This window comes from Xenopus laevis, chromosome 8L (genome assembly GCF_017654675.1).
Source record: "Xenopus laevis strain J_2021 chromosome 8L, Xenopus_laevis_v10.1, whole genome shotgun sequence".
NCBI classification, from domain to species: domain Eukaryota; kingdom Metazoa; phylum Chordata; class Amphibia; order Anura; family Pipidae; genus Xenopus; species Xenopus laevis.
In genome coordinates, this window is record NC_054385.1 from 128,468,023 (window position 1) to 128,535,252 (window position 67,230).

At 42.5% G+C, this 67,230-nt stretch overlaps 1 protein-coding gene across 2 annotated transcripts; it reads left to right on the forward strand.

Moving 5' to 3' along the window:
• The first annotated feature begins 9,891 nt into the window (after positions 1-9,891).
• Positions 9,892-60,680, forward strand: pea15.L (proliferation and apoptosis adaptor protein 15 L homeolog). Of its 2 annotated transcripts, NM_001096318.1 has the most exon segments (5): positions 43,553-43,569; positions 44,739-44,822; positions 51,654-51,831; positions 55,595-55,750; positions 56,214-56,573. In NM_001096318.1, coding segments are annotated over 4 exon segments (477 nt in total). In that variant the 5' UTR covers positions 43,553-43,569; positions 44,739-44,744; the 3' UTR covers positions 56,279-56,573.
• Positions 60,681-67,230: the final 6,550 nt, after the last annotated feature.

Sequence of the window (67,230 nt, forward strand, 5' to 3'; positions counted from 1 at the left end):
ATTAATTTTCTGTGGGCCCAGTAACATCTAGTTAAACCACTGATTAGGAAGCTGAGTTCTCATTGGATCATGTTTAGGAACATAGTGCCTTGTGACCAAGGATCAATTCTAGGGATATGGTGCCTAGTGACCAAGGGCACATCAGCAAGCTGTGTTCTCATTGGATCAAGCTTAGGGACATTGGGGCAAATTCACTAAAGCGGGAAGCGGCTAACGCTACTGCAAATTTGCCAGTGTGACATAATTTCATTACTTCGCCGATTTACTAACGGGTGGTGCTGTAAATTCGCTAGCGAAGTGGACCTACTCTAGCGCTACTTCGCAGACTACACCAGGCGAAGTTGCGATATAGCGAAGGGACGTAACTGCGCTAATTTGCTAACTTGCGCATTTTACTGAACGTTACCTCTTGCGCCAGACTTGCCTTCACCACCTCAGATCAGGCAAAGTGCAATAGAGTAGATAGGGATTGCTTCAAAAAAGTTAAAAGTCCCAAAAAACGCTGGCGTCTATTACTTTTTTAAGGATGATAGGCTGAAAAAGATCGTATATTTTTTTACCCGGCTTCTCCACTACGTTTCCTAACATATGGCACCTAAACTATACACTGGGCACATGTGTAGGGCAAAATAATAACTCTATTTTATTTTATGAAGGTTTCCCAGGTTTGTGTAGTGTAATGTATTTGCTGCTACATATACGTCCTTTGTACTTTAACTTGGCGCCGTATGCAAATTAGGCATCGCTAGCGTAACTGCGCTTTGCTTGACGAATTACCTCTTGCGCAACTTCACTACCTTTCACCTCCCTGAGCGCAACTTTGGATTTTAGTGAATTAGCGGGAAGTGCGGCGAAGTCAACGCTGGTGCAACTTCGGAGGTAAGTAAATTTGCCCCATAGAGTCTAGTGACCAGTGACACTTCGAAAGTTTTCAGTGGATCAGTCCAAATAACATGACACCATATGTCAGTTCAGGAAGCAGAGTACTCACTGGATCAATCCTAGGAATGTGGTGCCTGGTGACCAATGGCGAATCAGGAAGCAGAGTTTTTATTGGATCAAGCTTAGACACATGGCACCTCTTGACCAATTAGTGCATCAGGAAGTTGTGTTCTCATAGGGTCAAGCTTCGGGACATGGTGCCTGGTTACCAGGAATTGGACTAGAGTCCTCACTGGATCAGTCTTAAGAATGTGGTGCCTAGTGACTGAATGGCACATTAGGAAGCTGCATTCTTATTGGATCAAGCTTAGAAACATGGTTCCTACTGATCGAATGGTACATCAGGAAGCTACAGTTTTATTCGATCAATCTTAGCAACATGGTACCAAATGACCAATGGCACAGTGGGAAGTAGAGATCTCATTGGATCAATCTTAGGAACATGGTGCCTAATGACCAATGGCACAGTGGGAAGTAGAGATCTCATTGGATCAAGCTTTGGAACATGGTACATAATGACCAATGGCACAGTGGGAAGTAGAGATCTCATTGGATCAAGCTTTGGAACATGGTACATAATGACCAATGGCACAGTGGGAAGTAGAGTTCTCATTGGATAAAGCTTAGGAACATGGTACCTAATGACCAATGGCACAGTGGGAAGTAGAGATCTCATTGGATCAAGCTTTGGAACATGGTACATAATGACCAATGGCACAGTGGGAAGTAGAGTTCTCATTGGATAAAGCTTAGGAACATGGTACATAATGACCAATGGCACAGTGGGAAGTAGAGATCTCATTGGATCAAGCTTTGGAACATGGTACATAATGACCAATGGCACAGTGGGAAGTAGAGTTCTCATTGGATAAAGCTTAGGAACATGGTACCTAATGACCAATGGCACAGTGGGAAGTAGAGATCTCATTGGATCAAGCTTAGGAACATGGTACCTAATGACCAATGGCACAGTGGGAAGTAGAGTTCTCATTGGATCAATCTTAGGAACATGGTGCCTAATGACCAATGGCACAGTGGGAAGTAGAGATCTCATTGGATCAAGCTGTGGAACATGGTGCCTAATGACCAATGGCACAGTGGGAAGTAGAGTTCTCATTGGATAAAGCTTAGAACATGGTGCCTAATGATCAATGGCACAGTGGGAAGTAGAGTTCTCATTGGATAAAGCTTAGGAACATGGTGCCTAATGATCAATGGCACAGTGGGAAGTAGAGTTCTCATTGGATAAAGCTTAGGAACATGGTACCTAATGACCAATGGCACAGTGGGAAGTAGAGTTCTCATTGGATCAAGCTTAGGAACATATGGTGCCTTATGATCAATGGCACAGTGGGAAGTAGAGTTCTCATTGGATAAAGCTTAGGAACATGGTACCTAATGACCAATGGCACAGTGGGAAGTAGAGTTCTCATTGGATCAAGCTTAGGAACATATGGTGCCTAATGATCAATGGCACAGTGGGAAGTAGAGTTCTCATTGGATAAAGCTTAGGAACATGGTGCCTAATGACCAATGGCGCAGTGGGAAGTAGAGTTCTCATTGGATAAAGCTTAGGAACATGGTGCCTAATGACCAATGGCACAGTGGAAAGTAGAGATCTCATTGGATCAAGCTGTGGAACATGGTACCTAATGACCAGTGGGCTGGCACAATGGGAAACAGCGTTCTCATTGGATAAAGTTTAGGAACATTGTTCCTATGAGTTATTATTGGAACTGAGTGAAGTTCTGCAGAAGGTTAGTACTATCTACTTCAAATTAGCCAACACTGGTAAGTGCTTCCCTACATCAGAACCTCACCAAAAGTATAACCTGGATTCATTGCTTCATGGTCCAGCCTATCTCAGCGGTGGAATTATTCACTTGTGCAGCCATCTTTATTCTGTTTAGCTTTATCACTTAGCTATAAGTCTGACACTGATTACAGTGCATCATGTCCACAGTAATATGTAAGTGTCCCAGATATCACTGTATATAATATAATAGTGAGACAGAGGTGTCTTTATCTTAGTTACTATTTTACCATATGATAAGGATTGTCCAGACTGCAGCCCTTTCTTGTTGAACTACAGCTCCCAGTTTTGTCAGCTAATTCCTGATTACAGTATATAGACAATATTTAATGACCTGGGAGCAGAACAAAATCATCAGAACATGACGAGCCATCGGATTTAATTGCTGTGAGTAATCCTATCCCTTTCTCTGCAAGGAACATTAACATTTCATTGAATCAGAAAATTGTGTCTCCTGCAGAAATAGTGGGAATTTGTCCTTGTGGTGCAGTTCTGATACTCAGTGTGTACAATCCCATCGATCCCCAGGACAGTGAGCGAGGTCAGACAGTCTGTCCTCTGCTTTTATTTATACACCATAATGGACTTGTACATTTCCTGATCCATAAATTCATCTCCAGCATCTCTAGCTCTCTGATTCCATCCAACTGCTAAAGGTAGACACAATGTTTAACCTCATATGTGCCAGAAGACAAATATAACTGTACATAATATGGCTTCAGATCTGAAAAATCACTCTGTGAGTGGAGATCCTGCAGAAAAAAACACTAATAATCCTACAAACTCAGTAACACATCACTAAGTAACCTCTGGACTGCAGCTCAATATTCCCTATACATAGAGTATGTGAAATATAATGAATTGTATAGTAGGGAGAGATGGTGCCTATAGTAACAGTGGGATAATAGTCTCTGGGAAGGGAGTGTGACTGTGGGATAGCAGGTATAGTAGGGAGAGATGGTGTCTATAGTAACAGTGGATAATAGTCTCTGGGAAGGGAGTGTGACTGTGGGATAGCAGGTATAGTAGGGAGAGATGGTGCCTATAGTAACAGTGGGATAATAGTCTCTGGGAAGGGAGTGTGACTGTGGGATAGCAGGTATAGTAGGGAGAGATGGTGCCTATAGTAACAGTGGAAAATAGTCTCTGGGAAGGGAGTGTGACTGTGGGATAGCAGGTATAGTAGGGAGAGATGGTGCCTATAGTAACAGTGGGATAATAGTCTCTGGGAAGGGAGTGTGACTGTGGGATAGCAGGTATAGTAGGGAGAGATGGTGTCTATAGTAACAGTGGGATAATAGTCTCTGGGAAGGGAGTGTGACTGTGGGATAGCAGGTATAGTAGGGAGAGATGGTGTCTATAGTAACAGTGGATAATAGTCTCTGGGAAGGGAGTGTGACTGTGGGATAGCAGGTATAGTAGGGAGAGATGGTGCCTATAGTAACAGTGGATAATAGTCTCTGGGAAGGGAGTGTGACTGTGGGATAGCAGGTATAGTAGGGAGAGATGGTGCCTATAGTAACAGTGGATAATAGTCTCTGGGAAGGGAGTGTGACTGTGGGATAGCAGGTATAGTAGGGAGAGATGGTGCCTATAGTAACAGTGGATAATAGTCTCTGGGAAGGGAGTGTGACTGTGGGATAGCAGGTATAGTAGGGAGAGATGGTGTCTATAGTATCAGTGGATAATAGTCTCTGGGAAGGGAGTGTGACTGTGGGATAGCAGGTATAGTAGGGAGAGATGGTGCCTATAGTAACAGTGGATAATAGTCTCTGGGAAGGGAGTGTGACTGTGGGATAGCAGGTATAGTAGGGAGAGATGGTGTCTATAGTAACAGTGGGATAATAGTCTCTGGGAAGGGAGTGTGACTGTGGGATAGCAGGTATAGTAGGGAGAGATGGTGTCTATAGTAACAGTGGCTAATAGTCTCTGGGAAGGGAGTGTGACTGTGGATAGCAGGTATAGTAGGGAGAGATGGTGCCTATAGTAACAGTGGGATAATAGTCTCTGGGAAGGGAGTGTGACTGTGGGATAGCAGGTATAGTAGGGAGAGATGGTGTCTATAGTAACAGTGGATAATAGTCTCTGGGAAGGGAGTGTGACTGTGGGATAGCAGGTATAGTAGGGAGAGATGGTGCCTATAGTAACAGTGGATAATTGTCTCTGGGAAGGGAGTGTGACTGTGGGATAGCAGGTATAGTAGGGAGAGATGGTGCTATAGTAACAGTGGATAATAGTCTCTGGGAAGGGAGTGTGACTGTGGGATAGCAGGTATAGTAGGGAGAGATGGTGTCTATATTAACAGTGGATAATAGTCTCTGGGAAGGGAGTGTGACTGTGGGATAGCAGGTATAGTAGGGAGAGATGGTGCCTATAGTAACAGTGGATAATAGTCTCTGGGAAGGGAGTGTGACTGTGGGATAGCAGGTATAGTAGGGAGAGATGGTGCCTATAGTAACAGTGGGATAATAGTCTCTGGGAAGGGAGTGTGACTGTGGGATAGCAGGTATAGTAGGGAGAGATGGTGCCTATAGTAACAGTGGGATAATAGTCTCTGGGAAGGGAGTGTGACTGTGGGATAGCAGGTATAGTAGGGAGAGATGGTGCCTATAGTAACAGTGGATAATAGTCTCTGGGAAGGGAGTGTGACTGTGGGATAGCAGGTATAGTAGGGAGAGATGGTGCCTATAGTAAGAGTGGATAATAGTCTCTGGGAAGGGAGTGTGACTGTGGGATAGCAGGTATAGTAGGGAGAGATGGTGTCTATAGTAACAGTGGATAATAGTCTCTGGGAAGGGAGTGGTGACTGTGGGATAGCAGGTATAGTAGGGAGAGATGGTGCCTATAGTAAGAGTGGATAATAGTCTCTGGGAAGGGAGTGTGACTGTGGGATAGCAGGTATAGTAGGGAGAGATGGTGCCTATAGTAACAGTGGATAATAGTCTCTGGGAAGGGAGTGTGACTGTGGGATAGCAGGTATAGTAGGGAGAGATGGTGTCTATAGTAACAGTGGATAATAGTCTCTGGGAAGGGAGTGTGACTGTGGGATAGCAGGTATAGTAGGGAGAGATGGTGTCTATAGTAACAGTGGGATAATAGTCTCTGGGAAGGGAGTGTGACTGTGGGATAGCAGGTATAGTAGGGAGAGATGGTGTCTATAGTAACAGTGGATAATAGTCTTTGGGAAGGGAGTGTGACTGTGGGATAGCAGGTATAGTAGGGAGAGATGGTGTCTATAGTAACAGTGGATAATAGTCTCTGGGAAGGGAGTGTAGCTGTATGATAACAGGTATAGTAGGGAGAGATGGTGTCTATAGTAACAGTGGGATAATAGTCTTTGGGAAGGGAGTGTGGCTGTGGGATAGCAGGTATAGTAGGGAGAGATGGTGCCTATAGTAACAGTGGATAATAGTCTCTGGGAAGGGAGTGTGACTGTGGGATAGCAGGTATAGTAGGGAGAGATGGTGCCTATAGTAACAGTGGATAATAGTCTCTAGGCAGGACTGTGCCTCCCAAGTACCAACAGCCCAAGTGAGACTGGGAGTTATACAATCTATATATACAATATGGAGAAGTAGCGTAAAGCTGCAAAGTATGTTGTGCCCTTAAATCCACCAATGATTATAAACATCCCAACCTATATATTCTATTTATATATGTTTTTGTCTCTATACAATCTCCTGACCAATCCCAAGCCTGCTGGCCGTATGACCTGATGGATACTCGTCACATACATAGTGGATGGCATCTGGAGTGCTGACTCTCATTGGAGGAGACACACATTCGCAGCAGCCAGAATTTGGGATAAAAATAGCGTTTCCTCGCTGTGTGCCAGCTGTGCGGCTCTACATGAAGTGCCCGGCGTGTGCCAGAGAGGAGATTAGATAAGGGACACAGCAAAGCATGAGTATGTTTAGCATTCCCTGATACAAGCCCAGCACCTACATGAGCATTACTATTCCCTTTCTGTTTATTGTACTCTCTCCTCCGACCCATAGAAGCCCTGCTCTTCTGTGCCTGACACATACATGATACAGAGCTGGAGGGAGAATCTGATTAAATACCTTCTATTCCTGTAAAGGACAAGGGAGGAAGGTAATGTGAGAAAGGGCTGGGATAGTGACATTAATGATTATATATTCTACTGAAGCTCTGGGGATTATTTGGGGGTGTTTCTCAGCTATCACTTCACCTGCTCCTTTTCTCTCCTGCACAATGTCTTATGGGCAGCACCCAACTCTGGGAAATTCCCTGCATCCCACAGATCTTTGCTACTCTTAGTCACTTACTTCATTCCATGCAGAGCCAACACCCTACAATGACTCCCCAACATCCCCTCTATCCATTTGTGCACATGAACCCCCAGTGCTGAGCACTACTGTATATCTGTAAGGTACTTTCTGTGCAGGTGGGGGAGGGGTGGGACACACAGTCCCAGTACAGTAGGTACAGTAGGTATGTGGGTAGGTAGTTTCTGTGCAGGTGGGGGAGGGGAGGGATACACAGTCCCAGTACAGTAGGTACAGTAGGTATGTGGGTAGGTAGTTTATCTGCAGGTGGGAGAGGGGAGGGATACACAGTCCCAGTACAGTAGGTACAGTAGGTATGTGGGTAGGTACTTTCTGTGCAGGTGGGAGAGGGGAGGGATACACAGTCCCAGTACAGTAGGTACAGTAGGTATGTGGGTAGGTACTTTCTGTGCAGGTGGGAGAGGGGAGGGATACACAGTCCCAGTACAGTAGGTACAGTAGGTACAGTAGGTATGTGGGTAGGTAGTTTGTGTGCAGGTGGGGGAGGGGTGGGATACACAGTCCCAGTACAGTAGGTACAGTAGGTATGTGGGTAGGTAGTTTGTGTGCAGGTGGGAGAGGGGAGGGATACACAGTCCCAGTACAGTAGGTACAGTAGGTATGTGGGTAGGTAGTTTGTGTGCAGGTGGGAGAGGGGAGGGATACACAGTCCCAGTACAGTAGGTATGTGGGTAGGTACTTTCTGTGCAGGTGGGAGAGGGGAGGGATACACAGTCCCAGTACAGTAGGTACAGTAGGTATGTGGGTAGGTAGTTTGTGTGCAGGTGGGAGAGGGGTGGGATACACAGTCCCAGTACAGTAGGTATGTGGGTAGGTAGTTTGTGTGCAGGTGGAGGAGGGGAGGGATACACAGTCCCAGTACAGTAGGTACAGTAGGTATGTGGGTAGGTAGTTTGTGTGCAGGTGGGAGAGGGGTGGGATACACAGTCCCAGTACAGTAGGTACAGTAGGTATGTGGGTAGGTATTTTCTGTGCAGGTGGGAGAGGGGTGGGATACACAGTCCCAGTACAGTAGGTACAGTAGGTATGTGGGTAGGTAGTTTGTGTGCAGGTGGGAGAGGGGAGGGATACACAGTCCCAGTACAGTAGGTACAGTAGGTATGTGGGTAGGTAGTTTCTGTACAGGTGGGAGAGGGGAGGGATACACAGTCCCAGTACAGTAGGTATGTGGGTAGGTAGTTTCTGTACAGGTGGGAGAGGGGAGGGATACACAGTCCCAGTACAGTAGGTACAGTAGGTATGTGGGTAGGTACTTTCTGTGCAGGTGGGAGAGAGGAGGGATACACAGTCCCAGTACAGTAGGTACAGTAGGTATGTGGGTAGGTAATTAAAAGTAAGTTACATTGGGGAAAAGCAGTTACAGATGAAGTTGGGCCATAAGTGGTTGTTATTACTGTAACCTTCCTGTAGGTGGTGCTCTTACAAAAGTTGATCTTTATCCCATTACAAAGCTCAGTCCGTTACATGAGATTAAATGAGATGGGCCAGTATCCTCCCTGTTCCTCTGAGATACAACATTTGCTTAGATCACAGCTCTGATACACTGACTGCACCCAGGGGAGGAGAGACTTCTGCTACATTGTTTCCAGAGTCACAACCAGAAAGGGATAAACAGATAAGATGTCTCTTCCTCTAATAGGATAACTGCTGGCGGAATGAATATGAATAGACATAAATATTACTTTGCTCCACGTGAATAGAAAAGGTTATTAAATCCCAGGGAAGCAGATCTGCTCAGCCTGACAAGATAATTGGCAAAAAATACACTTCATTTCCTTCTATTAGTTCCTCTAATGAAATGGTGGAGAATGCGGCTGTAGCGCAGTAATAGGAGACATTATGTGTAACTGTAATTGCCGTTAGACGCAGATTCTATCCGTCTTTGCGATTATTATCTGCACTGCTGGTCCTGACTGCGTGTGTAACTATAACGAGGCAGCAGTAGCTCTCCTTCAGCCAAACCCAGTACCCACAATGCCTTGCAAACTTCAGTCTCGGCTGGAGGGGAGCTGATTACTGCTGCTTGGGTTAATGATGCATGTAGTCAGAACCAGCAGTGCAGAGAATAGTTCCCGGTTAGTGTGTCTGAGCCCCTGGGGTGATGGTTGGGTGAGGGGGATAACAAGGGCATTTTTGAACCATTTCAATACAGATGCAGATATTAAAGGGGACATCCCTATTATAATGTAGCCAATGCGGCGGCAAGTTCAATTCCAGCCAGGGCTCTATGTGTAAGGAGTTTGTATATTGCCCCCCATAATGTCTCCTATTACTGCGCTACAGCCGCATTCTCCACCATTTCATTAGAGGAACTAATAGAAGCAAATTAAATGTATTTTTTTGCTTGAGATTCCTCTGGGTACTCCGGTTTCAATCCCTCACCCCAAAAACATTCAAACAGGATTATTGACTCCCATTGTGATTGTGATAAGAGCCTTAGATTGTAAACTCCACTGGAGTATCAAAACAACACTATCGCAAAGGATAATAATAAGCGCCATCCCCGGGACACTTACATGATAGTAGTACACAGGGTATACACTGAAGATGACCAGATGGCACTGGTAATCCAGCAACTGTCATTATTATTTCCTTACAGTGTAAGTTCCGACTCATGCAGCATGCCATCAGTTTATTTACTAACCAGCAAACACCCCATTTCCCCCATCCAAAACCCCCCTCTCCAAATTACACACTTCCTCTGTGTGGATTCTGCTATTCATTGTATCCGTATGCTGAATAATAGAGAGCTCTCTCGCACACTCGCACACACTCACACACGGTCTGACATCACTCAGCACAAAGGGTGGAGTGAGAAAGCATTGGAATCAGTGTAAAGGGGAAGGGAAATTCTCTGTTCAGTCAGAAGGAGCAATAGAGGAAAGTGGAGCCTGACTGTCAGCTGAGTCACATCCACAGGGGGAGTAGGTGACAGTTGGGCACACGGCACATCATTCCCAGTCGCTGAGCGGAGAGGGGCACACGAGAGGCTCAAGGGGGGTCACAGGAGCTTTGCCATCCATCTGGGATACCCAGGACCAGACTCACGGCTCAAGCTGAAGGATAGGGTAAGATGGGTGTGATTGTGGTTTGTTTGGGGGGGGGGTGAGCATAGGATGTGGGACTCTCAGGAAGGGAGTGGTTGCAGGGAGTAGTTGCTGTGATTAAATAGACCAGTTGCATGGCTGTCACTTGTAAGGATTCTTATCCCGGGATGGAATTCAAGAAACTGACACTTGGAATAGTGATCGATCGCTGAAGTTTGTGCCCCCCACCCCTGTGCAGGGATAGTTAGGGGTAAGATAGAGGGGCATCTGCCCTGAGCTTCCAGTGCCAGAGAGGGGTGAGGTCTGAAGGTTTATTTATTACCCCCCTGCCCCGCCCTCACTTGGGGGCCACAAAGCTTCCTACGTTGCTTGGGGCCCCACTTCTTCCCAAACTCCATCCCTGATGGAACAGACTTTGTTACACTGAACTGGTTTCTCTGTACATTGATAAACACGCCCCCCCCATCAACTTCAGTGGTTCCTGCCCACAGCCCGCCGTGAGTCTGAGCGTCTCCCCATTCAGTGGCGCAGTACAACCGCAATGCAAGTGGTTCTGGGTGGCATTTGGATCTTCAGAACTTGAGCTGCTTTTCCCTGACATGTGAATAACATTAACTCCTTAATGCCTTGTTAGTTCCCAAACCATTTCGGAAGTATTTGCCCCCCCCCCCAGTTGAGAGTGAAACAAGTGTCAGTGCCGGAGGGGTGTGCCGGATAATGACCAGACTAATGGAAAACCCTGGGATTATTTGCTCAGCTTCTGCCAATGACATTCAAAGAGTTTGTGCTTCTTTTAACCCCTCGGCTACCTGGGACAAATGAAGCTCTTGCCAGTACAGCATAGCAGTGATATCCGCCCTTCCTCTCCAGTGCTGCTCTCCTCCCATTGGCTGGGCAACTTTCCATCTCTGCCCTGTGCATCAGTTCAATTCCTGCATGGGAAAAGGGTTATTAACCCCCCATCTCCTGCTTATAATGAGTTGCACTGCTGTAAAACTAATATTTGGTGCCTGATAATTGTTTTAACCCCACCCTGACCTTATACCCAGTGCTTTATGGGAAGTCAGTGTAGATAACAATACAGCATCAAGGGCATATCGGAAAGGCTGTACGGCTGAACTGCAACTTCCAGCCATTGGAATAAGAGTTGCAAGAGTATGCACAAGATATATATATATGAAATTAATAAATATACATATTCCTATATATATATATATATATATATATATATATATATATATATATATATATACATATTAAGTACAGTAAATGCTCCAACAGAATGTGATACCAGGGTTACATTTCCCAGCATTTATTGGGCTCTCGTCATTGTGTATCTACCCAGAAGTTTAAACTATATACACGTTGAACCCCGATTTTACCTTTTTTAGAAAACCACATCAAAACATTCATTCTTAACAATCAATTCTGGGAAAACATAAAATCCAGGGACATAAAGTCGGGATTCGACTGTACAGAAAACCGATATTTATTATGACCCGTCATTGCATCTGATTTCTAGAACAAATGTAAGCTCTTCTGTCCGAAAATCTCCTGGCGGTATCCTGTCCCATGTTAATGCAAAGACAGCACATTGATTATCTCCATCCCCTGTGGACTCGGGCATTGGATATAGGGAAAGCCGTGAAATGCCGGACGACAGCAAATCAAACCCTCTGACTAAGGGCTCTTACACATGAGCGTTCTGACCTGCGCTCCCCTGCGTTCCGTTTTTTGGCGTTCAGTCGCAGGGGAGCGCAGGAATAGACGCAAGTCATTATTTGAAATGGGGCTGTACTCACTCAGGCGCGTGTAGGCGCCGAACGTAGGAAAAATGCATCATGTTGCGTCTGAACCTACGTTCGGCGCCTACACGCGCCTGAGTGAGTACAGCCCCATTTCAAATAATGACTTGCGTCTATTCCTGCGCTCCCCTGCGGCTGAACGCCAAAAAACGGAACGCAGGGGAGCGCAGGTCAGAACGCTCATGTGTAAGAGCCCTTAGTGCAAGAGCACTGCCAGGGGCTGCTTCAATGCAGCATAATGTGTAGGGAGTAGGGAAAGTGGGATGTGTTGGAAGGGTTACTGTCTGCTCTCATTTCCCTACAGAAATAGGGATTGGTAACACTAGATAGGTACCTAATATATATGGACAGAGACAAGAGGAAAGTGTTGGAAGGTTTACTGTCTGCTCTCTCTCATTTCCCTACAGAAATAGGGATTGGTAGCACTAGATAGGTACCTAATATATATGGACAGAGACAAGAGGAAAGTGTTGGAAGGGTTACTGTCTGCTCTGCTCTCATTTCCCTACAGAAATAGGGATTGGTAGCACTAGATAGGTGCTTAATATCTATAGGGATATACAGGGACAATAGGAAGGTGTTGGATGGGTTACTGCCTGCTCCGCTCACAGCTGGAATTTTACTTAGGTATTAATTCTTCAGATGCAACAGGTGAAAGGAGCAGACCCCCATAATCCCACCCAAGCGATAACCATATTCTTATTTGAATCTCAGACAACAGCAACGGATTTGAATTGAATGTCCAATCAGATGTGGCCCCGGCTAAGCTTCTCCTCCCTACCCCCCACATAACATCTGCTTTATCCATAGCTCTTGGGGTTATCTCGTTCCTCAGTGCAGCCTATTTCTCTATGTTAAAGTCTATTTTGCAACATTCCTCAGTAGTCGCAACTGCCACCTTTCCGTCAGGCACCTTGCTCGGAATTAATATTGTCCTAATCCTCTCGGGCCTTATCCCTGTGTATTAATCAAATGGAGAGTAAATACATTTATCAGAATAATCCCCTTGATTGAAAGGAATTGATCGGGGGCAGAAATGTTCTTTATTCTAATACGAGCCTGTAAGAGTAAAAATCCCACTCACTCAGTCCTTAAAGGGTTTGGTCATCTTTAAATACACTTTAACCATGACGTAGAGGGGGATATTCTGAGACAATTTGCAACTGGTTTTTGTTTTTTATTATTTGTGGTTTTTGAGTTATTTAGCTTTTTATTCAGCAGCTCTCCAGTTTGCGTTTCCAGCCATCTGGTTGCTAGGGTCCAAATTACCCTAGTAACCATGCGTTGATTTGAATAAGAGACTGGAATATGAATAGGAGAGGCCTGAATAGAAAGATGAGTAATGAAAAAGTAGCATTACAATAAATGTGTAGCATTACAGAGCATTTGTTTTTTAGATGGGGTCAGTGACCCCATTTGAAAACTGGAAAGAGTCAGAAGAAGGAGGCAAATAATTAAAAAAAACTATTAGAAATAATGAAGACCAGTTGAAAAGTTGCTTAGAATTAGCCATTCTACAATATACTAAAAGTGAACCACCCCTTTTTATAGCAACTAATGAATATTTATGAATAAAAGGCAGGGGGAATGGCAGCTGACCAATCAGAAGTTAATGCTATGGGAAGTTACTGCCGATTTTTTTTCAAGACCTTTACCATCAGTTGGGTGTCAGAGAATTGTGGGAGTTGTAGTTATCATCACCTGTTTCAATGTCTATGCATCTTCTCTATAATTGTATTATGGTGGCATGTGTATGTGATTAAAGGTCAACTTAACATTGTGATTCAGTTAATTTTTTTTTTGTGCTGTTTTCAGTCTCTTCCTTTCTGAAATTTCTAATTGAAAAAAAATGCGAATTAAAAAAGACCAACCATATTTTTTTTTGGTCGAATAGGTCCGTTTTTGATCGAATGTGTCCGTATTCGGTCAAATTCGAATTGTACGAAAAGCGCATTCGATTGAATTTGATTCAAAGTTTTTCCCAAAAATATTTTGATTTCACCAGTTGACTCCAAATAGGTTCTAGGAGGTCCCTCATAGGCTAAAATAGCAATTCGGCAGGTTTTGGTTGAGAATGGTAGAAGTCAAATTTTTAAAGAGACAGTACATGATAAGTTTCGATTTTCGAATTTTTTTCAAATTCAAATCGAATCTGGACTATTCCCTAGTCGAAGTACACAAAAAATAGCTTGGTATTCAAAATTTTCATTGGAAAATCCACCTCGACCTTTGATATAAATCTGCCCTTCAGTGTTGGACTGGGATGCCAGGGGCCCACCAGAAGTCCTTAGGCTGAGGGCCCACTTTCCAAACTACTATTCCTCCTCTGCTCACTCAACCTCTTTATTCTCATGGTCTCTTTCCTCTACATACTACATACCTCCCAACTGTCCCGTTTTTTGCAGGACAATCGCATTTTTGACAGCTCAACCCTCAGTCCCAGATTGTTACTGAAATGTCCCAATTTTCTCTTTGATCTCCTGCACTGAACAGCCAGAAAAAACAAAATTTCCTAAACTTAATTGGCTTTTGGCAGAGAGCCTAGAACAGCCACCAGGTGCTCTTGGATACATTTGTAACAATTTAAGATAAGCAAATAAGTAATTGTAACGATTTAAGATAAACAAATAAACACGTGTAACACTTTAAGATAAGCAAATAAGTAATTGTAACGATTTAAGATAAGCAAATAAACACGTGTAACACTTAAAGATAAGCAAATAAGTAACTGTAATGATTTAAGATAAGCAAATAAACAAGTGTAACACTTTAAGATAAGCACATAAGTAACTTAACGATTTAAGATAAGCAAATAAACAAGTGTCACAATTTAAGATAAGCATATAAGTAATTGTCACAATTTAAGATAAGCAACTAAACAAGTGTCACAATTTAAGATAAGCAAATAAGTAATTGTAACAATTTAAGATAAGCAAATAAACAAGTGTCACAATTTAAGATAAGCAAATAAGTAACTGTAACAATTGAAGATAAACAAAGAAACAATTGTAACAATTTAAGATAAGCAAATAAGTAACTGTAACAATTTAAGATAAGCAAAGAAACAACTGTAACTATTTAAGAAAAGCAGATCTCTTGGGGAAACTGCGACTAGCAGCTTAAAGGGAAACTCACCTTCATTAGCAAAACTGTAATTCACAGAAATGTGTTTAAACTTTCATAACCTGCCAATTTTTTTTAAATGAACATGGTAATTGGGGGTTTGGCCAAAAATAGGCATGGGCAAATCTTTTTATCCCTCTTTCTGTTTCAAAAATGTTATGAGGAGGTATGAAACTATACTGTATACTTCCATTATTTAGCCCAACACTGTCTATATTAACCTTAAATTGCCCTTAGCTCCCACTTATATTTCACTACCTGTACTGAGGACCCACTTCTTTATTTTAGTTTCATTAGCCATAAAGGGAAAAACATCCCCTGATTCATTGGCGTAACTAGTTGCCCCCCTGCAAAAAAATCTACAGAGGGTCCCGGTGCACTCCATGATCATGACAAATAGTGACTTGCTCAGGAGGCTATAATGGCCAATAATATATCCAGAGATCCTAGGATAGGAGCTCTCATTTCTTTATCACAAGTGCCCACCCTACAGACAGATTGGTATGGTCCAGGCTGCAGCAGAGATACAGGCAGAGCTTGGCATGTACCACAGATAACGCTGGTATTTTAACTCCCTGTGACTGGGAGCAGAATGAGGCAATGGCTGGAAACCCAGGAGAGACTCACATTGTAGCCAGACGGGAGTCCAGGCTGCCCATTCCTCTTCATTATAAATCACTAGACCCAAGAAATGCTTTCATAATGTAAATAAGTAAAGTTGCTTGTTTTGCACCCGTCACTGCTGTATATTACAACACCGAGCAGGAAGTGAGTAATCCACGAGGAACTGAGCAGAAAGACGTTCTTTCAGGGATTTTTAGCATTATTGTTTAAAGGGCAACTTCATCCAAAGTGGATTCTAAAGTTATTTGTAAAAGTAATCACTATTGGCAGTATCGGAGTTAAAGGGGAACTCTCTAGAGTGGCCATTAAAAGGGGCAGTCCACCTTTAAATTAACTTATCGTAGGTTATAAAATTGTCAATTCTTCAATTGGTCTTCATTATTTTTTTTTTTTTTCAATTATGTCTGTTTTTCTGCGGACTCCTTCCAGCTTTTGAACGGGGGGGGGGGTCACTGACCCCATCTAAAAAACAAATGCTCTGTAATGCTACAAATGTATTGTAAGTAATACTTTCTATTCCTCATATTTCTAATCAGGCCTCTCCTATTCATATTCCAGACTCCTATTTGAATCAATGCATGGTTGCTAGGGTAATGTGGACCCTAGCAACCAGACAACTAAAAATAAAAACTGGAGAGCTGCTGAATAAAAAGCTAAATAAGTCAAAAACCTCAAAAAATAGAAAACGAAAACCAATTGAAAATTGGCTCAGAATACCTCTAACCGTTAATTTAAAGGTGAACAACCCCTTTATTGCAGGACAAGCAGGGAACATAGTGGTTTTTTGGGTGTCCTAATATGAAGGGTCAGTATGGTTGGTGTCAGTGGGGAGTCATGTACTTAGTGCAGCACATAGTGTTAAATACAGAGGCAATTCAGCATGTTCTCTGCACTTTACAACCTTTGGCACGGCTGTGTTTATGAATGGTGAGGTTTTTTCACCCCTTAGCAAATCACCCCCCTCCATACCACCCAACATTTTGGGAAAAAAAAGAGGTCCAAAAAGATTTGCAGCGCAGAGTGCGGCAAAATGTATTGAACACACCCATTTTTGTGGCCACATCCCCTAGTTACCATGTTAAATGTACAAAATGTTTTCAAGAAACCTGCTTATCTTAAATTGTTACAATTGTTTCTTTGCTTATCTTAAATTGTTACAAAACTATCTAAGTGCACCTGCCACATATTCTGGGCTCTCTGCCAAAAGCCGATTAAGTTTTAGAAACTTGTATCTTTTTCTGGCTGTTCAGTGCAGGATTTCAATTAAAAAGTCGGGACATTTCAGTAACAATCCGGGACTGCGGGCTGAGTTGTTAAAATTAGGACAGATGGGAGGTATGCCCCTCATGTTTGACATGGACCTCTCTAAAATATGCCTTTAAATATTAGTTTGAGATAGGCATGCTTCAAATACACTATTTGAGATTCGGCTGAATCCCCGAATCCTTCATGAAAGATTTGTCAGAATATTGAATTTAATCCTAATTTGCATATGCAAATTAGGGATGGGAAGGAAAAAAATGTAAACTTTTTTTACTTCCTTGTTTTGTGACAAAAAGGCACGTGATTTGAGTATGTAATTTAGGATTCTGATTTGGTTCGGCCAGACATGAGGATTAGACTGTCCATTTCGCTGAAAAATTCGCAAAATGGCGAAGAAATTTGTGAAACGTAGAAAGATTTGCATACGCATTGAAGTCGATGGGCGTCAAAATAATTTTGACACAAGTGCCAATTTTTACATGTGCGACTATTTTGTCAATGGGCGTCGCAATCATTTTGACGCACGACAATTTTTCCATCCCCGAAGGTAATTGTTATGCTGCCATAGGGATGAATAGGAAAAGAAAATTACAGTAAGTATGAAACAATTTTCTCTTTTTTTTATCGCAGCAAATTTTTGCCAGCAAAGTGTCGCCACAGTTTTGCTGAAATTTGCCGCAAATCACTGCCTGCCAAATGTATTCGCCCATCACTAACGAGGATTCCACCGAATCTGAATCCCGCTGAATCCCTAGCTTTAGAATCTCTGTGCTTCTGCTAATTGCTAAGCCCCAGACCTCCCAGGCAATCACCATTTGCAACTCACGCACTTCGCTTCCCCTTCAAATCCTTATTGGCAATCGATATTCTGTAACTAAAGAGCAGAGATCAGGAATGAACCACAAGGCCAGGTCAGTGCAGAGCCTCTAACTAATGGAACTTTCCACCCAAAAATCCTGCACTTTTCTACTTTGACTTTCTCCCTGTTGTGATTAAATTGAAAGGAGAAGCTAAACCCTGACTTCCTATTCAGCTGCTGCTGCACAGCAATGAGCTCACTGTAGCCTTTTTCTTTGTATAGTTTTGGCCAGAGGGGGGTGGGGTGAGTCTGGCCCCTTTCAAACTGGATACACATTCTGATTAAAGGCTTGGCTGCACAGAAATCAGTGCAGACTGCAGCGTGCATTCAAACTGACCACTAGTCTGGCTGAAAGGCTGTGGCACTGATGTAACTGATTTAAAATAGACTAACGGTCATTATTAATATGCCTGCTGCAGACTCCACTGATTCCTTGTACAGCCAGGCAGGAAGCAGGAAAAATGAGAAGCTGGGCAGGGCATTCAGCTTGTGGATCTGCTTTTAATTAGCCAGATACAGCACGGCTACACTAGTCTGCGGCATGACTTTTTTAAAGGGGTTGTTCACCTTTAAATTAACTGTTAGTATGATGTAGAGATCGGTATTCTGAGACAATTTGCAGTTGGTTTTCATTTTTTTATTATTTGTGTTTTTTAGTTTTTTTAATTCAGCAGCTCTCCAGTTTGTAATTTCATTAATCTGGTTGCTAGAGTCCAAATTCCCCTAGCAACCATGCAGTGATTTGAATAAGAGACTGGAATAAGAATAGGAGAGGCCTGAATAGAAAGAGGAGTAATAAAAAGTAACAATAACAATACAATTGTAGCCTTACAGAACATTTGTTGTTAGATGGGATCAGTGACCACCCCCTCCCATTTAAAGAACAAGGAAAGTTAAACTAAAGAAGTAGGTAGAAATGTTGTACATGATGTTTTGTGCTTCTGTACCAGCCCAAGGCAACCACAGCCCTTTAGTAGTAAAGATCTGTGTCTCCAAAGATGCCCCAGTAGCTCCCCATCTTCTTTTCTGCTGATTCACTGCACATGCTCTGTGCTGCTGTCATTTTTTGAGCTTAGGGACCCACTCACAATATACAGTACACATAGAATAGAAATGTCACAATATAAGGCTGATTAGTCATTAATACACATAATTACTACATGGCAGCACAGAAACCAGTGCAATTAGCATCAGAATTTAATAATCAGCAAACCTGTAGCATCAGCTTATATTACAGCCAGGGAAGCTCATTTTCTGCTGGATAATTAGTGATGAGCCCTAAGCTTAGCTTCTCAACAGCCAATCAGAGCCCACTGAGCATGTGAGTGTCACAGACACTTTCCAAGATGGTGACCCCCTGTGACAAGTTTGAAGTCCTGGATCATTGCTGCTATTGACAAGCTATAACTTTAGTCTCGTGCAATAAGTTCACTCTATAAAATATGACATTTTTAGCCACATTCATTTTTAGGGGTTAGTTCTCCTTTAAAAGCTGGAAAGAATCAGAAGAAGGCAGCAAATAATTCAAAAACTATAAAAAAGAAAAAATGAAGGGCAGTTGAAAAGTTGCTTAGAATTGGCCACTCTATAACATACTAGAAGTTAACTTAACCACCCCCTTAACATATCAATTCCTTTCTTACTTTAAAGTGGACCTGTCACCCAGACACAAAAATCTGTATAATAAAAGTCCTTTTCAAATTAAACATGAAATCCAATTTCTATTTTTTATTAAAGCATTCATAGCTGTTGTAAGGTCATTTAAAAATCTCAGCTGTCAATCAAATATTGTCTGCCCCTCCTCTATGCCCGTGGCATAGAGGCGGGGCAGACAATTACTTTCACTTTCCATTCAGCACTTCCTACATGTCACTGCTCTCCCCACATTCCCCTGTTCTCTTTACCATTTAATTGTGTAACCAGGACATGGGGATGGACATCTGGTCCCCCATTCTGGTGCACAAACAAGATTCTGAGATGATACAAGACTTGTCTTAATAACAGTGTCCAAAAAATGGCTGCTGCCTGTTTGCTATAATTTTGAAATCCCAGACTGAAGTAAGCAAGATTCAAATAATTTATATAGTGTAATTAAAGTTAATTTTGCTTGACTAATGTGATAAAATAGGATTTTGAATAATTTTTTTGGGTGACGGGTCCCCTTTAAAATTCCTATTTACTATAGGTTAGGAAAGTTGGAAGGGGGGGTTGTAGGCAAGTTTGCGAACTCTGGGGAATACCGCCTCAGCCAATCAGAGACTGGCTTTCATTATTCTGCCTACTGTTGAGTGATCTAAAGGAACTGCTAATCGTTTGCCCAGCGTTAGTAAATGAGTCTCAACCAAGGTGACAGTTGGTCTCCAAGTATATACAGTACTTGTAACTGCCAGCTCTTGTGAAAAGACAGCTAGCTCTCCAGACCAGTAAATATAAATATATAGGTGACAGGAATAGGGCAAGCTTCCAGCCCACTGTGTATAAAGCAACGAGCCCCACGCGTTTCAATGAGAAAGCCAGACTGGCTGTATGAGCAGGTAGAGGATTAAATCTCTATGTTATTGAAGTAACAGATCAGTTTACCTTCCCGCTGCCAGGAAAATGTATAATGATAAGAGGGGGGCAGATATATATGTGTGTGTGGGTGTTTCACAGGTTTTGTAGAGTGTGACTAACGCAGTATTTTGTACACCTGCCAGATCATTTGTGTCGATTGCATTGCTCAGGCTGGGAGGGAAAGGGAGTTTAACCAGCTCTGCGCTACATGGGCTTGATTAGGGGCCCAAAGCTGCTTTATTTGATACCAGTGATCTTGTATAGGGGCTGAAATTGTCTGTCGACCTGATCGCTCCAAGGGGTTTGGCCCTGGATCACACCCCACCCCGGAAGAAGGGTGCACTTAATTGGCCCCCCCATGACCCGTAATCCTCCATACCGGACCCCATCTCCCCCTGGGCCTCCCCCCCAGCTGCCATGGGGTTGTTGTAAATTAACCACACAGTACAATCTGGTCCACCTTAAAAAAAATGCAGCTAGCTTTCTACTGATAAGTTGCTATGGGTTACTAGACCCAAAACCATTAACTCACAATTTCATTGGTGCAAATGCTGGGAATGACTGTTCCACAAAGAACAATACGTGACAGGGGCCTACATAGCAACTACTCATCCCAACTACTTATCCCAACTACTCACCCCAGCATCCCATGAGCTCTTTCTACTGTAGGAATTCTGGAAATTGTAGTTCTGTGTCACATGGATTGTCAAAGCTTGTCTGTGATTTGTGGCTCATTAGATGACACGGTCACTGGTTCAGGAAGTATTTTTACCTTCCTTTTGCCTGCCAGGATCCACCTATATTATTTAGATTGTAAGCTCTATGGGTTGTACACAGATACATGATATTTATACAGCTATAAACATATATGTGTATACACGATTAGAGATCTATTCTAGTCCTGTAGGTCTAGCCGGTCATTTGCCTGTGGTCGCAGGCTGTGGTGGGTGCTGGGAGTTGTAATTCAAACTCTGCAGGATATTATGAGTAAGGGCTCTTACTGACGAGCGGTTGAAGCTGCGCTCCCATGCGTTCGATTTTTCTGCGTTCAGCCGCAGGGGAGCTCAGGAATAGACGCATTAAACTTTTTTCAATGGGGCTGTACTCACACAGGCACATGTAAGGCAGGTTGAGACGCAACATACTGCATTTTTCCTGTGTTCGGCGCCTACACGCGCCCGTGTGAGTACAGCCCCATTGAAAAAAGCTTAATGCGTCTATTCCTGCGCTCCCCTGCGGCTGAACGCAAAAAAAATGGAACGCAGGGGAGCGCAGCTTCAACCGCTCGTCAGTAAGAGCCCTTACTCATAATATCCTGCAGAGTTTGAACCGCTCGTCAGTAAGAGCCCTTAAAGAGTAGTTGATAAAGGATCATTGTGCCGGTTTCCGCCACCAGCAGTAGGAAGTGATTTAGCAGATGTGGCCACTGACTCTGTTTCTCCCATCTGAAAGGGGAGCTGCTATAGGAAAGATGATGTATGTTTGGGTTTATAAACCTTATGTGAATTACTGGCAAAGTGGTTTTACCCTTTATTTGCTTCCATTCTCTCTGTCTGTCTGATTGGGATATTAGGGTCATATTCACTGGTTGTAAGAGACCAGGTAACATAGTAACATAGTAACATAGTAAGTAAGGTTGAAAAAAGACACATGTCCATCGAGTTCAACCTTTTTTTTTTTTTTTGTTTGTTTATTAACTACCTATCTGCCAGTTGATCCAGAGGAAGGCAAAAAAAACCCATCTGAAGCCTCTCCAATTTGCCTTAGAGGGGGAAAAATTCCTTCCTGACTCCAAAATGGCAATCGGACTAGTCCCTGGATCAACTTGGACTATGAGCTATTTCCCATAACCCTGTATTCCCTTACTTGCTAAAAAGCCATCCAACCCCTTCTTAAAGCTATCTAATGTATCAGCCTGTACAACTGATTCAGGGAGAGAATTCCACATCTTCACAGCTCTCACTGTAAAAAAACCCCTTCCGAATATTTAGGCGGGAACCTCTTTTCTTCTAATCGGAATGGGTGACCTCGTGTCAGCTGGAAAGACCCTACTGGTAAATAAAGCATTAGAGAGATTGTTATATGATCCCCTTATATATTTATACATAGTCATCATATCTCCCCTTAAGCGCCTCTTCTCCAGCATGAACATCCCCAATTTGGCCAGTCTTTCCTCATAGCTAAGATTTCAATACCTTTTACCAGCTTAGTTGCCCTTCTCTGTACCCTCTCTAATACAATAATGTCCTGTTTGAGTGATGGAGACCAAAACTGTACGGCATATTCTAGATGGGGCCTTACAAGTGCTCTATACAGTGGAAGAATGACCCCCTCCTCCCGTGACTCTATGCCCCTTTTAATACAGCTCAAGACCTTATTTGCCCTTGATGCTGCTGACTGGCATTGCTTGCTACAGCCAAGTTTATCATCTACAAGGACTCCAAGGTCCTTTTCCATAATGGATTTGCCTAGTGCAGTCTCATTAAGGGTATAAGTGGCTTGGATATTTTTACATCCCAGGTGCATGACTTTACATTTATCAACATTGAATCTCATTTGCCACTTAGCTGCCCAGATTGCCAGTTTGTCAAGATCCTGTTGCAAGGATGCCACATCCTGGATGGAATTAATTGGGCTGGATAATTTTGTGTCATCTGCAAACACTGATACATTACTTACAACACCCTCCCCTAAGTCATTAATGAACAAGTTAAATAAAAGTGGACCCAATACTGAGCCCTGGGGGACCCCACTAAGAACCTTACTCCAAGTAGAGAATGTCCCATTAACAACCACCCTCTGTACCCGATCCTGTAGCCAGTTTCCTATCCATGTGCAAACGACTTCATTAAGCCCAACAGACCTTAGTTTAGAAAGCAGTCGTTTGTGGGGCACAGTATCAAACGCTTTGGCAAAATCCAAATAGATCACATCTACTGCCCCCCCACTATCCAGAATCTTACTTACCACATCATAAAATGCAATCAAATTCGTCTGACATGACCTATCCTTCATAAAGCCATGCTGATTGTTGCTCATAACGCCATTCATTAGGACAAAATTTTGAATGTGATCCCTTAACAAGCCTTCAAATAATTTGCCCACCACAGATGTTCAAGCTTACTGGCCTATAATTGCCAGGCTGAGATCGTAATCCCTTTTTAAATATTGGAATAACATCAGCTTTTCTCCAATCCATAGGCACCATACCAGATGACAGTGAATCTGAGAAAATCAGAAATAAGGGCTGGTCTAAAACTGAACTAAGCTCTCTTAGAACCCGGGGGTGTATGCCATCAGGCCCTGGAGCCTTGTTTACATTAATTTGTATTAAAGCTTTTTGAATCATATCCTGAGTCAGCCACTGACTAGATTGAGCTGGATCATTCGTGCAGTTATTAAGTGAGCCTGTGAACCCAGACTCCTCTATTGTATACACTGAAGAAAAGAACTGATTTAACACATTTGCCTTATCTGTATCTGTTACAACCATACTGGTACCATTATTTAATGGAGCAACACTCTCAACCTGCATCTTTTTACTATTAATAGATTTAAAAAACTTTTAGGGTTAGTTTTCACCTCCACCGCAATTAACTCTTCATTTCTTTTCTTAGCCTTCCGGATTGCTGATTTACAACATTTATTACAGTGTTTATATTCATTAAATGCAGCTTCTGTCCCTACAGATTTGTAGTTTTTTAAATGCCTTTCTCTTCTTTCCCATTAACATCTTTACCTCTGTATTAAGCCACACAGGATGATTCTTAGAGCTTCTACGTTTAGTCCTTAAGGGAATAAATTGAGAACAGTAATGATTTAATATCATTTTAAAGGACAACCATTTCTGTTCTGTGTTTTTAGCTGAAAACCTAATGCCCCAATCAATGCTCTGTAGGGCAGCCCTCAAGGCACTAAAATTAGCTTTGGCAAATTCATGGTTTTTGTTGCCCCAGTATATTTTTGTTTTTTGCACCAGACATTAAAAGATATAAACATTATGGTCACTATTACCCAGGGGTTCAATGACTTGCACATTTGCTATAAGTTCTGGGTCATTTGAGATCACTAAATCAAGAATAGCATTTTTTCTGGTAGGCTCCTCAACAACCTGTGCTAAAAAATTGTCGTGCAATAAGTTTATAAACTTGTTCCCATTAACTGATCTAGCAGTACCGTTGCTCCAGTCAATATCTGGGTAATTGAAATCCCCCATTATCATTACTTTACCTAAACTAGCAGCCTTTTCTATTTGCATTAGGAGCTTTGTCTCTTCCTCCTCACTTACATTAGGGGGTCTGTAGCATACTCCTACAATTAATTTGCTGGATTCTTTACAATTGGTGAAGAACTCCACCCATACGACTTCTGGCCCCTCATTTTCTAACATAACCTCCTCCTTTATATGAGCTTTTAAATCCTGCCTAACATACAGACATACCCCTCCTCCTTTTCTATTGCCTCTGTCCCTCCGAAACAAAGTATAGCCACTGATATTTACTGCCCAGTCATGCGACTCATTCAACCATGTTTCGGCCACACCAATCACATCATATTTTCCTTCCATCACCAGCAGCTCCAGCTCTCCCATTTTACCAGTCAGACTTCTTGCATTTGTAAACATACATTTAATACTGGCACCATATTGAACATATGACATGTGGTCCTCCCTATCCTTAACAGTATCCCTAGCCAAATCTCCTCCCCCATTTTCCCTTTCTTTGCCCACTATCTCATCTAACCTGTCTACCACTGAATCTTTTACTGAACCCTCCCCCCCCCACACCTAGTTTAAAATCTCCTCCAACCCTCTAGCCATCTTCTCTCCCAAAACAGCTGCCCCATCATCATTGAGGTGCAGCCCATCCCTAGCAAAGAGCCTGTAGCCGACTGAAAAATCAGCCCAGTTCTCCAAAAACCCAAAACCCTCCTCCCTACACCAATCTTTTAGCCACGCATTAATCTCCCTACGCTCCCGCTGTCTCCTTAGCGTTGCTCGTGGCTCAGGTAATATCTCTGAGAAAATTACCTTGGAAGTCCTCGCCCTCAGCTTTGAACCTAGTTTTTTAAAATCATTTTGAGGACTTCACCACCTCCTCTAACTTTGTCATTGGTACCTATGTGTACCAAGACCGCTGGGTCTTCCCCAGCCCCTCCCAATAATCTGTCAACTCGTTCCACCACATGCCGAACCCTAGCACCAGGCAAGCAGCAGACTGTTCGGCATGTAGGGGCCTTGCGACAGATTACCCTATCCACCTTTCTAATAATTGAATCCCCTATAACTAGAACCTGCCTTTCCTTCCTTGCACTCCCCCCACCACCCGTATTAGAGCCACTGCCTCCCGGGGTGCTCCGAGAGTCAGCCTGCTCCATACACGCCAGTTCGGAGTTTTCCTCCCCAGCATCTTCAGCCAAAACGGCGAATTTGCTGTTTTGGACAAACTTTGTGACTGTCACAAACCTTCCTCCCTCATTAGCCTCCACTGCCCCTTCTCCTCCCCCCACTCCACTAGCCCCTGCCAGTGGTTGCTCTGCGAGCCTCCTTTCCTCCCCCTCGTTTGCCGATGCTCTCAGTGCTGCAAGTTCACCCCTTAGAGTCTGCAGCTCAGATTCCAAGATGAAAACCCACCGACATCTCTCACATGTAAATACTGCATGGAACTGCTGCTCCAACACCACATACATGTGACAAGACACACACTGAGTAATACCAGCAAACCCACTCATATTTACACTGGGTACTTACAGTCTCCCAAATGTAATTCCTCACCAACACCTTTTCAGTTTTAAACGCCTTAAGGTTTTTAACGCTGCTTAACACTTAATTCACATGCAACACTTCGATCACATGCAACACTCGCTAAGCAGCTCCCACACTCGCTTTGCCTTCACAAGTGTAAGGTTTCAACCAGAGCACTCAAAGCCTGTTCAGAATTTACCTGATTAACCCCTCCCCCTTAATTAGAAGAAAGAGGGAAAGGAGAAAAATAGACAGGTGAAAATAGACAGAGTAGGAAGGTCAAACTGCAACTCCCAGCACTCCCTGAGAGTCTTGGGGCTTTAGTGATGTGTATGTCACAGGCTGGGCAGCTGGTTGCTTCTGTATTCGGACAGTTTGACCATGTCTGGACTGAGATTCTCATTAGGTAAGTCACGTGTGTAGGTAGATTTGTATCACCCACTCCCAGTAGTGCAAGTGATCCGGTGGGTGTTGCACATACGTGGGAGACTTTAGCTGAAATGGAGCCTTCTGAGCCTGAGTTACACACAAAATAGTCAAATAATTCACACTGACATTCCTTTCCCAACGAGAAGGAAAGAAAAGTAAACTTGTCAATGTTTCAGTGTTGGTTCTAGTTCTGCTAATGTTCTAATACTCTGGATTCAAAGTGGTTCTAGTTTGGTGAATGTTCTATTACTCTGGGTACAGGTTGGTTCTGATAATGTTCTAATACTCTGTTTGGCTACACATTGGTTCTGATAATGTTCTAATACTCTAGATTCAAAGTGGTTCTAGTTTGGTGATTGTTCTATTACTCCGGGTACATGTTGGTGCTGCTAATGTTCTAATACTCTTATTAGCTACAGGTTGGTTCTGCTAATGTTCTAATATTCTTATTGGCTACATGTTGGTTCTGTTAATGTTCTAAATACTCTGTTGAAAAGCTGATGTTTTTAGGTAAAAATAACATTGTGTAGATGTCTAGGAAAGTTCTAATGCTCTGGAACATTTAAACATTTGTCTATTCATGTCACTGTTTTGATGTTCTAGTTCCAGGTCTAAGGCTGTGAATATCTAGTGTTCTGTTTGGCTCTAGCCTTGTGGAGATTCTAATGTTATGGTTGGATCCTAGCGTAGGTCTATATAGACCCATTAATGCCAATGTAACCCTCACCCAACAGGACTTATAAACATACCCAATAGATATCTGGACAGTTTCCAGGCAAATATCTGTTGGAAGGGTCCCTACATGGGCCATGGGCCAGTAAGCTGACTCAGGCTGGAGGGGCAGATTTAGTGCTCATACTAGGCTCTGATAACATTATATTTGTACATTTGAGAGGCTTACGAGCGCTTAGGAAGCACAGAGGAAACCATGGTCGGCCCATCTGTTTGAGGGAGTCAGCTGATACACACTGCGCTGATTTCGGCTTGACCTGAATACTAGGGAGAGATTGGTTGCTCTGTGGGACCCAGAACAAGGGAGGGGTAAATACTGGACTACATTGGCCATCACATCCTTAGAATAGGATATGATTCGACAGCTGTGCATCCATATTTCCACACTGCTCCGGCACAGACACACAGTTCCAGCAGATTCCTCTCTAATGCCCCCTGAATCATTTAATTAGTAACCAAAATGACCCGTCCTGACCCTAAAGGTCCCCATAGACGCGACGATTCTTCTTGCCGAACGACCGATTTTAGGGAAGTCCGACCAATCCTTCGAAATTATCGTGCGGTTAGTGGTATTCGAACGATCGTACATCTTACGATTTTTCGGCCGACATCTGTCGGGAAATTGATCGGCCAGGTCAAAAAATCTTTGTCGGCCCCAGTGCAATCTCTCTATGTTTGCAGGGCCAAGCAGGCAGCTCCCCTTTGTTTTCCTGCCAAATTGGTCTTTTTAGTTGATGGTAAATTCGTACGATCGTACGATCGTTCTGAGAAGATATTGGTCTCACAATCAGGATCTGATCTTTTAAAAATCTCAACATCTATGGCCAGCTTTATTCATTGGCTGTCGTATGGGCGGTTAAGCACAGCAGCCCTTATAAACACGTCAGGAAATGCTTGGCCGATGACAAGTCCAACGCTGGTTCCGATTGGTGTGTTTGGCCAAGGGCCACGTTGTGACTACACACAATATAGGCAGCAGCTGGGTTTCCTAAGGAATTAAGTGCAGGATTAGGATTTTCTGATCATTAACTACAAATTCCAGTAGTCTATAGCCAGGCACTGGCACCAGGGAGATTCTGGGATTGTAGCATATGAAGTAGGTGAGGTTGAAAAAGACACCATGACCATTAACCAATGATATCATTGCATGCCAGAAGTGTCCAAGCCACAAAGATAGGTTGGACAATTCTACTCTATATTAATATAAAGACCCATACCCCCACACAACTAAAGAATGGCCGTGCTCAAGGACAGAAGAAAGAGCCTGGGAATATTTGTCTATTGCAGTTTTCACGCTCTTTTAAACATAGATTTTTATGACAAAGGCCATAAACACCCCCCCAGCCTGAATAATAATAATAATGACTAGGCACAGCCTTCTGTTTGTCCCAGAACCCTTCCCTGGATGCTGATAGTCCCCATAAGAACAGGACACTGTGGTGGTGAAGTTGGGGCCGGGAACATGCACACAAAAGCCGCACTGTCAACTCCAAGCACCAAGAGCTCCCCCTTCCCTCCCCTCTCTATAGGGCTTTTTGTTTGCTCCCACATTATCTTTGCATAAAGCCATCAGCCAGCCGGACATTCCATTGCAGTGAAGGGGGGGGGTGGAGGGGAGAGAATTCTCTGAGAGCATCTTTAGTTCACAGTCTGAGAATGATAATGCTGTGGGGTGCAGGTTACAAGGATACAAGACACAAATAACTGCACAGTCAGCTGGGGAAGGGAAAACAAAAGGACGGGGAGCTCCTAGGATTCCAGATTTAGATACGTTTTACATGGACAGTTGGGGGGTTGCCAGGAACAGTTTTGTGGGACAACAGTGGCTGTCAGGGGATGCAGAGAGTTGGACTTTAATCAACAAATGATGGATCATGGGTTGGGCCACAGTGATACAAACCCGCATTGGCTCCATCTTTCCATACTATCACTATGGCAATGTTACTTGACCCTGAACACCATCATTTGTTTTTCATATTGATGCAAGATGCCCCCACTATTTCTAACATTGACTAACTTCCTTGTGCCCTCTTCTCACCCTCAGGTTATGCACCCACTATATTATATTAAATGTTATGTATTGCCCTACTGTCTCCATCTGTTCCATCTGATTCTGCTGTCACTGTTGTCGCCATCTTGTCCTAAAGTCTAAATCTACTGTCACCATCTTACACTACCTACTATAATCATCTTGTCCTACTGTCTAACTCTACTGTCTCCATCTTACACTATCTACTGTAATCATCTTGTCCTAAAGTCTAACTCTACTGTCTCCATCTTACACTATCTACTGTAATCATCTTGTCCTACTGTCACCATCTATCCTTTATTATGCACTACTGGCACCATCTTGTGCTACTGTCTCCATCTTGCCCCGCTGTTGCAATTTCTTTTACTCTCTCCATCTTCAGCTACATTTTCCACTACTGTCTCCATCTTACTCTGCTGCCTCCACTTGCTCTGTCATCACCATCTTCCCTCATGTTGCCATCTTGTTTTTCTGTCACTTACACTACTGGCACCATCATTTCCTACTGACTCAATCTTGTCCTACTATCACCATCTGTCAAAATGTTGCCACCTTGCCCCGCTGTCAATATCTTCCACTACTGCCTCTATCTTGTCCTAATGTAACCATTTGATCTAAAGTCGCCACCTTTTTTAACTGCCTCCAACTTGCCTTACATTCTCCATCTTCAACCATGGTCTCTATCTTGTCCTACTGTCACATCTGCAATCAGGTTTCCATTTTGCCCTTTTGTCACTCTCCTCCACTGCTGATAGGGTTGCCACCTGGCCGGTATTTTGCCGGCCTGGCCGGTAAAAATAATGGCTGATCCCAATGTTATTAATAGGAAAAAAGATAAATATATAGGAAGGCTGGTATTTTTTCCAGAAAAGGTGGCGACCCTAACTGCTGACTCCATCTTGCATTACTTTTTCCATCTTGTTCTACTGTAATCAGGGTCAGGCTGGAGCCTTGTGGTCCCACCGGGGCTGCAAACAAAGGGCCCTACTGGCAGTCCCCGGGGGCCCCCTCCTGACCTCCAATTCCCAGGCAATGCAACGCAGGTACAGCTCTTTATGGGGCAGCCAGGAGAGCAGGTCTGGGCCGGCAGGGCCACATGAGGGCCTGGCCCATCGTGTTTTTTCCCGGTGTCCAGCCAGTCCAGTCCGACCCTGACTGTAATCATCTTACCTTATTCCTCCAATTTTACTGGTGGGGGGGCAAATGGTGCAGTTATCACCTTTGAGATGCCCTTAAATTAAAGTATGTTCCTTCATTTGAATATTCTTTGAATCTATACTAAATAATTGGGTTTTTTTGGCTTATGCAAATATCCAGTGCCAGTGTCTGGGCTAATACATGATCCGTGGGACCCTGCAATGTAAAGAACAGGATTTTTTAGTGGGACAGAGAGAGAGAGAGCGAGAGCTATAGGGGTGGGAGGCTGGCCTGGGCCATAATATACAATATATATCATTATTTCCATTTGCTGTACAAAAACAGATCGGGGTGGGGGAGCAGTGGGGTTAAACCATCCAGACAATGGGTATAACATGCCTGAATGTAAGACTAGAATCTGGAATTATTTAAAACTGACTGACCCGCCACTCACTGGGCCCTGGGGGGGATTAAAAGAATATATTTTGCAAGTTGCCAGCCCCTAAAATAATGTTGCGATGACATAAGAGAGGCAGGACTCTATGTACCGAGGCAGGCAGCCTGCTAACAGCGCGCAGGATTTCATTCACTGCCAGAAAGGTTTTTATTAATGTTGCCAATAAATCAGACTTTTTAATATATTTCTAATGGCACTTAAAGTGACAGTGCTCTAGCTATGAACAAGGGTCAAGTAAGGGGCCCTGCAGACACTACTGGTGTCACATGACTGTTTGGTGTTGCTCAGATCTGCCATCAGCAGGGCTGTCATCAGTAATAATGGGGCCCAGTACTACTAAGTGAGCAGGATTGTCCCCACAGGGAGCGCCAATAATAAATGCCTAGACCCCCCTGGGTATCGGGCCTTGTCAGTGTCTAACTGGGACACCACGGTCCCACCCAAAAACCTTAGACCAAGGGCCCACCCAAAAAACTTAGACAGAGGGCCCACCCAAAAATCTTAGCTCAAAGGCCCACGCAAAAACCTTAGCTCAGGAACCCACCCAAAAACCTTAGACCAGGGGCCAACCCAAAAACCTTAGACCAAGGGCCCACCCAAAAACCTTAGACCAAGGGCCCACTCTCAGTATTATTCTTCCTCTCCTCACTCAACGGCTATTCTCCTAGTCCCTTTTCTTTACATACTATAATACTATTTATTATTCTATTTAGACTCTTTGTTCTCAAAAAAATAGGCAATGACCATGAAATAAGCCAAATATTTAGCAGCATGAGGGCCCACTGGGAGTTTTCCTGGGCCAGTCCAACACTGGGCCTTGTGAACAAGTAACGGACATGTCAGCTCACCTGCAATTGCATAACGAGACCCCCACTACTTCCATGTTAGTACAGAGACCCCCTATATATACACACTGGGGAATAACACAGACTCATAATGAAGCGCGGGGGACATGGCTAATACTATGCTTTATCATTAAAAGGACTATTTTTCTCTATTTTGAAAAAGGAGAAAAGGTTCTGATTTTAATAGAATGGTGGGGACTCACTCTGGCCCTTGGGTTGCCATGGAGATTTCATCGCACATAGACGGGAAGAAAAACATTTGCTTGTGTCCCTCAAGGCCTCGTTTGTTTCCTCACGCCGAGTCAATTCTCACATATCATTCAGGCCGAGCAAATATAATTGACTCTGTCAAATTCCTCGAATCAGTTCTGCGCTGGCTTGGGGAATGATGAGGGGGACACTGGGATCATGGATGGGGGAGAGGAAGAAGAGGGACATGGAAAGAAGGGGGTTGGAACAGGGAAGAATATAAGGCAACAAATGTTTAAAAATTGTATTTCTTGTTTTTGGTAGTAGGTGTGACCTTTAAAAAAAAAAAGGTGTGGCTTGCAGAACTTTTTTTCTGTCTGAGTCACTTAATTTTTTCCCCCATCCCTGTGGTGACACAATATCTGTAAAGCCACATGTAAGTGGTAGGTGCCTGTGCATCACTATTCCCTTTGCTGCGCTCAGTAGGCCAGTTAATTAGGCACAAATGAAATGGCATGATTAAAATTGTCTTTACTTATTCTCAAGTGACAGTCGTCTTGGCGAGGTGCATTATGACAGTGTCCGACAGAAATAAGGAAGTACAAACCACCCTAGGAAATTCCCTCTTTGAAGGGGGGTGTTTCATTTTAGAAGAAATGAGGTAATGTGTCCCAGTGACTGGCAAGCCAGTACAATTCTTAAAGGAAAATTCTTGTCAATGAATAAACCCCTTTTACAACAATAAAATTTGTTCTCAACAGAAGCATTATGTTGTTTATAAGTGTGGTGCTAGTACTTTGCCTCAGCTGAGGCTGGCCATACAAAGGGAGATCCGCTCATTTGGCCGATATCGGACTAATCTGATGTAGAGGCCAATAATCAGATCACAGTGAGAAGAATACAATCATTGGATCGAGGGCCGTATCAACAAACCCATACGGTCCTCGATACGACAGGATTTTTAAACCCGCTCGATCATCATCTGCCCGACTTTCAGTCAGATATCGATCAAGGAAGCCCATAGTAGTAGGGCCCCATACACTGCCCAATAAGCTGCAGATTTACGGTGGCCATACACCGGCAGATTAAAGCTGACTCCTTTAAGGTGGTCATACACGGACCGATAAAAGCTGCCGACAGACCGAGTGTATGGGGCCCTCTGACAGGCTTCCCCAATTGATATCTGCCCAAAAGTCGGCCAGATGTTGATCAGACAGGACTAAAAATCCCGTTGGATCGTGGCCGCATCAACTAACAGATTGACCACCCGTTCCCCTTCGCTATGATCCGATCCCTAGAGCCCACGATCGGATCAGCCTGATATCGCCCACCTCAAGGTGGGCATATTGGGGAGAGACCCGAGCATCGGTTAGTTGATGAGGTCCTACAACCTGCCAGCGCCCATAGCCATAGTTATAATCCGATCATTTGGCCCTAGGGATGAACAATCGGATTTACCAGATATTGCCCGGTGGGCATATTGGGGCCAAATGAGCAGATCTAATAGTGTATGGCCACCTTTTATGAGCCATTCCAATAAAGGGTAACTAATCATTCTTTATCATGTGGGAAGAGTATAAGGTTAGCATACATTCGGGTGCAGATTATGGGCCAGATGCCTTTGTTTTTCCTCCCTTTATTAAGACTGTTGGTCAGTAGAAGTGACAGGGTTGGACATTGGCCTCCTCCAAGCCTGAAATTGAAGCCATTTCCTGTTTGAGCTCTGAGTCATTCTCCCAGAATCCCTTTCTGTCTGCCATTAAACTCTTTCACAGACTATGAGGGAAAATGGCCCAGATCTTTGGGAAAAAAACAAACCCGTCCCCTTCATGATTTGGCATTCAGGCTTAGCAGTGCTGAGAGGAAAACAATGATCATACATGCGTTATATACAGTACAGGAGGGGAGGGGGAGAAACAACATAAATATTGCGCAGCCTCTGGAGAGGAATCAGTCATGTTCTCTTAATGGAAACGACAGGCAATGGGAAGCCGGTGGCTGGAACAAAAGCTAGATGTTATGCAATAGGAATTAAATATTCCATGCTGAGTTATGTGTCTCCTTCCTCAGATAATACATAGTAACATAGTCAGTTAGGTTGAAAAAAGACACGTCCATCAAGTTCAACCTTTGAACTCTATTTTAACCTGCCTAACTGCCAGTTGATCCAGAGGAAGGCAAAAAAAAACATCTGAAGCCTCTCCAATTTGCCTCAGAGGGGGAAAAATTCCTTCCTGACTCCAAGATGCAATGGGACCAGTCCCTGGATCAACTTGTACTATGAGCTATCTCCCATATCCCTGTATTCCCTCACTTGCTAAACACCATCCAACCCCTTCTTATACCTATCTAATGTATCAGCCTGTACCCCTGATTCAGGGAGACAATTCCACATCTTCACAGCTCTCACTGTAACAAACCCCTTCCTGATATTTAGATGGAACCTCTTTTCTTCTAATCGGAATGGGTGACCTTGTGTCAGCTGGAAAGACCTACTGGTAAATAAAGCATTAGAGAGATTATTATATGATCCCCTTATATATTTATACATAGTTATCATATCACCCCTTAAGCACCTCTTCTCCAGCGTGAACATCCCCAATTTGGCCAGTCTTTCCTCATAGCTAAGATTTTCCCTTTTACCAGCTTAGTTGCCCTTCTCTGTCCCCTCTCTAATACAATAATGTCCTGTTTGAGTGATGGAGACCAAAACTATGGCATTTTTTGGGGTAAAAGCTTGTGTATTATAATAAATAAAGTATCCCCTATTGTAAAATATGAGGATATTAGAAGTAACCTCGGAGTTCCATCACCTGTATAAAAACACACAGCCTTCAGTCTCCTGCTTTTAAATTGTCATGGAACTCCTCGGTGACTTATAATATCCTTATATTAATAGGGGGTACTTTATTCATTATATATACTGTATTAACAGTGTTTTCACTACTGGCATTCCAGTCAAAACCTCCTTCTGACCTCCAGCCACCTGCTTATGGCACACACTGGCACTGCCTGGAGGGGATAGTGCAAGAACAAACATTTGCTGCACCAGCGGCTGCCATTCATTTGCCTGGGAAGCAAGTTCATATCATTTCAACTTGTTTTTAGGTGTAAAGTATATGTATGGGATCCATTATCCAAAAACCCATTATCCAGAAAGCTCCGAGTTACAAGAAAGCCAACTCCCATAGACTCCATTATAATCAAAACAATATACTTTTTCTCTGTAATAATAAAACAGTAACTTGTGCTTGATCCAACCTATGATATAATGAATCCTTATTGGAGGAAAACAATCCTATTGAGTTTATTTAATGTTTAAATTAATATGGAGATTACACAAATTACAGAAAGATCCCTTATCTGGAAAACCTCAGATCATTCTGGATAATAGGTCCCGGACCTGTGGTTATAGATGAATGAGTGAAATTTAAGGGCATTCCACCTGCTATTGGCTTTGATTCTAACAGGAGAAGATCTGTAAGCTATAAGCTGATGTGGCAGAACATGACAGACCAGATTTATGTAATGGAGGCTGCCCACCCTTTGCTTGAGTATCTGAGTATCTGAATAATATATAGACTAAATATCATGAAAAAGCCTGTATTTTGTAGGGAAACCTTTGTTTTCATTGTGAAACACTGGGTGAATTAAGTACCTCCAGATGTTATTAAAATGCAGCTTCAAGCCCCCATTGATATCAGGGGATGCTAGTTGACCCCCCAAACCCAAAAAATGAAGCCCTGCGGGTCTTGCTAATGCGCCTGTGCCATGTTGTTGCATGCATTTGGTGAGGGCTGTGCCAGGCTGATGGAGCAGACTAGGGAGAGACGTGCCCTTCAATGCTTGCTAGTCAATCATTAGCATGTGGGCTGGAGGTCTTGATGAGTCTGTTAGTCAGGCAGACCACAGGGGGGATATTTGGCAGGGGATGAATCATTTCACTGCAGTGACACCTCCATCAGCTTCCCTCCCACGTGTGTCTGTAGTGCCCATCAAAGCTATTAAACAGCATTAAACATTTGGGGGACTCTTGAAACCAAGGCAAATGATTCCAGATGCACCTGCCTGCCACATCTGATTTATCCCTTACATAAAAATACGTCACACCTGGGCGGCTAAAACCTAGCAGCATAATTCTGAATCTGAGTTAAAGTGTTTGATATAATGCTTTAATACTAACTAGTTACTTGTTTTAGAAGTACTATGCGGGTTCTGTGCCACTGGGACAGCATGCTCTGTTATACAGATAGCTAGAATCTCAGCCATAAAGCAGGACAGGACTGCTGCTTACAATGGGGATCAGATAGGATCTGTGCAGCCACTGGGACAGAATGTTCTGTTATACAGATAGCTAGAATCTCAGCTGCCATAAAGCAGGACAGGACTGCTGCTTACAATGGGGATCAGATAGGATCTGTGCAGCCACTGGGACAGAATGCTCTGTTATACAGATAGCTAGAATCTCAGCTGCCATAAAGCAGGGCAGGACTGCTGCTTACAATGGGGATCAGATAGGATCTGTGCAGCTACTGGGGCATGTCCAGTACATAAAGCCAAATGTACCATAACCTCAGAAGTGGCACTTTCTAGCCTGGTAACGCCGCTACCGGGTCATGCACCTTTTCTGAATTTATACCGAGGCAGCCATTCTCCTCTAGAGGGTTAAATTCCAAGTTATCTCCCATTAACAAACACAATGATTTTTCAGGTGCTAATAAGGAAAGTTCACGCCTGGCAGGCAGAACGCCTGAAAACTGCTATGTGTGTGTATAGGCGTAAGAAACCTAAAAAATAAGACACTGCACTCTACGTACACAGACATGTCATTCTCACCCTTCTGTACCCTCTGGGCTTCTTAATTCAACTCTCCCTTCCACCTCCCACTGCTCCAATACAATATGCTTCCCTCCTCCCCCAATGAGCCTTAATGATGTTGAACTCTCAGTTGCCTGGGGAGTGACATGACTGCGCCACACACAAATGAGGTGTGATTGGAGCGAAATACGACAAATTATCGGCCACCCCAGGAGGAAACTGTGCTTCTGCGTGTGTTGTGGAAGAGCGGTATATAATATTGCTCCTCTTTTATCAGTGGATACATACAATGAGGAATAACCTGTAAGCCCCTCAAGGCCAAACAGTCAATGCTAACTGTACTAGGAACACATGCAGTAGTGATGTACCCCTACTGTAAATGATAAGGATATTAGAAGTCACAGAGGGGTTCTGTCACCATATAAAGGCACACGGCTGCAGGCTGAGTTATACAGGGAACTCTGAGTATCACTCATGTATTATAAGGTATAATGTACCCCCTACTGTAAATGATAAGGATATTAGAAGTCACTGAGGGGTTGTTCTGTGACCATATAAAGGCACAAGGCTGCAGGCTGAGTTATACAGGAACTCTGAGTATCACTCATGTATTATAAGGGATAATGTACCCCCTACTGTAAATGAAAAGGATATTAGAAGTCACTGAGGGGTTGTTCTGTGACCATATAAAGACACAAGGCTGCAGGCTGAGTTATACAGGGAACTCCGAGTATCACTCATGTATTATAAGGGATAATGTACCCCCTACTGTAAATGATAAGGATATTAGAAGTCACTGAGGGGGCCTGTGACCATATAAAGGCACAAGGCTGCAGGTTATACAGGGAACTCTGAGTATCACTCATGTATTATAAGGGTTAATGTACCCTATCTGTAAATGATAAGGATATTAGAGTCACTGAAGGGGTCTGTGACCATATAAAGGCACAAGGCTGCAGGCTGAGTTATACAGGGAACTCTGAGTATCACTCATGTATTATAAGGAATAATGTACCCCCTACTGTAAATGATAAGGATATTAGAAGTCCCTGAGGGGTTGTTCTGTGACCATATAAAGGCACAAGGCTGCAGGCTGAGTTATACAGGGAACTCTGAGTATCACTCATGTATTATAAGGGATAATGTACCCCCTACTGTAAATGATAAGGATATTAGAAGTCCCTGAGGGGTTGTTCTGTGACCATATAAAGGCACAAGGCTGCAGGCTGAGTTATACAGGGAACTCCGAGTATCACTCATGTATTATAAGGGATAATGTACCCCCTACTGTAAATGATAAGGATATTAGAAGTCACTGAAGGGGTCTGTGACCATATAAAGGCACAAGGCTGCAGGCTGAGTTATACAGGGAACTCTGAGTATCACTCATGTATTATAAGGGATAATGTACCCCCTACTGTAAATGATAAGGATATTAGAAGTCACTGAGGGGTTGTTCTGTGACCATATAAAGGCACAAGGCTGCAGGCTGAGTTATACAGGGAACTCTGAGTATCACTCATGTATTATAAGGAATAATGTACCCCCTACTGTAAATGATAAGGATATTAGAAGTCCCTAAGGCTGCAGGCTGAGTTATACAGGAACTCTGAGTATCACTCATGTATTATAAGGGATAATGTACCCCCTACTGTAAATGATAAGGATATTAGAAGTCACTGAGTGGTTGTTCTGTGACCATATAAAGACACAAGGCTGCAGGCTGAGTTATACAGGGAACTCCGAGTATCACTCATGTATTATAAGGGATAATGTACCCCCTACTGTAAATGATAAGGATATTAGAAGTCACTGAGGGGGCCTGTGACCATATAAAGGCACAAGGCTGCAGGTTATACAGGGAACTCTGAGTATCACTCATGTATTATAAGGGATAATGTACCCCCTACTGTAAATGATAAGGATATTAGAAGTCACTGAAGGGGTCTGTGACCATATAAAGGCACAAGGCTGCAGGCTGAGTTATACAGGGAACTCTGAGTATCACTCATGTATTATAAGGGATAATGTACCCCCTACTGTAAATGATAAGGATATTAGAAGTTACTGAGGGGTTGTTCTGTGACCATATAAAGGCACAAGGCTGCAGGCTGAGTTATACAGGGAACTCTGAGAATCACTCATGTATTATGCGCCATCTGTAAAAATATAAGGATATTAGACATTATTGTGGATTTCTATTACTATATAGAGGATGAGGCTGGAGGTCTGATGCTTTTATGTACTCCAAGGGGACTGCTAATATCCTGGTAATTTATAACAGGGGGGTAAATTGTTTCTTATGAGGCACAAGTTTTAATCATGTGACGCATGTGATCTCATTAAGGACCAACTTTGACTTACATCACTAAGCATCATTTATATGGATATAGTTCACAGGTTATCCATCGCTCTTGTGTATTATAAAATTAAAGAGAATATTTTGGCTTTTATGAAATGTTATTGGATCTGCGTTTCAAGTAGACGGCTTGCGCACTTGAGTTTCACAGAGTGAAATTTCTCTGTGAGTCTTTTGATTGAAACCAGATGGGGAGGATACTTGCTGGTTAACTTGTTAGTTGAGAAAGGAAGTGGATTTTGACTTTACGCCAGGGTGCAGACGGTATCTGTACAATGTTACTTGCACCTGCCATGCCTCCTGCCATCACATATACAGTATACTGCAGACCTGCTCCGTGTTTTACAGCTTGGAATTTGCTTGTGTTCTTTATCCAGCCTTGCAGGGAAGTTATGGAGCAGTTGCTGAGATGCACTAGTTCCCACACCACTGAGATGGGTTTCCCATGCTTTTTGCACTACCAGGAGCCCCCAAATCTCCAACTGTGACCCCGAATGAGCTTTATAAAGAGAAATGAAGTCTCAGGAGGAAATCAAGTATCAACTTATTTCCTGTCAGGGAAGCCCTGAGAATAAGACAAGCAGGGAGGAAGCTGCTATGGGAAGCTCATTAGCCCAAGCAGCCAGAAAAATGTCTGGGGTGGAAATAGTTAAATGACCTTGGTAATTGAACTCAAGAAAATGCAGAAAAGGATGAGGGAATGTATCCTGCATACACCAACAGATGAACGGCACTCCGATAAAAAACAGGCTTTTTATTACTGGGCAATGTGGAAATACATATGCCTAATGTATCCTGCAGTTTTATGGGATTCTAGTTCAGAAGGGGCATGATCTAGGACAGTGATCCCCAACCAGTAGCTCGTGAGCAACATGTTGCTCTCCAACCCCTTAGATGTTGCTCCCAGTGGCCTCAAAGCAGGAGCTTATTTTTTAATTCCAGGCTTGGAGGCAAGTTTTGGTTGTATAAAAACCAGGTGCACTGCCAAACAGAGCCTCAATCTAGGTTCACAATCCACATAGGGGCTACAAAATGGCCAATCACAGCCCTTATTTGGCACCCTAAGAACATTTTTCATGCTAGTGTTGCTCTCCAACTCCTTTTACTTCTGAATGTTGCTCACGGGTTCAAAAGGTTGGGGATCCCTGATCTAGGATATGCAGGGTTTCTCTTGTTTCCACCAAGTCTGTTCACATCTTAAGTGCTATATTTTAACATGGTGTTCATTTAGTTTATCATGACCATGGTATAAAGAAAAAAGGCAGGCACTAGCAGAGACCAGTCTTCCAAGCAGGCTTGTCAAAACATATAGTAGTTTATTGTAGAAAGCAAGGATACAACCTCACGCCTTACGCATTTCATATCTCTCAGATACTTAATCATAGGCTCCTATGGAGCTCCTAAACTGGTGATTTCTACAAGTACCTAAGAATTTTTCTACGTTTTCCTGACTACTATCAACAATAGCGTGTGATTGATATTTTATCATGACCATGCCCTTGGGATCTTCTTGGCCCCTTAGAGGAGAACTAAACCCTTAAAATGAATATAATTAAAAATGCCATATTTTATATAATGACCTTATTGCATCAGACTAAAGTTTCAGCTTGTCAATAGCAGCAATGATCCAGGACCTCAAACTTGTCACAGGGGGTCACCATCTTGGAAAGTGTTCTGGCATTATTCAAAAAAACTGTTTTTGGGAGGGTGGATACCAAAAAAATTAGTTTAGATTTTTTCCTTCATGCCTCAGTTGACCACAATTTCCCACTGAGAGCTAATGATTGGCAGGTACATTATGGGGGCATTACTGACATAGCATAGTCACACTTGGCCAGAGATGTCTGTCTCATCACCAGACCGGCAATGTTTCCAGTTCAGCAAGAAAATATTTCCCCTTTTTATCTATTTCATTAAAGGAGAACTAAACCCTAAAAATTAATATGGTTTAAAATGCCCTATTTTATGTACTGAGCTTATTGCACCAGCCTAAAGTTTCAGCTTCTCAATAGCAGCAATGATTCTGGACTTCAAAACTGTAATATAAGCTGATACTACAGGGCTGATTAAATTCTGATGCTAATTGCACTGGTTTCTGTGCTGCCATGTAGTAATTATCTGTATTAATTACTAATCAGCCTTATATTGTGACATTTCTATTCTATGTGTACTGTATATTGTGAGTGGGTCCCTAAGCTCAGTAAGTGACAGCAGCACAGAGCATGTGCAGTGAATCAATAGAAAAGAAGATGGGGAGCTACTGGGGCATCTTTGGAGACACAGATCTTTACTGCTAAAGGGATGTGGTTGCCTTGGTCTGGTACAGAAGCACAAAACATATTGTACAACATTTCTACCTACTTCTTTAGTTAGGCTTTAGTTCTCCTTTAAAGGGGATGTAAAGCATTGTGCACTTTCATACTTGTAGGACTTCATAGGGCTGGTGTATTGGCCCATAGTTACAGCAGCTTGTCAGGTCGTGCTGAGTCTTATAGTGACACATACGGTACAGGGCAAGGGAGGGCTGGAAATGCTGCTGTGGATGGGGAACACTACACAAGCATAGGCTTTATCTTTAGGAATTAAGATTGAAAAAAGACACATGACCATCCAGTTCAACTTTTGCTGTCTATTACTTACATCACTGCAGGAATTGAGCCCCTAACAGGATTAATCAGCAGAACCCGCTGATAGGGTTAAACATTGTGGGCAACAGGGTAACAAAGGAGGAGGAAGAGGATAAAAGGCTGAAAGAAAGTTGCATAAAGCCGGTGGGACAGGCTGGGAGTGAAACAGCTGAAAGCAGAGGAGACCCCCCTCTGAATGCTGAGTGAGTCCCAAGCCTGACACCAGGCACCCACGGAAGCCAAAAGGGTGATTCAGTGTTTCAGGAAAAGGGGGTTTAACTGGAAAACTTCCTCTTAAAGACACAAAACACCATATGGATATCCTGCCAGGGAATGAAAAACATGGAGGGAGGGATCGCTTCCCCTGCTCTGAGCTTTTACCAGATGCTCTCGTGAGACAGGTCACTTACCCCGGAGAGTGAGAAATGGAGCACAAAGGCAGGTTTTAATGTGCAGCCCAGGGAACGCTGCGTGTATGGGAAGCTCTGATGACAGAAACACTGTATTCAACCAGTCTCTAAAGGGGAAGTTAATGTATTTAATGTTTACTGTAAGTTTAAAGTGCTCTTAGCAAGTCTTAAGCTGGCCATAGACGAACGATCAGACATTGCAGTCTCCCGACCTATAACTAACAATTTCGATTAAATGAAGTAGTAAAAATAACAAATCACACGATGCTCGGGCCATTAAAATCACAGAAAGCAATCGTACAAAAGCTAGGTCTGAAAAATTGTAGTGACATCCCCCCTTTGATATTGTCAAATACACGCAGAGATCTTATCAGTAGCCGATATAAATCTCTTAACCTGAACTAAACGACCAATCGCCATGGCACGAAAAATGTCGGGACACTCCATGTAGGATCAGAAAACTGTATAAATTGAGGATTTGTACGACTGTGTGTTTGCGTCTATGACCAGCTTTAGCAATGTCTTTATTTACAGAAATAAAGGCATAACTTTTTATTATGCCATTTTCCAATTCGAATTTGGGAGCAGGAGTAGATTAAGCGAGGAGCTTTATTTTGCTTTTATTAGGCCAATTCATCAGTAGACATTGGTTGCTATGGGTAACTGCCCATGGGCAAATTTGCCCAGTGTTGATAAATGAGCCCCAGTTTCTGGTTAGTCCGTGAGTGCTTGGAGTCCCATTAGCAGAGACCGTGAGTCCTGATCGTACACCCCAAAATCAAGACGGTTGTGAGCTTGTTGGAATGTTTCCCTGTTCCTGCAGATTGGAGGAGCTGCTGATCTCCATGCCATTGCTTTATTTTGTGTGCTAGTCAGACATTCCAGTCTGTGTCACAAAGGATAAACATCAGTGGCCCTATAGAAGGTAAATTAGTTTGCTCAGATCCCTGTCAACTTCCCTTTCTTCTATCCCTTGAGTATACTAGTGATTTCCAAGGTGGCTGCCTGTGCATGTTCCACATTACATAACAAAAAGAGACATAAATCGACATTGCAGTATATGTAAATGTCCAGCCATTACTTGGTGCCTATGCCAAGTAGCGGCATTTTTTTCTCAGAAATGTGAAAATGAGACTTTTATGCTCCTTGGCTGGGCTGTTGTTATTGTAGTAGATATGTTTGTATCACCCTGAGGTACTTCCTGATCTTTATATATAAAAGCAATGGAAATTTCAACATAAATAACATGAACTTCTTTCATTTCATATTGTATAAAGGGATCTCACAGAGCTAAACCCTGTCTAGGAACCTTTTTCTTGACTGATTTACCATGTCACTCAAAGAGAATGATGGGTAAGTGGTAAGAAGTAGATTATGTGAGGGGTTCCTCATATCTAGGTGTGTTTTTCCCTCACTGATTCACTGATACCATGTGACACACACATAGAATGATGGGTAAGTGGGAGGGGCCTGTAACAAGTAGTTTATGTGAGGGGTTCCTCATATCTAGGTGTGTTTTTCCCTCACTGAGTCACTGATACCATGTGACACACACATAGAATGATGGGTAAGTGGGAGGGGCCTGTAACAAGTAGTTTATGTGAGGGGTTCCTCATATCTAGGTGTGTTTTTCCCTCACTGATTCACTGATACCATGTGACACACACATATAGAATGATGGGTAAGTGGGAGGGGCCTGTAACAAGTAGTTTATGTGAGGGGTTCCTCATATCTAGGTGAGTTTTTCCCTCACTGATTCACTGATACCATGTGACACACACACATAGAATGATGGGTAAGTGGGAGGGGCCTGTAACAAGTAGTTTATGTGAGGGGTTCCTCATATCTAGGTGAGTTTTTCCCTCACTGATTCACTGATACCATGTGACACACACACATAGAATGATGGGTAAGTGGGAGGGGCCTGTAACAAGTAGATTATGTGAGGGGTTCCTCATATCTAGGTGTGTTTTTCCCTCACTGGTTCACTCATACCATGTGACACACACATAGAATGATGGGTAAGTGGGAGGGGCCTGTAACAAGTAGATTATGTGAGGGGTTCCTCATATCTAGGTGTGTTTTTCCCTCACTGGTTCACTCATACCATGTGACACACACATAGAATGATGGGTAAGTGGGAGGGGCCTGTAACAAGTAGTTTATGTGAGGGGTTCCTCATATCTAGGTGTGTTTTTCCCTCACTGGTTCACTCATACCATGTGACACACACACATAGAATGATGGTTAAGTGGGTGGGGCCTGTAATAAGGTTTACATGAGGCGTTTCGCATATCTATAAGCCCCAGGCAATGTAGTAAGGCTGGGGACCACAGGTGAAAATTTCTTAAATCAACTCCCAGCATCCCCTGACAGCTGATGGTGGGATGCTGAGATTTGCAGTTCAGCACTACAGAGCAAATGCCTGAGAATGTTGGGAATCTCTCCCAGCTGGTTGGCAGGTGAGCCCTGTATCAAGTTTCTTTCTCAGTCGGCCAAGAACTGTTTTCCTGTTCCCACATCTAACACCAGCCCTTCCTGCCTTGTTATACACGTCCCCGTCTCTTTATGTCTCGACTGCGATCTGCATTAAAATGGTCTCCTTTTCTTCTTTTCCCTTCCAGCAGACAATGGCAGTACTCACAGTGTCCCCATGTCCTCTGGCCTTGAGATCAGCAAATCTATTAGTGATGGGATTCTCAGGGCAGGTTTGTGCACAATCCCTTCTCAGTTTACCACATTACAGAAACAATGTTGCTCAATATCAGCTCTTCTTCAAACACACGGTTTGTGGGTCATATTTATCACATTTTATTTATTTGTTATACTCCAGTCCTTTTTACCTATACATACAAGCAATGCCTGTTAATAACCAGCAGGCCCGGACTGGCAAATGCCAGAGGGGCTGCTGTAAGATGCTATAGACAGTCACCATTTAGTGGGCTGGTGGGGGGCTGTTTGGGCCTCTGTGTATTTGGAATGGCGGAGGCTATTTTAAATGCCAGTCCAGACCTGATAACCAGCACACTTAGACTTTCCTAAATGAGGTGCTAAGCCTTGAAATTCCAACCACTTCCCCTTTCCATTTCTAGAAAAGAGAAACATATAGTATTACATAAGCCGAGCACTTCCCTTACATACTGGCCACACACTGATTTACATATCAAACATTCCTCATTCCCTTTCAGTTTGTCGTTTCCAACCAGTGCCAGGCTGTGATATGGGCCCCACCCAGGACTCACTAGCTTCTCTCATGTCTTTGTTCCCTTTCTCAATTCCTTTATTCTGTTATATCTTCTCATGTCTCCTTCTGCCCTGTTCTTCCTTTTCATTCCACTTCCATCATTTTCTTTTTCTCTCCTTCTTCCCCTTTTCCAGCTAATCACATGGGTACACAGCCACAGGGCAGCATGTGGAAAACATAAAACTGCACCGCACAGCCAATGCAAATTTAAAACTCTCTTGGGTCCAGAACCTTCCTTCTCTCTCTCAAAGTGCTTTTGCAATGTGGTGCCGTGCAGTTCGGCAGTAACTATTCTCACGTGAATTAACAGTCAAGTTGTTCATAGTACAACTTGTATTGTCAGAGAGTTAATATATGTTTCCTCTTTGGAGTTGGTCGAATAAGATGAGGAAAATATGTCCAGATGGAGACACTAAGGCAAGATGGAGACGGTAGAGCAAGATGAAGAAAATTACAATATAGAGACACTAGGGTAAGATAGAGACAATAGAGCAAAATTAAGAAAATATGGCGAGATAGAGACATTAGGGCAAGATGTAGATAGCAGGCAGTGTCAGACTGGGACACAGTGGAAAAAACCCGGTGGGCCTAGGCCTTTATTGACCCTGCTGACCCAGCCCAATCCCCTGCCCAGAACCGATAACAGCAAATTAAGAACTCCATGGACTAATTGATGCTGGAGGCCTCAGGTGGCCATACACGTAGAGATTCGCTTGTTTGGTGAGCGGATCTCTCCCCGATATGCCCACATTGAGGTGGCCAATATATGTGACAGTAGGACAAGATGGAGACAGTTGGACAAGACGGAGACATTAGTGCAGGATTGTGACAGTTGGACAAGATGGAGACAGTAGGGCAAGACGGAGACATTAGTGCAGGATTGTGATGGTAGGACAAGATGGAGACAGTAGGACAAGACGGAGACATTAGTGCAGGATTGTGACAGTTGGACAAGATGGAGACAGTAGGGCAAGACGGAGACATTAGTGCAGGATTGTGATGGTAGGACAAGATGGAGACAGTAGGGCAAGATGGAGACATTAGTGCAGGATTGTGACAGTTGGACAAGATGGAGACAGTAGGGCAAGATGGAGACAGAAGGGCAAGATGGAGTCAGCAGAGCAAGATCATTTCAGTTTCTGTTGAACGACAGCGAAATACCATCACTCAAACACTATCCGGGGCACTGCTGCCATGAGACTAGTTGAGAAACTCACCTCAGGCAGCAGTAGCCTAAAAGCTGATCCTGGTAACTTCAAGAGCTGAAATTTTGATTTTTAAATCGGAATTTCAGCACATCTAATACAGTGATTCCATTTGCACTCTCCCTCTGTTGTAAGTGCACTGACAATAGCCACTGTGTCCTTTGTAGTTCCACATTCTCCATTATAAACCCTCTGTCACAAGACTGCTGCCTATAGGAAGTAGTCACATGACAGGAAGGAAGCTGAGGGAGACAAGCAGAAAGAAGTTGTACTCAGAATAGACATTATTTCTACCCATGTGCCCCAGATTACCCACAATGCACTGTTTGTATTTTTTCTCTCCAATGACATTTTACTGGAAATTACTTTTATGTTTTATTGCTTATCCAGTCTCTCCGTCTCTAACGCAGTCGCAGGGGGAATCAGAATTAATTAAAAATAATTGGTGAGCGTCTTGCAGGCATAAAGAGCGCAGAGTGTTGCCGGCTGCTCTCTAAAGCCAGGATTACGGGTAGTGCCAAGGAGGATTCCAGTGGCGCAAGCTAAAATGCCTTTATGCTGATATGACACAAGGCTTAGTGGGCTCCAGAGCGGGAGGCTTTTGTAGAAGATAAAACAGCTCATAAATAGGAAAAATATAAAGACACGACTGACACATTTCCCCACCTCTCTTCCACTCACCTTTCTTTTCAGTTTAATTTTAATTATTATATTCTGCTCGGGCTGACACAGGTGGCTGCTTAAATATTTCTTGTGTAGCTAGTAAGGCATTGTGGGATTGTTTCTATAGGCGGGCAGTAAGCTGTGGCCCTATACTAGTAGAGTATATCGGGTTTCTATGACATATCTAAAGGGAACTATACCAACAAGCACAACAGTGTAGAATTGCTCAGAGTATTCTTTTGAGCACTTTTTTTTTAGTTTTTGTGATATTAGCAGTTTTACTCTTCTAATATTCATTGTCCAGGCTTAAAGTGGGCATACACTGGCCGATAAAAGCTGCCGACAGCTGAGGGGCCATCCGACGGGCTTCCCCCGATCGATATCTGGCCGAAATTGGGCAGATGTCAATCGGGCAGGGTTAAAAATCCTGTTGGGTCACGTCTAGGGCGCAGGATGGGATCATCCCGATATTGCCCACTTCAATGTGTCACCAAACTAGCGGATCTCTACGTGTATGGCCACCTTACGTTTCCTGATGCCTCCAGCATCAATTAGTCCATCAATAACAGCAGGGGACTATAACTTCTATCCTATCAGAGCATTAGACCATTAGAGCAATGCAATTTTCATAGACCAAACTGCAACCAGGGGTATTTGAATGTTAATTGGGCTGTCATAATATTAAAATGCTCACACGGCTAGATAGGGTTGCCACCTTTTTTTTTGGCAAAAACGGGAGGGGGCAGGCCAGTGATATTGGGGGCGGATCAGGATGTAGGGGGGATGGGTGATGCTAGGGGCGGCACTGATGACGTGGTGATCAGCAATTTGCCTGTCCGGATTTTCTAATTTGGCTCTCCAGGTTAAATCAACAAAAAAAACAACTTGTAACCAGTCAGATCATTAGAAAGACTCATATCACTATAAGCCAATCATAATATTAGAAGGCTCACATACCTATACCAACCTGTAGCGAATCAGATCATTAGAAAGACTCATATCACTATATGCCAATCATATTATTATAATGTTCACATGGCTAGAGCAACTTGTAACCAATCAGATCATTAGAAAGACTCATATCTCTATAGGCCAATCATAATATTCAAATGCTAACATGGCTAGAGCAACTTGTAACCAATCAGATAATTAGAAAGACTCATATCACTATATGTCAGTCATAATATTAGAATGCTCAATTCAAATGCTTAGACCAACTTTTACCCAACCGGATCATTAGAAAGACTCAAATCTCTATAGGCCAATCATAATATTAGAAAGCTGACATGGCTGTAACCAATCAGATCATTAGAAAGACACACTTCCAATAGATGTATTTAATTAAACCCTTATTCCATGCCCCACAATAGTGTCTAGATCTGATTGGCTGCCCACAAGTTACACTTACTTCCTTTCCATTCCCTTCAGCCAATTAGGATGTGACATTCCTTCTTCAATGCCTCTCTCTCTTGTATCGCTGTAGAGGTGGAAGGTACAGCAAAAAGTGTTAATTAGAATGTCACCAGCTGTTAACGAGCAGGGGCGCTGGCACTTACACACCATAGACTGAACAGAGAATAAAAGGACGTGAAGGTTCTGATTTTCCTTCTTTTTGTCTGAGACGTATTCGTCTTTCCTGAGTCATTTACAGCCTCATTTAGCACACCTGAACCCTAGGCCATTTTTATCGGTTCCTTATATATATATAAGGTGTTTTACACTGATTTGTTGATACCACTGAAACATTCACATATAATGTATCTATCTCTCTATAGGCAATGCGCAAACTGTTCCTGCTGAATTGTGCTTAGTACAGGGGAATACCTATGCTGACATAGTTTTATGGGATCTCTCTGTACAGACTATGAGCAAACTTAGGGGAATGTTCCTGCTGAATTGTGCTTAGTACAGGGAATACCTATGCTGCCATAGTTTTATGGGATCTCTCTGTACAGACTATGAGCAAACTTAGGGGACTGTTCCTGCTGAATTGTGCTTAGTACAGGGAATACCTATGCTGCCATAGTTTTATGGGATCTCTCTGTACAGACTATGAGCAAACTTAGGGACTGTTCCTGCTGAATTGTGCTTAGTACAGGCAATACCTATGCTGCCATAGTTTTATGGGATCTCTCTGTACAGACTATGAGCAAACTTAGGGACTGTTCCTGCTGAATTGTGCTTAGTTCAGGCAATACCTATGCTGCCATAGTTTTATGGGATCTCTCTGTACAGACTATGGGCAAATTTAGGGGACTGATTGTGGCTCTGGATGTGAAACAACACACCTTTCTCAGTTCCGGGGATACATTATCTGTGCACAATTTGTACAGTAACCTACTTGAGAAGAGGAAGTCCATTGGCATGAGTGCCCTGATTTCGGCAGGGTTTGATAAATGATACGGTGCCAGTGAATGGAGGAATCTGATCACTCTCTCTCTCTGTAATCTCACCCGTCTCTGCCGGCCATTAGATCACTAACACAACAGGTTTCTTTCAAAACCACTTTGCGCCCCAAAGCCTCAGAGTTCTCGTTAGTGACGACCGAGGAAGCAGTTTGGATGTGAAGGCGGCGGGAGGTGTATTGGGAGTGAAAGGAATTTATAAATGAGCCTGTTAATGGTGCGTGTGTGCTCCTGCCAGATAAGACATTTATAAAGGGGAAACTGTAGGTGGCTAACATAATAATACAGCAAAGGGGAGAGTGCAAAGTACAGTAGGGGCTGCTGAATATCACTGTTATTTGTCAGCTAATGCAACATTCTGCTCAGCTGCACCGGGAATGAATCATCCTGAATTTATATGCCTCCAGTATGCAGCCATCGACTGGAACCCTATGTAATTAATCATAAGCCCAAGCCTGGATACTGCAGTTAATCATATAGATAAGGTTGATGTCACCTTGGTGATGTCATAGAGAGTTTATCCATAAATAGACTTAGTATTTATAACAGAGCATTCTGTCCCAGTGGCTGCACAGATCCTATCTGATCCCCATTGTAAGCAGCAGTCCTGTCCTGCTTTATGGCAGCTGAGATTCTAGCTATCTGTATAACAGAACATTCTGTCCCAGTGGCTGCACAGATCCTATCTGATCCCCATTGTAAGCAGCAGTCCTGTCCTGCTTTATGGCAGCTGAGATTCTAGCTATCTGTATAACAGAACATTCTGTCCCAGTGGCTGCACAGATCCTATCTGATCCCCATTGTAAGCAGCAGTCCTGTCCTGCTTTATGGCAGCTGAGATTCTAGCTATCTGTATAACAGAACATTCTGTCCCAGTAGCTGCACAGATCCCATTGTAAGCAGCAGTCCTCCCCTGCTTTATGGCTGAGATTCTAGCTATCTTCATGACATTTTTTTGTATGTGTAGAAATCTTTCTGCCGGGAACTAAATAAGGATTATGAGATTAGAGGGTTGAAGGTATGGACATGTGTCTTATGTTACTTTATAGCACCTGCAGTTAATACCAATCATGGATGAAGCCACAATCAATGTGTCCATGAGTGCAGCAATCGATGGCACCGCCATTCAGTGGAAATGTAGAGTAAAAGTGGGAGTAATGCTAAAATCGATGCTACAGACTTGTTTGATTTAAAATATGTAACTGTCAGCTCAGCATCAGCCTGGGAAGACAGTCATTCTGCTTTGGAGACAGTACAAAAGGCATATAACTGATGGAAGATCTGCCTTATGCAGGAAGTTACTGAGGTGTGAGCACCTATTATAATCATATTTTAACCTTTATCCAATCAGAGCATTAGTACATACTAGGGATGCACTGAATCCAGGATTCAGTTCAGGATTTGGCCAAGATTCTGCCTTTTTCATCAGGATTTGACTGAATCCAAGTGCCTGGCCAAACCAAATCTGATTCCAAAAAAATCATTTGACTTTTCATCCCACAAACAAGGAAGTCAAAAAATTTTTTTTCATCAGGGCTGCATGTGTGGTTATATTTCCCTAATTTTCATATGCAAATATGTGTTCAGATTCGGTTCAGTATTTGGCGGAAACTTTTACAAAGGATTCAGCCCAGTCCTAAAATAGTGGGTTTGGTGCATCTCTATTACATACACAGGCTTAGTGCAAGTAGCCAATCAAAGTATTAAAATGTTCACATTTCAAATGTTGGCAGAACTAAGGTTGGACCAAAGGTTGGATCTCCAAGGGGAGCTTGAAGTGAATAAGTCTGTCCTTAAGTAGTGGTACTCCCTATTTCAAAATAGACCTGGTGTTAGATGGTGGATGGTCAATGTAACTTGCCACAACAACCATCATAGTCATTGTCAAAATCATCTAAATTATCAGTTAACCATGACCACCAGGCAAGGTCTAACTGTTGTATTGACAACCAATGAAATAACCTGATTTATGGAGGCCTTCTCATCCATGTTCCATTAACATCACATCGTCTTTCCTCTTAGGCTGACATGGAGGAATATGACTCTTTACTTCAGGAACTCACAGAGAATATCACCAATGAAGACCTAGACCTACTAAAGTCAGCTTGCAAAGAGGACATTCCGAGCGAGAAGAGCGAGCAGATCGCATCCTGCCAGGAGTGGTTCAGTTTCCTGGAAAAGCATGAAAAACTGTCAAAAGGTATGACAAGGACAGCTCTAGATAGGTTCAGTTACCCAACAGGCCATTTGGGCAGTCTAGGGATAGGATAACTTCATGTGTGTGTGTCCATGTTTAAGAATTGGGGTTGGAATAATTACAGGGTTAGAGCAACCATCCAATCACATTTCAAATGTTATTTAAGCCAATTGGCAACTCCAATAGCAACAGCAGCAAACTGGGCGAAAAAGAGCCTCTGTAGGAAATTCATGTTCACCCTGAAGAGAAAAGGGTCTACTGGAGAACGTGAGGAACCTCAAGGAGACCTGATATTCCACCTGTTCATCTATAACAGACTGTGTCACAGTAACTACAGTAGCCCACTGGCTCTCTATACCTCCTGTGGTCCATGCTGAGAGCCCAAAGTGTAACTGCCCCAGTGTAGTTCTATGACCAGGCCTCTAATATGCCCAGACCATGTCCCTTTATGGTAAAGAATCCCCACCCCAACAGTCTTCTAATATGCTACCATGTTCCCCTAAGTCACACTCTTTTTGAAGCCACCTGGATCTTATATTTTTAGTTTAGCTTCAGTGTGATGAATGAATCCAAAGTAGAGCTGAACTCTGCTCCGGGGGAAAAGAAAGGTTCCTGGCAGATACATCGCACTGGCCGTAATTCATAAATCACAGAGCCTGGCATGAAAGAAGAAGCACTTGGCACTGACTGAATGCCCTTTGCCTACTCACTGTGAAACATCAGGCATTAATTGACTTTTATTTGTCGTTTCATCTCCGTCTGATGGAGTTAGAACTCCCCGCGGCTTCTTATTCATTTCCCACACAGTATCCGGTATTTCTTCTGTGCTTCTAATGTGTTCAGTATAAACTGACCCAGTTACAAGTGGCGCAAATATAGGGGGAGCAGAATCCATGTGGCCTGGCCCCCCCCCCATGAAAACCAATCAGCAGGGCTGGGCTCTCCTGCTAGAGTAATGAAAGCAACTGTCGCTTTGGTTCCTGCGGGTTTACGACATAGACCACATTGCTACGGGGTAGAGGAAAATGTTTTATTTGACTTGGGCCCAGCATCAGAGGGGCCCCCACTAGGGTAAAATAAATACAGAGGACATAGCGTATATTGTGTAACATGTTACAAATACAGTTATCAGCATGCCCAACATGTGCCTATTTAGCTGTTGCTCTGTGGCTTACAACCATGGGGCTCTAAGGAAGAGCTTCATATCAGGGGTATCCTTTTGCCCACTTATTAAAGAAGCCCATCCTACCCCGTCTGTGATTCTACCCACGCGCTAATGAAATTTCCAATTTCTGCCTGGGTTGAAGAAATGGAACTTATTGACCTTTACGTATCTCCAGCTTCCAACTGCCAACTTGGTCTCCTGGCAACGCCAACGATGGCTCCCTGACTTCAGGCAGTTGGTGCTTTGATGTGTTCGTACAGCAGTGCATGGAAGCTCAGTGTGCAGTGAAGCAAGGTGATGTGGGGGGCACAGCTAGTTATTATGATGCACTGCCATTAACCTGCTCAATGTTGGACAGGCTTGTTGCTAAAGACACTTGCTGTACAGATAAGACTCGTATGCTCAGAAGGGGCCACTGAAAAAAAAAACGGTCAAAGAAATTTGGCCACACTGGGTTATATTTGTTAGGATTTAAATCAGGGATATAGAACTTGACCCTCCAGCTATTGATGAATTGCAACTGCCACCATTCGCTGCCACCATTCACTGATTTGCTTCGTTCCTACTGTAAACTCATGCTGCACCCACCATTCAGTCAAAATTAGCAGTAGTCTCATGGATGTAAATGCAACTCTCTACTCATCTGGAAAGTGATGACCCAGAGGACACAGCAATGTCATATTACAAGGACCAGATTTATGAATCAGCAATAGCCTACAGGCTTATCTATCTAATGGAATGTATGAAAACTCTCAAAATAGATCTTTAAAGGACAAGTACAGACTGAATGGGCTGTATTTCTGGAGCATCTGAAGTCATTGTTTTTTGGTTGCATCCAGACTTTCAGTGCTCAGTCAAGACTTGTGGCTCAGGTAGGACAACAGGTCCAGGGCATGGCACTTCTGCTATTAAAATGTTCATGTGGGGTGTCAGCTAATAGGACTACATTGCTATAGTGAGCCATTGGCTGCCAGTGTCGGACTGGCCCATCAGGATACCAGGAAAACTCAGTGGCCTCTTGCTTCTAAACATTTGACCTATTTCATGGTCATTCCCTATTTCTTGGTGGGAACAAAGAGGCTTAATAATTGGAAGAATAGAGTGAGGAGAGGAGGAATAATAGTTTAGAAAGTGGCTAAGGTTTTCTGGTGGGCCCCTGACATCCCAGTCTGACACTGTTGGCTGCCATTAGGAATATGGGAAATGTAGCTCAACAATTTAAAATTTGAGAGTTACCTCAACTAAAGTGATTGATGAAAACAAGAAGCTGAAAAAAAAACGAAGCCTCGGTAGAATGTTCTACATGTTCTAGAAGGATGAGTTGATGAGGATTTAGAACAGTCCAGACACCAAAGCCATTATAACAAGCCTAATAAGAGCCTCATTATGATAATTTGACATTTTTCAGCTTGTGCTTTCAACAGAATTTGGTCTTTTCACTGATTTGCCGGCTGGCTGTGTTCTAATTAAAAAGTATTGCCAGTACTGAGACTACTGCAAAATCCTACTTTCCTGCACTGGAACAATAATTTCTTCTTATAAATCACTATTGGGGGGATGAAATAAACACTACACCAGGGTATTAAGCTGTGGTAACGGGCGTAGTTACTTGAAAGATTTGGGGAGAATTTCCTAGATACACTTGAAAGCCCAATCTGAAAATCAGATGATCTTGGGGTGAAATAATCTTTGCTCTCCTAGACACAGCTGAAAGACTGCTAGGATGGTAAGTTAGGGTGAGATTGAACATTTATTAGCTCCCCTTAATATTCTAGGAACTATGGGTGAAGGTCAGTATGGGAAAGATTAGGGATGAGTGCTAAAATGTTACCCCGAGTACCCTCGGAACTAATGCAGGATGACTGTTACCCCAATGTTTTTATAAATCTGTAACCTTGTTATGAGCTAAGGGGGCCCAGCCTGAAGGCCAGTTAGCGGGAGATTTGGGGTGAGTGCTTATTTGTGCCCTGGGTACCCCTGGAACTATAGCAGGGTGACACCCCAATGTTTCTATATATCTGTAACCTTGTTATGAGCTAAGGGGGCCCAGTCTGAAGGTCAGTTAGGGGGAGATTTGGGGTGAGTGCTTATTTGTACCCTGGGTACCCCTGGAACTATAGCAGGGTGACTGTTACCCCAATGTTTCTATATATCTGTAACCTTGTTATGAGCTAAGGGGGCCCAGCTTGGAGGCCAGTTAGGGTGAGATTTGGGGTGAGTGCTTATTTGTGCCCTGGGTACCCCTGGAACTATAGCAGGGTGACTGTTACCCCAATGTTTCTAAATATCTGTAACCTTGTTATGAGCTAAGGGGGCCCAGCTTGGAGGCCAGTTAGGGTGAGTGCTTATTTGTGCCCTGGAACTATGGTAGGGTGACTCTTACCCCAATGTTTTCCTATATGTAACCATGCTATGAGTTAAAGAAGGCCCTAACTAAAGGCTGGACCTCCAATGTGGGGGCTTGACCTGAAATAGTCCAAAAAGCACCGTAAAGCCCATGGTTTGGTCCCTGAGCAGACTTGTAAATATTGGTAGAATTACCTTAGAGTAACACATGGACGTCACATGCAAACAGATCATTTTCCATTATCTTTCTCACAGACAACCTTTCCTACATCGAACACATCTTTGAAATTTCCAGACGCCCTGACCTCCTCACCATGGTCATTGACTACAGGACCAAAGTTCTGAAGATCTCAGCAGAGGAAGAACTTGACACAAAACTCACTCGGATCCCCAGCGCCAAAAAGTATAAAGGTAGGTGAAAGTCACTCTAAAAGGTGATGCCTTTCTGTGTGTCACTCCATGGAGAGTAGAGCTATGGTTTCACCATACACTGTGTGCTGAGGAGTCATAATGACTATTGCATTATTCTCTTCAATCAGAGCACGAGCAATTGACATACGTATAAGATTATGTAACGCTGAGTTATTTTGGTGGGATGATCTCCCTCTAATTAGTGATTCATTATGTGTTGGAGAAACGCAGAGCGATGTAATGAGAAATATCATCATCTCAGGCTGTGAGCCAATAGACACAGTATGCATTTAATCTAACTCAAGATTATAAACAAAGAGAGACACCCAAGCAAGTGCTCCGCATATTGTTCTGTTTAAGGAAGTTTATGGCAACCCCACCAGGGTTTATTTCCAACATGTCAGAGCTTTTCCTTGTCATTTACTCTTCTCATTGGCTCATTTCTTGTCTGTCTCCCCTTTAGATATTATAAGGCAGCCCTCAGAAGAGGAGATCATCAAGCTGGCCCCACCTCCGAAGAAAGCCTGAAAGAGGATCGGAGAGAAGAAGACCCTACATCCTGTTGGTCTCCATTGTTATTTCTCACCTGTTCACTTTGGATCTCCCTGCCCCACCCCTGTGCACATTACCATCAAGTGCAAGGTCGGAGCTCGGGGTGGGGCACCACTAGATCCATGCTCATCGATGACCACTAACAACAGTCCTAACCCCATTGTGTGTGCTCTGTGTCTTGCAGTCTGTCCATCCCCACCCCAACTTCTGACGCGTTTCGTAAGCGTTTTAATATAAGTATCTCTTTTTTTGTCTTATTTTTGTGAGATAAGAAGTGGCTTGATACTATTTTATTATTGGTTTGTGTGGTTTGGAGATTTCTATGCAAATGGAAACTAAACCTTTCTAGACTTTTCCCCCTTCACCTTGCCTCAGCTACCTCTGTTTCCACCATAGCAGACTGCAGATGGCACTAGAAGTGTGGCCACAGGCAAGGGGGGAGGGGGCTTGGTGTTGGCGTGTTTTTGTCTTTGATGTTCAATGAGGAGATGGTGACTGGTTCTGAACTGGATATTCCAACCCACATTGGAAGCCTCTGTCTCGCATGAGCAGACACTTTCTCTTGGAGATGAAGAACATGGGGACAGTTGGCCCATCTTGGTGCATCAATGTGCTTAATTGGACTAGTAAAGTTGAATTATATTAGTAAATAGACCCTTCACATGCTCCTCTAGGACAAATATAATTTATAAATTTAGTGCAGAGATGTCCTGTATTGGAGTTATTATAAGAGAGGCCCTACTCTTAGGAACTAACCAATCTAGCATTAGAAGATAATGATTTGAAGTCTACTGGGTTACAAGCTGACTGGCAAACTTAACTCCCCACAAATTACCCTTAAGGACAGAACAATGATTGGCTGGACTGAGACTTTTTAAAAAGGCACCTGATGCTACAATTCGGGGTGTTAGTATAGAAGCAGGACCTGTGACTGCTACATATTTGGGAATACGCAATTTTGGGATATGTAGTCAAGCAAGGTACTGTATAAGGCCTATATGGAATGGAGCTTACAACCCATTGGTACACAGAGAGAACATGCCACAGTATTCCTCGTGATGGAATATTACAGAATATTATAATGCAAAAGTGGCTATAAAAATGCACCCAGACTGTACTGGATCAATACATGAAAAATGTTAAGATGAAGGAGCTCACCAAGAGCCAATGTTATGTACACCCTGGTATTGGAAGGTTACAGTGGTTAATGAAAATACACTATGTGCTATAGAAATGGAGTAGATGGACTGAGTATGTAAGTTATATATATTTGCAATACATGTAGAAGTGGGAGAACGGCGGATAATGGTGTATCATATTGGAATGCATCATCCTATAGATAGAAGTTGTTATGGGTTACGGGTCTCCTTAGAGATAAATGGCAACAGTCGTAAATAAAGCTTGGTTTTAGGGAACAATTTATGGTATTGCTGCAGTTTGAGTGCATATTTATAGCTATTTATTTATTATTTCTTCTGCATTTACTATACAGTTTTAAGAGCGAAACTGGGTTTCTTTCCCAGGATTTCCTCTGCTCTCTATAGGGTTAGTAAATACCGAGGAACCGCTATGGGTTCTAAGCTCAACTCCGAATCTGGTATAAAAAGCTCTTATCCATCTCTTGGTTGCTTTCTTTGCTTAGTACATAGAAGAAAGCAGGTGTATTCAATTGTATAATGGTGACAAGAATAGCCTTGCTGCAAGAGACCTTGCCTACAATGGGCCATTGTCACTCAAGGCTATAGCCCCAGAGAACAAAGGTTTGTGTAATGTTCAGTCGAGAGCCGCTCACCCACTCTTCTTGGTTGTGTGTTACCACTCAATTTGCCAAGGGCCGTAAGCAAATGTGTGTTGTCACTGCTTCTATCAGATTGCTGGGAAGGAGCGTGTGGTGTCTTTGTGTCCCTGTCTTTGTTGTATTTTATCTTTAACGAGGCCGACTCTGCTGAACAGTGGTGAGTTCTTTTGTCATTGTGCTCTGTTAGGTGCAAAATTCTACAAATGCCATATAGTGAAGATTCAAATTGGTTCTTTGCAGGATTTATCATATGCCCATACTGTATGTCAGAATACCTAAAATATAATACGTCCAGGTTAATATGAGGGGTCTCCAAAAATGAAAGAGCAATCCCTAGAGGATCCTTGGGTCAATTATTCATTGGATATTTCAATACCCAATGACATTACAGATCAAGGGTGTTCAACCTGCTGTCCACCTACTTTTCCCATTATGTTCAGCCAGGTGACATACCTATCCAGATTTGGTTAGGAAGGCTGGTAGGTTTTGACCACACTGTCCAAAAGTCTGAATATGTATGCCTGGTTGAGGGTCAATTTTAAGAGACCCTTCTGCCATCCATAGGTCAAACATATGGTTGCCTGCAGTGGGGTGCATACTGGGCAAATCGAGATCCAGGCCATAAAAGCTCTCCTTTATAAAGAGTTGGCCGCAACTTGGACACCTTCATATTGATGCCCTCTTAAAACACCTGCTACATGCCTTATAATGCACAATATTTATAATCCCTCCTAATATCCTGACTACGAATGACATTTTTCAAAATTCTCGACCTATTTTTTATTAAACAAAGTCACAGTAACAGATATATGTATATATTTATATAACTATTTCAATTGGGCGCACAAATAGTTTTATACAATTGGGACACGACTAAGAGGCAGATTTATCAAGGGTCGAATAGTACATTTGAATTCAAATTCAGAATTTGTGAGTTTCAGAATTCAAACATTCGAATTTTAATCCCCCTATTCCAATGTAAATTCGAGAGTGAGATTTATCACACGTCGCCCATGGAAACATTCCTAATTAGAATATTTGCCACCTAAATCCTGCCGAGTTAATGTACAAGTTAATGGCAGAGGTGTCTTGAGCCATTTGGAGATTTTAATAGCCTTCCTGACATTCGAGTTTTATTTTCAGGAGAAAAATTTCATTTGTACAAATCGAATTTTCGTGCTGAACCATTCCATCGAATATTAGGCATTCCAATGTTTTCTTAAAATAACCTCTCAGTCGAATTGCGAGTATATTTGAATTTAAAAAAAATTCACATGAATTAGAAATTCGACCTTTGATAAATGGGCCGCCCCATGTAAAAGAATAAATTCCGAGTGATATTTTTGTAATAGATTAGAATAATCTTTTACCAGAATTAAACCCGTTTGATTTTTATTTTGGTACATTTGTTTTGCACCTTATAAAATCTATATTGCAGCAGATATACTGGAAACAGGGACATGGGGAGATAGATTTACCAAGATTTAAATGCTTTTTATTGATCGTCGTATTACCGTATTCTCTCATTTTCCAACCTATTGACAAAATGTTAAAAAACACTAAGGTGGCATTTTATTAATTTTTGGGAAAAATTTAAAAGATCATGCACCTCCAATTGACTTCCACAAAAGCTTGCCAGCATTTAGCTGCCTAATCTTTTAACTGGAGTTTTTTTAATGGATATATTTTAAAAATTTGAGATTGGGGGGAAAAAAGTGATTTTTAGAATATCAACCTCATAGTGACAGGGCAGAGCAAATTTCAGGTGTCCACAATGATACTTAAACTGCTTTAATATTTCATGTCCATGGCGATGGCTGCCATATTCCAGTAGGATAAACAGATTCCATAGAGGTCCTACCATCCAGCTTGTGTCATTGTTGTGTAACGTTGGCACCTAAGTGGCTTTATTATAATGTTTTACTGTCCTTTAGTCCATATTATATGGAGCGCAGTCATGATACATGATATCTATGCTGTATACCCACTAAGACATATGCCAGGTGGGTGATTATACAATGAACAGGATTTGCATCATTCGAACCCATATCTCAATATATGGCAGGAAATTGGTCCAATCTCATCTTCAGTTTTTGTAAATAGTGCCTTCCTAGCTGATAGACTGTAGACTAGTTCCCTATGGGAGGGTCACCAGAGGATTAAAAAAAAAATTAAAGTCTCAATTGTTTTGACTCAAGGTCATTTGTTTGGGTACCAAGGCCATTTTGGGTAATGTTCCTCACTCCTCAAAGGCCTACGACATACTCTGTTAGCATACGTTCAAGAACCCAAAGCCATTACAGTTTGAAAGACAAAAATATCAACACTTAATGAAAGCCAAATAAACCACTCAAAGAGATTACATTTCTGGAAAACCACAAAAACCCCAAAGCCTTAAAGCAATCTGACCTCCTGTTTTTCATGAATTGTTATCTCACCCCCAAACACTAGCCACTTTCTCTTGATTTACTACCACTGGCACAAAACTGCTACATATTAGACAATGTCATATTCCGACATACTATGGCAAGACAGATCTATAGGTGGCCATAGACACACAGATAATATCGTACAAAACTATTTTTTAGTTTTTCAGTTGACTGATATCGGCAGAAGGAAATCGGTTGGCTCGGCAATCGGGCTGGACGGAAAATTTTGATCAGGTGCCTTTGAAGGAGCCCAAACATCGTCCCCTGTTAGTGCTGAATTGTCATATACAGGTAGAATTCTATTATTTCTATATGTAAATCGGACGATTCAGCTCTACATGCGTGTGTATTGAAACAGCTTTTCCAAGAAAGATCGTTATTGTTACGTCTATGGCCACCTTAATTGAGAATCTCTTGCAAGATAAAATGCTCCACCAAGTGGCCATAAGCCCTAACTAACCAGAAGAAGATTTTTTTTGTTGGCCAAATATATTATAGACCTAAGAAATATAGTTTAAGGCTCTATCACCTTTATCGATAAAGAAGACCCGTCCATCAAGTTTGTTTGTCTATTACCAGTAGGAGCTTAAACAGAAATCTGATAGGCCGATGCATTATTAAACCAAGTGAACCACTGGTCTGTGATCTGATTGGTCACTTCAGTAGAATGTAACCCTGTATACAGTATATCTACATATACAGCGTGACTAAATTAAAACCTTATTCCCCATCAAAATCCACTGTTGTTTATACGTAAAAAAAAAAAATCTACCTTACATGAATCTCTTAAAAACTAGAAGTATCTGTGTGAACCGTAGGGTCACAAACCATTCTAGATGGCAAAATGCGTCCATGCCCCCAAATCCAGTAATGGGTCAATATTCTGTTTGGGAAAATGTTGGACGTCACCTGTTTACAAAACCAAATTTGCAGAAACACAAAATGGCGTCTGCTTGGATGCCGACCAGTCATTCCAACGAAGATCTATTTTGCAAGTGGCCTTTTTATTGTTTCACTGCAAATTTGGCTCTTTATACTTAGGGATGCACCGAATTCAGGATTTGCATTTTTCAGCAGATTTGGATTCAGCCAACTCCAAGTGCCTGGTCGAACTGAATCCAAAAAAAATCACATGATTTTTCATAACACAAACAAAATTTTAACTGTCCAGCGCATGCCCTTGTTGCCCTAATTTGCATATGCAGATTAGGGGTTGGATTTGGTTCCGTATTCAACCAAACCTTTCACAAAGGGTTTGGCCGAAACCTAAAATAGTAGATTTAGTGCATCCCTACGTTTTACATCACTCCCACATTTCTATACACACATTTCATAAGTGCAACAAAGTGAAATATTTGCCTCTGGAAAAAGCCATAAAGTAAAAAACCTAAATATACCTTAAAAGAGAGTTGAGGAAACCTTTGATGCAATTGCTGACGCAGGCTTACAGTTACTACCATGGCTGCCACAAACTAGCTGGGGTACCAAATGCTGCATGTCCCTGCCTTAAAATACCATCAACCAATCACCAAACCCTTCCATGCAGCAAAAAAATAGTTTTGTTTTTTTAATGCCGACGCCCAACATCACTGTCTGTGTTCTCGTTCTCATATCCATTTGCTCTTTCCCAGCATACAGCGCTAAGACCGTGTTAACTGTGTGTACATATATATTATAAATATATGTATATTAAATATAAAACGAATTGTCCCTCTTGCTGTTACGTGTTAATTTATTGTGCCAAGCTCAACAATACTTGAGATGAAGGAATCCATTTTGATTTTCTATAATAATAAAAAAAAACATTTTTTGAAAAAAAAAGAATATTGAAAAACGGAGGGAAAGGGGCTGATACAAAACAAAAAAAAGATATATTTTTGAAATATCCAAAAACATATATTTAAAAATATATTTGGAAATTGCTGTAATTGCGCGGAAGATAAAATTTAAGGCAAGAACATTTTGGCGCAGAGAGAAAAAAAATCGATCCCCTTGACATCACATTTCTGCCGATGACCAATTCTCATTCAAGATGGCGATTTCCGCGGTACAAATTGGTAGGCGATTAAGAGTGGTGCACCTTTGGCTACTACAGCGAGCATGCAAATTTATTGGACTGCTAGAGTTTGAGGCAGGGGAAACGTAAAAATGTGAAAGTATTGTTTGGAAATGTTATTTTGCACTGAACATCAAGAGGTCTTTGTGTGCTCGAGTTTGCTAAAAAAAATAAATAAAATAAAAAACATATATATGAATATTGTTAGAAGCAAATGAAACGTGATTCAGTTCCCATGCTTTGCTTTTGCATTCAAGTTGAAATGTAAAATTAAAAACAAAAACATTAAAAATTGTTAATTGTGCTAATAAAGTTTACTGTATCGATCTTCATTGTGTCTTCTGTGTAGTCATTCGTAAATAAATGTATTTTTACTCTTAATTATTGAGGTCCAGGTTAAGAGGCCAAGGGCAATGGAAAATCGATGAGCAGAAGGTATTATAATGAATATTACAATGAAATTGAAACATCTGTTGGTCAGTTCTTCCGACCTTATTACAGTCGGGAGAAAAGTTCAGAAGAAGAATGGAGAACTCTTCTGACGTTGCTCTTCTTAGGAAAGACAGGAGAAAAAGTAAGTTGAGGTTTTCTCCCAGTGGTATCATGGAATTACTGACCAGCAGTTGGCACTGTTGCTTCAATTTCATTATAATTTGGAGCTTTCTGGGGTTTCTGGTTTAGGAATTCCATTCCTGTACTAGTAAACAGTATGTGGGTCCCGTTTTGATCCTAGTATAGTTCATCCTTAAAGGAAAACTATACCCCCAAAATGAACACTTAAGCAACAGATAGTTCATGTCATATTAAGTGGCATATTAAAGCATCTCACCAAACTGGAATATATATTTAAGTAAATCTTGCCCTTTTACATCTCTTGCCTTGAGCCACCATTTCGTGATGGACTGTGTGCTGCCTCAGAGATCACCTGACCAGAAATACTTAACAGGAAGAGATCACCTGACCAGAAATACTGCAGCTCTAACTGTAACAGGAAGAGATCACCTGACCAGAAATACTGCAGCTCTAACTGTAACAGGAAGAGATCACCTGACCAGAAATACTGCAGCTCTAACTGTAACAGGAAGAGATCACCTGACCAGAAATACTACAACTCTTACTGTAACAGGAAGAGATCACCTGACCAGTAATACTGCAGCTCTAACTGTAACAGGAAGAGATCGTCTGACCAGAAATACTGCAGCTCTAACTGTAACAGGAAGAGATCACCTGACCAGAAATACTACAACTCTAACTGTAACAGGAAGAAGTGTGGAAGCAAAAGACCCAACTCTGTCTGTTAATTGGCTCATGTGACCTAACATGTATGGTATGTTTGTGAGTACAGTGAATCCTACGATCCCAGGGGGCGGCCCTTATTTATAAAAATGGCAATTTTCTATTTATGATTACTCAATGGCACATACTACTAGAAAAGTATATTATTATGAAAATGGTTTATTTACATGAAGCAGGATTTTACATATGAGCTGTTTTATGCAATATCTTTTTATAGAGACCTACATTGTTTGGGGGGTATAGTTTTCCTTTAACCGCTTTATTGTATGGACAAAGCCTAGACCACTATACCTAGACACTGATCTTTCACGTTGTCTTTTACATTTTAAAGATAAATAAGGGGCTAGGTCATCTATGGGAATGAGACAGTCAACCTCGTGTCACAGGTTGTATTTTGCAACATGTGTAGCATAACTTCTTTTTTTGGGGAGGACAGAGGATAAAAGTGGGCCCTGTTGGTCAGTTCTTCCAACCTTTCTACAGTCGGGAGAAAAGTTCAGAAGAGCAGAGAATTCTTCTGATATTGCTCTTCTTAGGAAAGACGGGAGAAAATGTTATGAGGTTTCCTGTTTTCTCCCAGTGGTATCATGGAAAGACTGGCCACTAGTTGGCGCTGTTGCTTTAAATTCATTATAATTTGGAATTTTCTGATTAAGAAACATTACATATACCCACAGTATAAGGGTCCCATTTTGATCTTAGCTCACCGTACTTAACCAATGTATTGTATGGACAAAGACTATACCACTATTTGATAAGATAAGATTATAATCTTTCACATTGTCTCTTATATTTTGAAGATAAATAAAGGGCCAGAACATCTATGCTTGTATTTTGGAACTTGCAATGCATTTCGGCATAGTTTAATCCTCTGAACTCTGTTGGGTGCAGAATGGAAAAATAAAATGTTTAGAGGGTGTAGATGTAAATGGGAACATTTTGATCCTTCACTCTTTTGGTCCATCCCACTCTGCAGGTTAGCTAGCACAGGTAAGTGATTGTGACGTACAGGCCTCTAATCTGGTAATACCAGCACATAATCACATATACCAGATATTACAATCTTGCAGTATGGAAACATCATAAGCAGTTTTTGGACTGTAGGCTACACCAGGTTCTGAATAACAGTTTCATGTTACTTGGCTATTAGAAAACAAAAATGTGCAGTCAAAGGCTGCCCTTAGCATTATGGATCCACCACCAGTTGGCAGCAGACATGGTCGATGTAGGACATCCTTTGGATTTCTTGAAAATTAACACATCTGGATGCAGTCAAAACGGCGAAGGACCAGTGATAAATACATCTCCACCAACCAGGTTTCAGACTTTAGAATAAACAGTACGGATCTTGCACCAGATGTGCAGGTGCATTTATTCAAGGCTTGGGTGGTATCGGAGATGATGCACACACTCGGCAGAAAGCATGCACCATAAAAATACTTTATCCATCCCATGTGGCCAATCGGTAGTCTCAGAGAAAGACCACCAAGCTTGGAACCCCTCAGGGCTTTAAAGGGCACCTATCACAGCCAAAATCAAACACATATTAACAATCTGACCAGTACAAGCTAAACACGTTTAATCAAACTACATATATAGTTTTTTGAAAAAACTGCAGGTTTTAAAAAAATCCCTTACTTTGTCAAATGGGTTCTTTCACTAAGGGAGGCCATATTGAGACTCTAACAGAGACTCTAATATGCAAATTTCAGGAGAATGCTCAGATTGTAACACTGCTTTGAGTATTCTACCCAGAATGCCTTGTTTTAGTAAACTCCTCCACTAGAAGTATCCACTAGTAGTGCTGCCACCTGCTAACTTCCAGCAGGGGGCAGCACTACTGTACAGCAGCTAACACACAGGTTTGGCTGATTTGAAAATAGCTTAGAAGGGTTGATAAGCAAACAAGGAATTTGAACTGAGCATGTGCGAGATTTCAGAGCTACAGTTGGCTGGGAAGATATAGGTAGGAGGAGCCAGTGAAATCCAAGATGGCTGCCTCAGCTAGAACTGCAGTGGAGATAGGGGAGATATTGCAGAAGGAATAGTGAGCTGATCATTTACATTATACAAACAATTCTAACTGTTTTAAAAATCGGATTTCTTGAACTTTCACATAGCTAGGCTGTAGAAGAGGCCTTACTCTACAGAACTCAACAGTCAATTGGTTAAAGAAAAATAAAGGACAATTCCACTGACAAACACAAGAATGTTCTATTATGGCCATCCCTTTCCGCTTCCTGTGCTCTTGGGATCTTGTACAGTACTAAACTTAGAAGGTGGTCCATAGCTCACACCTCCATTTTTTTGGCTCCCATGACTAGCAGAAGAGCCCTCGGTGAAGGGATTGTTAGGGCAGTTTTGGCAGGAGACACAGTGATGAAGATGCCCAACTTGGTAATGTTACAAGAAGGCTTTTTTTTCTACACTAGACAACTGGACTGTACACATCTACTAATCACTTTGGACTTTTTACTAAGAGAATTTTGAAAGGAATTTGGTGAACTCTGTTACAAGTACCTAGGATTGAATGGGCTAATTAACATAATTGGTGGGCGGTGCTACTGTGTGGTATTATAAAGTTGTTGGTTTACCACTGTTTGTCACACTTGAAAAAGGGCCTTGGTGCCCGAAACATGTTGTGTGTGGATGCACAATAAATCTTAAATGCAGTTATTCTGCCTACAGCTGTGATTCCCATACTTTGACATAATCGTGATTTATAAGAGGAGGCCACGGACGGAGCTGCCAGCAGAAACACACAGTCTGGCTATACCAAAAGTGCGGCTTATGAGTGTAAACCTACTACAGAGACAACTTGGTAATGTTAATTAGGGAATGCTTGCATGGAAGACTAAAGGTGGACAGGGAGAACTGATAATTTGTCGATGGCAAACAAGCGGGTCTCTCCCTGATATGCCTACATTGAGGTGGCCGATGCCCTAGGGCCCAACTATCGGATCAGATTTGAGGCTATACGGGCAGTCGGATCATGGGACTACATCACCGAACAGATAGGGCCGCAATCCCATTTTTTACAGCCAATTTCCGGCCATATATCAATCTTGGATGCCCATCGTATGGCTCCACACATGGGCCAATATGCTGCTGCCTCTGTCTGTCGGCAGCTTTTATAGGCCCGTGTATGGGGGCGTTAAGGGTAGGACCACTTTGAACATCAGAAAGGTACAAAGGTAGGAATGGAATGGAAGATAATGCACCCAAATTTACTTCTTTCCTAGCCTTGCTTTTCCTTGAGAGCAGTGGCGTAACTAGATATTACTGGGCCCCACAGCAAATTATTTTTCAGGCCCCCAAAATGTTTTGGGGTTGACTTGTTTCTCCAATA

What these genes read in the sequence shown, in the direction of transcription:
- pea15.L (XM_018229225.2), top strand. Translation starts at nt 51,660, where the DNA reads ATGGAGGAATATGACTCTTTACTTCAGGAACTCACAGAGAATATCACC. An exon ending in GCATGAAAAACTGTCAAAAG is followed by an intron (nt 51,832 to 55,594) that starts GTATGACAAGGA and finishes TCTTTCTCACAG; the next exon opens with ACAACCTTTCCTACATCGAA. An exon ending in CAGCGCCAAAAAGTATAAAG is followed by an intron (nt 55,751 to 56,213) that starts GTAGGTGAAAGT and finishes TCTCCCCTTTAG; the next exon opens with ATATTATAAGGCAGCCCTCA.